This window comes from Somniosus microcephalus, chromosome 26, assembly GCF_052327205.1.
Source record: "Somniosus microcephalus isolate GS21.2 chromosome 26, FLI_Smic_1.0, whole genome shotgun sequence".
Taxonomy (NCBI): Eukaryota; Metazoa; Chordata; class Chondrichthyes; order Squaliformes; family Somniosidae; genus Somniosus; species Somniosus microcephalus.
In genome coordinates, this window is record NC_141012.1 from 32349271 (window position 1) to 32421359 (window position 72089).

The 72089-nt window shown below is 44.7% G+C and overlaps 1 protein-coding gene across 1 annotated transcript; it reads left to right on the plus strand.

The window, feature by feature from the left end:
- The first annotated feature begins 1222 nt into the window (after positions 1-1222).
- On the plus strand, positions 1223-54167 carry LOC147100384 (cystathionine beta-synthase-like protein). The gene is made up of 15 exons (XM_085968255.1): positions 1223-1364; positions 3236-3342; positions 12528-12662; positions 14263-14342; positions 18419-18553; positions 18839-18908; positions 20174-20265; positions 25750-25875; positions 30955-31039; positions 35826-35931; positions 41327-41395; positions 42998-43135; positions 46156-46264; positions 49405-49489; positions 53862-54167. Exons 1-15 carry the CDS (start codon positions 1240-1242, stop codon positions 53993-53995), a joined length of 1596 nt encoding a protein of 531 aa, XP_085824381.1. The 5' UTR covers positions 1223-1239; the 3' UTR covers positions 53996-54167.
- Positions 54168-72089: the final 17922 nt, after the last annotated feature.

A 72089-nucleotide genomic window follows, 5' to 3' on the forward strand; every position in this document is an offset into this window, starting at 1 on the left:
TCTTTGGCTGATGTTGCCGAGGGGCAGCATGTAGATGAGAAATAGATGGGGGGGTCATACAAAGACCCTTGAGGAACACCAGCGGTAATGGTGTGGGAAGCAAAGCCAGTGCTGGAGATTCTCTGGCAATGACTGGATAGGTAAGAGTGGAACCAGGTGAGGGCAGTCCCACTCTGCTGGCCAAAAGAGGAGCAGCATTGCAGAGGATGGTGTGGTCGACCGAGTCACAGGCTGAAGAGAGGTTGAGAAGGATGAGGAGGAATAGTGTACCATGGTCATTGTCACAGAGGATGTCATTGGTGACTTTAGTTGCGGCCATTTCAGTGCTGTGGCAGGAAATCAGCAACGAACCTGTGACTTCCAGTAAGCTATTTGCGCTGTGAGAGGTACACCAAACACATAGGACGGTGGAAAATTGCACCGTCCATGTCCAGGCTGACACATGAGGAATATCACTTGACTGGAGTGATGCTAGCACCCCCGGTAGACTACCTTAGCTTGAAAGAACACCTTCAAGAGAGAAGTAGAGATAATTCAGGAGACAAAAATCCATCTAAACCAAAAAAAAATGACTATGTAAGACCATAATAACAGCAAAACAGAAATAAGGGGTAGATGTTCAACGTGCCACCTGGGAGGAAAGCGAACGTTACAGATCAGCCGCACGGTATGTAAACCATTTTCATGTCCATGATGCATGGGGGCAAGTTGAATTTCTAACCCAAAGAATCATTTGTGATTGATGCAAAAAATTGCTGGGGGAGAAATTCCCTGAGAGAGCCATTTGGAGCGCTCAGTCAAAAATATTTGAACAGTTAGCAGCAGGCACTAACCTTTTCAACTAGGGCACCGAGGTCCATTGTGTTGTCAGGTGTTACTGGTTAACTCAGCATCAGTGTTCCCTTTAAGCTGCGGGGCTGCACGTCTGTGCAGCGCTCTGGAGGTCCCGTGCAGCTGGCTCACCGGCTTTCAAATGGGAAACTGCGCATGCGTGGAATTTTGAATGGGCTGTGCAGCCCGGTAAAGGGGTCGCCTGGTCCAAAAAAAATTTGAGGGAACATTGCTCAGCACCCGCTAGAAATTGAACTGGGGACTTTGCCGGTTTGTGTGACTCAGTCACACACTGGACAGAGCCACTACCGAATGAGTCAATAATCAAAATTGGAAGCATAAAAAACACCAATAAAAGCTTTCCGGTTTGCTCTTCAGACCAAAGTAGCTTTTCGCTCAACTGTTGACATGGCGACCTCCAAACAGACCACAGAGATGAAAGAGCCGCAGCTGAGGATGCCCGACCACCGATCGCGCTGCACCTGGAGTCTGGGAACGCCACCATCCAAATCTCCACACACCCAGGGCGAGCTGTGAGTATTATATAGGATATGGGGAGGTAGCATCAGAGCAACGCGGCATGTGTCGCTTAAAACTGTATAAAGAGCAGCAGTGCAGTCTCGTGTCTGACAAAGTCAAATACTCTATTTTATTATGGATTTATTACTGATGTTTTGGGGGATCAAATTCAGTTAGTCCACGTACTTTTATGTGAAAACTGAAAACCAGCAGTCTTATGTGTAAGCAATAGAGATTAACATGACAATTCTATTTGCACTATTAAAGTCCAACCGCACTCGTCGTAGAGCTGAGTAAATTATCTAGATGGTTTACACAAGTAAAGGACACTGGATTAACTGTTCTGGTGTATTACTCTGTTTAGTCGCCAACTCTTTCGTGTGAGAATGTAATCTATTACCTGCAACTGCTTCAACCAGTAGAATCCTCACCAACCCCCGTAGAGTAAACACAGAATGGATCACAAGACGGTAATCTAATTGAGGGGTCCGGCAGACATAAACCAGAAGAGTCTAGCCTGAGTGGCTTGAAGTCATCATCTGAAACCCGATGTTACAATATCACAGTCGTGAACTCATTGCCTGTTGCATTTCCTTTTTAAAAATAGAAGCAGCTGTTATTTGTAGAATTGCCCTAATGTTCATGGGAGGTATTTTCATTTGTTTTTTTATTTATTCATTCCTGGGATGTAGACGTTGCTGACAAAGCCAACATTTATTGCCCATCCCAGCTGTCCTTGAGAAGGTGGTGGTGAGCTGCCTTCTTGAACCACTGCAGTCCGTGTGGTGAAGGTGCTCCCACAGTGCTGCAGTTGGGAGTTGCAAGATTTTGACCCAGTGACAATGAAGGAACGGCGATATGTTTCCAAATCAGGATAGTGTGTGACTTGGAGGGGAACCTGCTGGTGGTGGTGTTCCCATACGCCTGCTGCCCTTGTCCTTCTAGGTGGTAGAGCTCATGGGTTTGGGAAGTGCTGTCGAAGAAGCCTTGGTGAATTGCTGCAGTGCATGTTGTAGATGGTACACATTGCAGCCACGGTGCACTGGTGGTGGAGGGAGTGAATGTTTAAGGTGGTGGATAGGGTGCCAATCAAGTGAGCTGCTTTGTCCTGGATGGTGTCGAGCTTCTTGAGTGTTGTTGGAGCTGCGCTCATCCAGGCAAGTGGAGAGTATTCCAACACACTCCTTACTTGTGACTTGTTCATGGAAGGTATTAACTTCCTATGGCATCACTGTAGTACTAATAATTAATAACGCAGTAAATTACAAAGACAAAAACATTAGTACAGTACAATTACTCAATACTTGAATGATACTTCCCAGCTCTTCTTTTGAGCAGGACTGTAAAGCCACTTTAAAGTTCCTATATAGGAAATTGCAAAATTAAAAAAAAAAAACTCACACATATTTAGCTTGCCCTTGTGGCCTGGTGGCTCACCACCGCCTTCTCAAGGGCAACTAGGGATGGGCAATAAATGTTGGCCTTGCCAGCGACGCCCACATCCCATAAACAAAAAAAACCAAGCAGCAGTGGTAACTCACCCACTGGCAATTCCGACTGTATGAACCTGGATAGTGAGCGTTGGCAAGAATTAGATGGCAGTTCACAGGGAATAGCAAGCCTGATCCTGATCCTGAACCTGATACCCATATGCATGCATTTTTCAAAACGATCATGGCTAATGAACAGGAACAGGAATCTTGGTTGCCGAGGTGTGATTAACTAATTCATCACAGACCAGAGATCAAACCTGGAATCTTCCTGTTGTATTTGACCCAGTACGATATTATGTGTTATATTTACCATTGGACAGGATCCTCATGTTAGTTTCGACTGTGTATCACAGCATTGTGTTAAATTGCATGCCTTTGATTTTTTTTTGCAGGAATAATTCGCCCAAGATTTTGCCCAGTGTCCTTTATAAAATTGGAAACACGCCCCTCATCCGAATCAATAATATTGCAAAGGAGTATGGACTCAAATGCGAGCTATGTAAGTAACGTTATGTTTCTGTTTCCCATGAATGAGCTCAAATTCTTCCGTATTATAGAACTGTAACTTTCAGAGATTTTTTTTGGGGTGTTGCAGTATATAAAAATGGCAGAGGCTGGAGACAAATGTGAGCCAGGGGCTGGAGTTTAGCTATTGTGGTTGTGCTGCTGTCAGTCTGTTCCAGCATTATGAGCCGCTGGTACGATCCAAGTCTTTGTATACTAAAGAGGCAAAAACTATTGAGGGTAAGTGTAAAGTCTGTGGGTTGTGCAGTTAATAAATACACAGACTTCAGAAGTAACAAACAAACAGGTCTTTACTATTCGAAGGTCAGGGCGAATCTGCCCCAGCAATCCTGCCACAACACTTATATACTGGTGTGGTCACTATTGGTATTACAGTATACAGAAGCCAAACAAATAGTGCCACACCTAAAGTAGTTCTCTTAAAGGTGAACGGTTACATTCAATAGTTCCCTTAAAGGTAGACGGGTACATACACTACAATCCTCCCTTTTTAGCTTATTACTTACAGAGTCCCCGTTAAACATACATATCTTCAACTTCCTATAAAACAAATTACAGATATAATCTCGGTGGAGTCAATGTCATATAAAACAATTTACAGATATAATCTTGGTGGGAACAGTTCACAGGTTCAGTCTCTGCGGAAACAGTTCATAGATTCAGTCTCTGATCTTGACTCGTTCCAAACAACATCTCTTTGGTGTAGCCAGTTCACATGGCTAGCGTGACTCCTCCATAGCCTTTTTCTTGACGTAACAGCTTGAACTTTCGTCCTGTTGAACCAGCAGTGCGGACTTTTACAACCAACTGGCTGTCTTGATATTTTCCAGTTTTTCAACTAATTTAGTTCCTTTCGTAGTGTCCCACCTGAGATGGTAGAAGTGCTAATATTTTAGACAGTTATTATCTTCTGCTTCTTCTTTTTCTTTTCTGCCTTTTTGACACTCTCGGAGCTCCTTTCTCGGCTGCCAGCTGTAGCGCCACCAACTCTCTATGTTCCTTAGACCTTAAGTGCTTCATCCGGATTTCAGCACTTTGGGAGTTTTCATCACAAACTGAGCAGACCAGATCCTCGTAATATTCAGTGTCACTCAACAGGTCATGGTAATATTCAGGGTCGTCCTGAGTTAGGCCAGTGAGAGGCCCTTCTACTTCCTTCTTATCCATCTGGACATTAGCCGACGGTGGTTCCTTCCCTAACCATCTTTCTTGAAAAGACTCCTTCAAACATTCATTTTCATTCCGCTCTTCCGGGGATGTCTGCCATTCCTTCACTACTGGCCTCATTTGGGAGTTCAATACCTTCCCTTCCATCGGGGATTTCGTTGTCAGGCTATTTAATCCTTCTACTGGAGTATCTGTTTCCACCCCCTTCTGTTCCCCTTGACGCAATTCAGCGTACTTTTGGCATCCTTGTAAAAGCTGTGTTGCCCCCTCAGCTATCTCCGTGACTTTTGGAAGCTCCGAATTCTTTCCCTTTGAACCCTGAAACTCGTGTTCCCATTTTGGAGTCTTGTCCCTCAGCGTGTGTAAAAGTTGGCTGGCCGTTAACTCTTCTACAGGGACACTGTGGATTAGAGTCTTCTCCATTTCATCCACTTTTCCCTCCAATGTTTTCACCTTCCTTTCCTCCGGTACTTTGGTTTTAAGCGCTCGAAGAAGTTGCGCCTTGATGTTCTCTAACTCCTGTTCAGGGGCCATTCCCACAGTCTCTGTGATCCTTCCAGTTGCCTTTCCTTCCACTGCCCGGATTCCTAGTTGAATATGTTCTTCAAGTTGTTGAACCTCGGCCATTGCCGCCTCATATTTGTCCTGGGTTGCCTTCAATAATTTAATGAGTTCTTGGACATCTTGAATTTCATGTTCTGCTATGTCTTCCACCTCTAATTTTTCATCGATGGATGGAATCTCTACCGATGAGTCTGTCTTGGCCTGGAGCTCATCAAACATTTCCTGCAGCCTTTGTAATTCTCGCTCATGTTCAACCTTTAGCTGTTCAGATGCTTTCACTAAAACTAGCTTTTCGGAGGTTGCCGAGTTAACCCCTTCCAGGATTGTAGTCTGGGCCTGTTTATACTGTTCTTTCAACTTGTTACACTCTGCTTGCAACGAGTCGTAGAGATGAACTGGGATAAAATCCTGGCTTCCTGAAGATTCCTCTTCCTTTGGTTCGTTCTGTAAATATTCTAGTTCCTGGACAGCATCAGGGGAATGTGATTGGTATTTGGCCACGATGGCTCTATGGTCGCTCTCTGCTTGAGCTAGCTGTCTCTGTCGTCTTTCCAGGTTCTCCCATTCGGTGTCCCAGAACTTTTCCATATTTTTCATCTCTTGTACGAGACGGTCACTCAACTGTTCTAATTGTTGTCGTACTTTGACATAAGTTTGAGTCCGAACTCGGTGTTCTTCCGTCGTGGATGAATCCTTTGCTTGAACAGGCTCAGAATTCTCTGTCAACCTGGAGTTCTGCTCTGCCGCTTTATTCTTCTTGGTAACATAAGTCCTTCTGCATGTCTTCATTTCCTTCCCCATCGTCGGCAAGTCCCTTTTAGCCTTGTCTTCCATATTTGAATTGGTCTTATCGTCATCCATTTCAGAATCTGAGCTGATAGCTTGCACCGAGTCCTCCCTCATTATGGCTTTTAGGTAGTGCCATTCCATATCTATTTTCTTAATCCACTCCCGTCCTAGAAGTGGTGGTCCTCCTTCAGGTAATACGTACAAGTTCATTCTTGGGTGTTCTTTACCCCTATCTCTCACCTTGACTCTTATTTTCCCCATGGGGTATACGTTATGCCCCGTGTATGTCTGTAATACGAACTTGGTATTTCTTAAAGGTATGTGAGAGAATAGCCGGTGGTAGTCCCTTCGGTTGATGACTGATAGAGCTGATCCAGTGTCCAGCTCCATCCTTACTTGGACTCCAGCTATTTTTAGTATGACCCAGATGGTTTGTAGATCCGTTTCTTTACCCACATTGTGGATTCTCAGACTACCCAGCTCCTGGTTGTTTGGGTCTGAGTCTGAATTCTGTTCGTCTGAACTCTTCTCAGCCACCTTGTGTACCTTGTTGTACTTTTCTTGTGGTGGCTTCCTTTGATTGTTGGTCTTCTTCCCTGACCGGCATACCTTCGCGATGTGACCCAGTTTGCCACATTTCCTACACTCTTGGTTCTTAAACCAGCATTGATTCTGGTCATGCATTGTCTTCCCACAACGGTAGCATTTTGTTGTGCTTGAAGTAATTTGGTCCACCCCGAGTGCCGCCGCCTTTAGTTGCATTTCCGCCGTTCCTTTCGCTGCGGCTTCGTGCGATGCAGCTATAAGGACAGCCCTGTCCAGTGTGAGGTCGTTCTCTTCCAGTAGTCGCTTCTGCGTCCCTTCTTTGGACAATCCACATACGAACTTGTCCCGCAGTGCTTCTGTCAGATTCCCTCCGAACTGGCAGTATTTCGCTAGCCTACGCAGTTCGACCAAGTACTCCGCATTGCTTTCGTCTTTCCTCTGCGTTCTTGCGTAGAATTTGAATCGTTCAGCCAGCATCAACGGTGTGGGGTTCAAGTGGTCCTTCAGCACAGCCACAATCTCTTCGAAGGTCTGATCCGCTGGTTTATCTGGTGCTATTAGATGCTTCAAGAGCCCGTATGTTTTTGCCCCCATCGAGTTTAGCAATGTTATCGCCTTGTCGTCTTCCTCTATTTTGTTGGCTTCGCAATAGATCTCTATGCGTTCCACGTACGTGGCCCAGTCTTCTATTTCAGAATTAAAGTCGTTAATATTCCCTCGCTTAGGCATCTTTCTTCCCTTGGGAGCAGCACCAGTATTTCTTTAAGTATTCTTCTTTATTTGTTTATTTCTAAGATGGCGGTTTTCCCGCGAAATCGGCGGTTTCCCGCTCTTTCCTTATCTCCCCGCCCACTTCAATGGCGGTATGTCCGTTAAGATGGCGGTTTTCCCGCGAAAATGGCGATTTCCCGCTCTTCCTTTCTCTCCCCGCCCACTTCAATGGCGGTTTCCCGCTTCTGTCGTCTCCTCCGCCTAATGGCGGCTTCCCGCGTTTCTTCCTGGTGGAAGGGGTACGCTTTCCCCACAGCGGACAGGTTCAGCCGCTGGGCTGGCTCTCGCACAGCTCCCCTTACTCGGCTCTGTCTTTTCCTCCCGCCTGCACGGCTCTACCGGCGCTGGGTACACCCCGTTAACGGAGGACAGTTCAGCCGCTGGACTGGCTCTCGCGCAGTCTCTCTCTCCGTACCCGGCTCTGTCGCTCTCTCTCCCGCACGTTCGGTTCTACCGGCCCTGGGTACCCCGTTGGTGGAGAACAGTTCAGCCGCTGGACTGGCTCTCGCACAGTCTCTCTCCCCTTGATCGGCTCTGTCTCTCCCTCTCCCGCACGTTCGGTTCTACCGGCTCTGGGTACCCCGTTGGTGGAGAACAGCTCAGCCGCTGGACTGGCTCTCGCGCAGTCTCTCTCCCCTTGCTCGGCTCTGTCTCTCTCTCCCACCCGCACGGTTCCTGTTCGCCTCCCAGCCCTCTCGCAGACCGGTGTTTCCCTCCCCGGCTGCAGTTGGGTTTCTCTTCCCGCGCCTACTCCCAGTCTCAGCGCTTCGTGGCTGCGGTCGCTGCCCGGCTTTTCCCGCCGATCGAGGTCCGACTGTCTCACGACGCCGTTGGACCCGACTTTCTGACCGGCTCCGTTCCCCCTCGACCGTGGTCGAGTGCACAGCCCTTATCCTCCGGATATTCTCTACACCTTCCCCTACTCACAGTCTCCGCGGCCGCCTTGTTTCCAGCTGATCGGCTCACTCCGCACCGTGGTAGAAGGGTAGTCAGTGCCTGTTGCTGATGGAAGCTTTTGTTGCTAAAGTCTTCCTCCTTCCTCCTGCTGCAGCCTCGTGTTTTCTTTCAGCAGCACGACGAGGGCGGTTGCCTCTCTTCGACGCTCTTCGTTGCTTTGGTAGTCTTGCCGCAGGGTATGATCGGACTCGTCGCCACTGTAAAGTCTGTGGGTTGTGCAGTTAATAAATACACAGGGCTAGATTTTCAGTTGCTTGCGCCAGCAGTTAGCGCCTTAAGAGAAGTGATTTTCGGGCGCTATTCGTGTAGCGCCCGGGCGCAGCGCAGTTTGCGCCCCGCCCCAAATTAAGTTGCCCATTAGCGCCGGCGCAAAGTTTAGCGGCCGCCCGGATGCGCGCGCAGAAAATGACGTCACATCCTCGTGCAACGCCCTTTGGCCGCCCCGAATCCAAACTTCAGTCGGACCGCCCCATTGTGCGGCTGGCGTCCAGAGCGTTTGTAAAATGGAACACAACACACCCTGGGGAGCGCAAATTAAAGGGCACTCCTCCTGCACTATAAACGGCAGTCTGCATGTGTTGTGTGGAAGGATCCAGTGTGCTGTTGTGAACAGTGTCTCCTCCTCCTCCTCCTCCTCCTCCTCCTCCTCCAAAAACACATGCACCCTTCCCCTTTAAGAGCTCACTGGCACCAGAGTGTCTGCCGTGCGCTGCGCCCGAGCTCGGGCGCTGCGCTCTGCACCGCCGGCTTAGCGCCTAAAGATAGTAGTGGAACGCCTCTTTTAGCGCTCCACCAACCTCTTAGGGCGAAGCCACTGAATTTCCAGCAACGGGGCGCTACTTTGGGGCGGGCGCTAACTTCGGGCGGGCGCTAAGGTTAGCGCCCCAAAACTGTCTATACTGAAAATCTAGCCCACAGACTTCAGAAGTAACAAACAAACAGGTCTTTACTATTCGAAGGTCAGGGCGAATCTGCCCCAGCAATCCTGCCACAACACTTATATACTGGTGTGGTCACTATCGGTATTACAGTATACAGAAGCCAAACAAATAGCGCCACACCTAAAGTAGTTCTCTTAAAGGTGAACGGTTACATTCAATAGTTCCCTTAAAGGTAGACGGGTACATACACTACAGTAAGGAAAGAGGCATATACTAAGTACATGGACAGCAGGGGTGAGCATAACAAGAGAGAATATGAAGAGATTCAGAGAGAAGTCAAAAAAACAATTAGGAAGGCAAAAAGAAACTATGAAATTATATTATCAAGGAACATAAAACAAAATAATAAAATATTTTACAGGCACATAAATAAAAAACAGAAAGTCAGGATGGGAATAGGGCCAGGATGGACAATATAATATCATAGGCAGCGATAGAGAAATGGCAGAAATATTACATAATTACTTTGCTTCAGTATTTACCAGGGAGACAGAACAGGTAGACATTGGATGATATGATTAGAAATGAGATAGCTGCATTTAAAATAAAAAGAGGAGAAATATTAAATAAACCAATCAAAGTCAAAGAGGATAAAACCCCTGGTCCGGACAGATTACATCCGTGCATTTTAAAAGACTCTAGGAAAGAGATAGCAGAGGCATTACCACACATATTTAGTAATTTGTTAGAAAAAAGTGTAGTGCCAGAGGGATGGCAGATAGCTAAAGTAATACCTATATTTAAGAAGGGAGATAGAACATGTCCAGGGAACTATAAGCCAGTCAGCTTGTCAAAAGGGAAAGTCTTGCTTGACCAACCTCATTGAATTTTTTGAAGAGGTAGCAGAGAACATAGACAAGGGTAATGTAGTAGATGTAATTTATCTAGATTTTCAAAAGGCCTTTGATAAGGTACCCCATAATAGACTAATGAATAAGGTCAGAGAATGCGGAGTCAGGGGACAAGTAATAGAATGGGTAACTGGCTGGCTTCAAGACTGAAAGCAGAGTGTAGGGGGTAAAGGGTAGCTATTCAAAGTGGTAGAAGGTGGGAAGTGGTGTTCCACAAGGATCAGTGCTGGGACCAATGTTGTTCACAATTTATATTAATGATTTAGACTTTGGAATCAAAAACACAATTTCTAAATTTGCGGAAGACACCAAATAAGGGGGGAATAGTCAATACTGAGGAAGACTGCAACAAATTACAAGAAGACATTAATAAACTTGCAGAATGGGCATATAATTGGCAAATGAAATTCAACACAGATAAGTGTGAAGTATTACATTTTGGTAAGAAAAATAGGGAGGTCACATATTACTTGGAAAATAAGAATCTAAATGGGGCAGAAGAGCAAAGGAATCTCAGAGTACAAATGCACAAATCACAAGGCTATAAAAAAGCAAACCAGACACTAGGGTTTATTTCTAGAGGGATTGAATTGTAAAGTAGAGAAGTTATGCTAAACTTGTATCGAACCTTGGTTAGACCACACTTGGATTACAGCGTACAATTCTGGTCGCCATATTATACATAAGATATAGAGGCACTGGAGAGGGTGCAGAGAAGATTTACAAGGATGATCCCAGAAATGCGAGGGTATACCTATCAGGAAAGGATGAACAGGCTGGGTCTCTTTTCTCTTGAAAAGAGAAGGCTGAGGGGAGACCTAATAGAGGTCTTTAAAATTATGAAAGATTTTGATAGAGTGGATACAGAGAGAATGTTTCCACTTGTGGGGAAGAGCATAACTAGAGGCCATCAATATAAGATAGTCACCAAGAAATCCAAGGGGAATTCAGAAGAAACTTCTTTACCCAGAGAGTGGTGAGAATGTGGAACTCGCTACCACAGGGAGTGGTTGAAGTGAATAGTATAGATGCATTTAAGGGGAGGCTAGATAAGCATATGAGGGAGAAGGGAATAGAGGGTTATGCTGATAGGGTTAGATGAGCAAAAACGGAGGAAGCTCGAGTGGAGCATAAACATGGACTGGTTGGGCGAAATAGCCTGTTTCTGTGCTGTATATCCTATGTAATCCTATGTAAGTTATATTGGTTACACTTTAATCAAAATTTGAGAGATTACTCTTCAATCAAACAATCTTTAATTTGTCAATAAATTTCACAGGAAAACATATTTTGTCATGTTTTTTAAATCGATATTCTGTAAAATGAAAGCTTATGTAAAAATATTTTATTCAAGCTTAGAATAATAATGAATATCTTAGAATATAATGAATACTTAAAGTGTTAGTAACATAGTAAACCCAGCAGGAAGATTTCCTCAGGTTGCTATTTTTAGCAACATCGTAAAAATGTTATAAAGAAAGTTTTTATAATTTGCTAGAAATAATGACCGGGGAATTTCCCCGCTATATTTACAATGTCGCTAATATATAGTGACCAAAGGAAATCTTCCCCTTATTAGTTGGCTGATGACAGTGGAGAGTATCCCATGAAAATGTGAGGGGTGATTTTAATCCTCTCTGCCTTGCGGAAACCGGGCTGTTGGGCAGTTAAAATTGGCCAGTGATGTACCCGCCAATGTCCTGCCTGGATTCTGCTGCCTTTCACTTATACTGCCCTTCAGAGAAGGTGGCAAGGCACCTGCCTGAAGCTGATGGGGTCGCCTTTAAATATGCAGGTTTTGGACTGATGACATCATCGGGCCACGACTGCAATTTTAACTCGGGCCAGAATGCGGCTTTCCCGCCAGGTGAAGACAGCGAGAAGAGGATTTGGGACCGGAAGAGGCCATTGAAGATAACTTTCCTTGTTGAGCCATAAGAAGCAAAGGTGCTCCTCCGAGCTCCACAAGTAAAGTCGTACTTTCCCCTGCCCTGGGCTCCCCTCCTTCCTTCCTGCGAGACCCAACCGAAATCCCTCCCTTGACTTACCTTCAGGCTGGCGAGCATAGAGGTGAGGCCCGAGAGTTAAAATCACCCAGGTCTCATGCTGCCGAAGTCGGGCACATTTGGCGGTCATCCTGCCCCCCTGCCCACCTGAATCCCGCTCCCAGTTAAAATTGCCCCTGTTGTGTCACAGTCTCAGAAGCAACTGCCGCACAGATTTGGTTTTTATTAATATTCTGCGCTTACTTAAACATTGTAATGCTCCTCATCCGATGTCCTATAGTTTTTATCCTACACAGACAAATTTTAATTCCCTATAATTTTATCTGCCTGAACCACTTGACTTGTATTAGAACATGTTTTACAACAAGGTTGTTCTTAAAAAAATAATATTACTACCTCCAACTTCCATTTATAATACAATACTACCTCAATATTTTTGTGCTACTTTTTATTTGCAATTATCGCCCATCATTTTGGTTCTTTATGCCAGATATTGATAAAATATCAGAACAGAAACTAACTAGACACTCAACCTCCCTAAGGCTACTTTACTAACATCTTTTCTAGTGGTAAAGTGTGAGTTCTTCAATGCTGGTGGGAGTATTAAGGACCGAATTGCCTTACGGATGATCGAAGATGCTGAGAAGCAGGGGATTCTGAAGCCAGGTAGCGTCATCATTGAACCAACCTCAGGTAACACAGGTAAGAATTATTATGACGTTGGCCTAAAGATTTCAGTCTAAGTGGGTCGTTGAACTACAACATTGAGTATTGTGTGCAGTTTTGGTCGCCTTATCTGAGGAAGGATGTTCTTGCCATGGAGAGAGTGCAGCGAAGATTCACCAGACTGATACCTGGGATGGCAGGAATGACGTATGAGGAGCGATTGGGTCGATTGGGCTTATACTCGCTGGAGTTTAGAAGAATGAGAGGGGATCTCATTGAAACTTATAAAATTCTAACAGGACTAGACAGACTAGATGCAGGAAGGATGCTCCCGATGGCGGGGGAGTCCAGAACCAGGGGTCACAGTCTAAGGATAAAGCCATTTAGGACAGAGATGAGGGGGAATTTCTTCACCCAGAGAGTGGTGAACCTATGGAATTCTCTGCCACAGAAGGCAGTTGAGGCCAATTCATTAAATATATTCAAGAAGGAGTTAGATATATTTCTTAAGGCTAAGGGGGATCAAGGGATATGGGGAGAAAGCAGGGACCGGGTACTGAATTTGGATGATCAATCATGATCTCATTAAATGGCAGAACAGGCTCGAGGGGCCGAATGGCCTACTCCTGCTCCTATCTTCTATGTAACACAATGGGAGACAGCTTAAGAGATTCCAGCATTAGCTTTCCTCAGCGATGTATCCAGGTTCTGTCCCATTTTCCGGGTCTTCCGCTGAACTCACAGGACTGTGCCTGAAGACCCGCAGATTTTTGGAGCCAGTGGGGTAGAAATTGCTTTGTGTTGTGTCCATTGCTCGGGAGTAAAACGGGCACTAAACATAACAATTTAACAATGGGACGGCCTGCGCCCAATCTGTGCAGGCATTGGACCCACTCCTAAATTCGTGGGGACCATTGCTCAGGCATCCTGAGCAGCAAACCGATGCCGTGTCCAGCGCATTTTGGGCGCATTTTGTCGATTATGCCCTTAGCAGAAACCCCATGCCACTGTGCTTTAAAACACAACAACAAAAGTAACCTGTTCCAAATCTTTTCTGTGGAAAATTGGTCAAAAGATCCCGAAACATGATGCCCACAAACTCATTGTACACCGATTTCTTTTGTTAGATATTTATCCGGCTCCTGGAAAGTATTCCAAGTGAGCCTGAATTGAGGATATAATGAAGGTGACACTGGAGCTGGAGTAGGACCACGTGGTCATGTTTCCAGATATGCAATGTTTCAGCTTTGCAATTAGACTCTGTCCATGGACACTCACTGCCTTAGCCAACATCATAATGGGATGTTGCTGACACAGAGTGGTTGCATTATTATTTTTATTAGCGATGTAAGGATTCTAATACATATCTGTGCACTAATTGTCACATAGTTGTAGGTTGTAAATTACACGCCTCCCACTTTAGTGAGTTGCGTACTTCTACTTCATGCTTTGATATAAGGAGCAGATTCCACTGTCGCGGTGAGAATTAGTGGTGGGAAATCAGGGGGCGGAATCAGCCCTAACATTCCAGAATGTAAGTGATTAGATTAGAAGGGTTAATCATTTTGGATGTTGAGTACTGGATTCTTTCTGTCCTAAGTTATTTATATATGCTCATCAACTCATGTTTTCACAGGGATTAGCCTGGGGTTAGTGGCTGCTGTGAAGGGATATCGCTGCATTATTGTCATGCCAGAGAGGATGAGCTTAGAAAAGGTAAAAGTAACACTAAGAAACCCTGAATCTGAATTAAAGAAAGGTCCCTGTTCAGAAATGCCCCACATTGAAGACTCAATTTATTTCAGAGGCAGCAACCTTTCTGTTTGTGAATTTTTTTTATATTCGTTCATGGGATGTGGGCGTCACTGGCAAGGCCAGCATTTATTGCCCATCCCTAATTGCCCTTGAGAAGGTGGTGGTGAGCCGCCTTCTTGAACCACTGCAGTCCGTGTGGTGAAGGTACTCCCACAGTCCTGTTAGGGAGGGAGTTCCAGGATTTTGACTCAGCGATGATGAAGGATCGGCCGATATATTTCCAAGTCAGGATGGTGTGTGATTTGGAGGGCAACTTGGAGGTGGTGGTGCTCCCATGCGCCTGCTGCCCTTGTCCTTCTAGGTGGTAGGGCTCTTGCAATTAGTCTTGCAATGTTGAATAAAGCAGCAAAACCTGCCTACATTACTACAACAACAATACAAAAGCAAAATACTGCGGATGCTGGAAATCTGAAATAAAAACAGGAAATGCTGGAAATACTCAGCAGGTCAGGCAACATCTGTGGAGAGAGAAACAGAGTTCACCGTCCAGGACCTTTTGACCAGCCTACATTACTATTGGAAGAATACAAAGTTCTAATCTTTATATATGTTTTTAAAAGCATTCTCTCACTGTCACTGCCAGTTCCAATACGATGGCCGAGAGTTTCCACACAGTGAGGTGCAACACTTTTGCGCCAATGGAAAATGAGCTGTGCCCGGCAATAGTCTGGAGACATATTTGCACCAGCATTTCATGGATTAGCATATTTGCATATCCATTGGTGATTGGTGACATGAATCAGTCATTCATGAAAGAAAGACTTATGAAATAATACTGAGCGGCCTGCGGGTGGCGCTGTCCAGGGAGAGTATAAATACTCGGGCATGGGCCCAGCTTGCGCAGGACATTCTTAACAGGAACTAGTGAAGGACATAACTAGACCTCCATGTTGTAAAACAGTTGATTAAAGCTTTGTTTAATGCTTAGACTAAGTGCCTAGTAGTTTTCTTACGTCAATTGGCATAAAACCTGTGTGACATGGGAGCAAAGTGCTGGAGAGCATGAAAATTAACATGAAGCCTTTAAAAAGCCAGTACCGGCTGAAAATTGCAGCAGCAATGGGTCAGTAAGGAACAGTGCTTGGTTCATTGAGTTGACTTGTCAGATAACTTGCCTGGATGTCTCATGTCTCTCACAGCCCATTTGCTCACATAATCTTCTTCTCTGAAAAGCTCAGGGAGGGGCAGGCTTCGAAGGATTAATGCATCATGAATGCAACTTCTAGTAAATAGCGCATTGTCGTGTAGGATCCTTCGCATGTTGTCACACACAACCTGTACGTTCAGGGTGTGCAAGGTCCTCCTGTTGAGGAATTTCAGGGGATTTTCTGTAGGAGCTCACAAAGTGACATGAGTGCCATCAATTGCAACCTGGGCCAGCAACCTTGTAAAACTGGTTGGCCCTATCTCGCTACTGGCTCGCTGTGATACCAGATTGAGCCCATACTCCCCTGGAGTTTAGAAAAATGACAGGTGATCTCATTGAAACATATAAGAAGATTCTGAGGGGGATTGACAGGGTAAATGCTGAAAGGTTGTTTCCCCTGGCTGGAGAGTCTAGAACTAGGGGGCATAGTCTCAGGATAAGGGGTGGGCCATTTAAGACTGAGATGAGGAGGAATTATTTCATTCAGAGGGTTGTGAGTCTTTGGAATTCTCTACCCCAAAGGGCTGTGGATGCTGAATTGTTGAGTATATTCAAGGCTGAGATAGATAGATTTTTGGACTCTAGAGGAATCAAGGGATATGAAGATCTTATGTTCAAAGGTGATGAATTCCCCAGCTCTCCTGTAAAATATGTCAGTCACCTGATGAATGACTACCTTGGCTCATATTATAGAGATCTCTCATGGCAACCTGAAATGATCCTCTGCCATAAAAGTTGAGTGAGGTCATCATCTTCATAGCCACAGAGAGAGAGTGGGCAGAGAACCATGGCTGCTGGTTGTCACGTAGTAGATGAAAGAACTCATCTATTGCCTCTGTGATGAAGAACACTCTTTTTATGCACATCCCCTCACTAAGGTTCTAATATGACCTGTGTTGTCTGTATATTCTATTGGGGGGGGATTATCTGCTGCAGTCCTTCCTTCTTAAATGCTGTCTGATTCACCTTTGCTCTATCCTGTTCTCCTCCTCCGTGATAATGGTATACAAGGAAACATCATACCTGCTCCTGAGAAGCCCTCACACTGAAAGACAGACTTGCATTTATATAGCCCATGACGACCGGATGTCCCAAAGCACTTGCACTTTACAGCCAATGAAGTACTTTTGGAGTGTAGTCATTGTTGGTGGCAGCCAATTTGTGCAAAGCAAGCTCCCACAAACAGCAATGTGATAATGACCAGATAATCTGTTTTGTGTTATGTTGATTGAGGGATAATTGGCCAGGACACCGAGGATAACTCCCCTGCTCTTCTTCGAAATAGTGCCACGGGATCTTTACGTCCACCTGAAAGAGCAGGTGGGGCCTCAGTTTAACATCTCATCGGAAATACGGCACCTCCGACAGCGCAGCACTCCCTCAGCACTGCACTGGAGTGTCAGCCTAGATTTTTGTGCTCAAGTCTCTGGAGTGGGATTTGAACCCACAACCTTCTGACTCCAAGGTGAGAGTGCTACCCACTGAACCACAGCTGACATAGCTGTAGGAGTGGAAAGAAGAGGTGAAAATATTCCAGTGGTCTCACTCTGTCAGAAGCAGTGAGGAGCAAGCCCAGATCTGTGTAGCTAACATGCCAAAACAAAAATGATTTTAAAAAACTCGTTGCCAGCTACAGAAACTGCGACTGAAACTCCTCACCCGCCGGTGTCAGCTGATTGATCCTGGCATGGTGGCATAGTGGTTAGCACTGTTGCCTCACAGCACCAGGGACCCGGGTTCAAATCTGGTCTCGGGCGACTGTCTGTGTGGAGTTTGCACATTCTCCCTGTGTCTGCGTGGGTTTCCTCCGGGTGTTCCGGTTTCCTCCCACAGTCCAAAGATGTGCGGGTTAGGTTGATTTGGCTATGATAAATTGACCCTTAGTGTGTTAGGGGATTAAATACGTGGGGTTACGGGGTTAGGGTAGGATGTGTGTCGGTGCAGGCTCGATGGGCTGAAATGGCCTCTATCTGCATTGTGGGGATTCTGTGATTCTGTGATTCTGTGAACAGTTGCACCTTATAGTTCTTAAGCACAAAAATCTAGGCTGACAGTACTGAAGGAGTGCTGCACTGTTGGAGATGTCGCCTTTTGGATGAGACTTTAAACCGAGGCCCTATCTGCTCTCTCTTTGAACGTAAAAGACCCCTGGTACTATTTTGAAGAAGAGCAGGGAGTTATCCTCGGAGTCCTGGCCAATATTTATCCTTCAGTCAACATCACGAAGAACAGATTATCTGGTCATTATCGCATTGGTGTTTGTGGGAGCTTGCTGTGCAAAAATTGGCTGCTGCATTTCCATTATATGGATAAGGGGATCGGGTGGGAAAATGGCGTTGAGGTCGAAGATCAGCCATGATCTTATTGAATGGCGGAGCAGGCTCAAGGGGCCGTATGGCCTACTCCTGCTCCGATTTCTTACGTTTTTATGTTCTTATTACAACAGTGACTGCACTGCAAAAGTACTTCATTGGCTCAAAGCGCTTTGGGAGGTCCTGAGGTCGTGAAAGGTGCTATATAAATGCAAGTCTTTCTTTTTTTTTGTCACTGGCTGTCAATATAATACATTTAAATGACCTCACTTGGTCGGCCGAAAAGAGCTAGGGAATTTGGGGGGAATTGACCTTGGGTCTGAAAACCAGCATAAGCACTGTCAAAAAAGACACTTGCCCCGATTAGATACTGACATTACACCAAAGATGGCATGGAATTTCTAGTCCATTCGTGTGTTTTGTGGTGTCAGTATCTTGTTGTTGTAGAAGCAGCGTTCCTTCCAACTTTCAACAGTTATTTTTAGCAACAATTTGCCAAATATTTTCATTTTATGTAGGTCGATCTGTTAAAAGCCCTCGGGACTTCAGTGGTGAGGACACCAAATGCTGCAAGCCTCAATAGCCCTGACTCATACATTGGAATGGCTTGGAAGCTGAAGAACGTGATTCCAAACTCACACGTGTTTGATCAGGTGGAAACTCATCTTTCAGTACAGCTACTGTAATTCTGCTGCGCTCTACACATTACAACAGCATATTGTGCAATATATATATATTTAAAAGTACATCCAACTTTGATTTTCTCATGGCGGGGGGCCATTTTATTTCAAATAAATTACAATGAGACTTGCAGAGAGATTCAACTTGATCTTTGAAAGTTGGTCCTATATTACCCCAGGAAATTGTAAGGTTTGGCTATAAATCTATTGCTTTGATTTAAATAGAAAAGATAATGTCAATATTTATTTTATCCTCAGTATCAAAATGCTGGCAATCCATTAACACATTACGACATTACAGCAGAGGAAATTCTGGATCAGTGTGATGGTAAGTACAATGGATAGTGATTCTTTGCAGGAGCTATTCTTAACTTATCTAAGAACACATAAAGCATAGGGTGTTCCAGTGGTATTGTAGATCATTTGTAGAAGTGCAGATAGATTTTGCACACTAAATTTTTTTTTATTCGTTCATGGGATGTGTGTGTCGCTGGCAGGGCCAGCATTTATTGCCCACCTCTAGTTGCCCATGAGAAGGTGGTGGTGAGCCGCCTTCGTGAACCGCTGCAGTCCGTGTGGTGAAGGTACTCCCACAGTGCTGTTAGGGAGGGAGTTCCAGGATTTTGACCCAGCGTATGACTTGGAGGAACTTGGAGGTGGTGATGTTCCCATGCGCCTGCTGCCCTTGTCCTTCAAGGTGGAAGAGGTCGCGGGTATGGGAGGTGCTGCTGAAGAAGCCTTGGCGAGTTGCTGCAGTGCATCTTGTAGATGGTACACACTGCAGCCACGGTACGCCGGTGGTGGAGGGAGTGAATGTTGAAGGTTGTGGATGGGGTGCCAATCAAGCGGGCTGCTTTGTCCAGGATGGTGTCGAGCTTCTTGAGTGTTGTTGAAGCTGCACTCATCCAGGCAAGTGGAGAGTATTCCATCAAACTCCTTACTTGTGCCTTGTAGATGGTGTAAAGGCTTTGGGGAGTCATGAGGTGAGACACTCGCCGCATAATACCTAGCCTCTGACCTGCTCTTGTTGCCACAGTATTTATGTGGCTGGTCCAGTTAAGTTTCTGGTCAATGGTGACCCCCAGGATGTTGATGGTGGGGGATTCGGGGATGGTAATGCCGTTGAATGTCAAGGGGCCATGGTTAGACTCTCGCTTGTTGGAGAGAGTCATTGCCTGGCACTTGTGTGGCACGAATGTGTGGTGAAGGTACTCCCACGGTGCTGTTAGGGAGGGTGTTCCAGGATTTTGACCCAGTGACGATGAAGGAATGGCGATATACTCCCAAGTCAGGATGGCGTGTGACTTGGAGGGGAACTCAAATTAATCAAAATATTATCAGTGCTTACCCATGGTTCTTAGCATAGAGCAAACAGCTCTGTAACCTTATTGAAATTTAACTTTGCTGAAGTGACTGTTGATGGTTTGAGCAGACCTAGTGCTGCAAGCTCACCCTATATTCAGACTGCAATACAATACTAAAAAACCATTGAAGGAGGAGTATTTCCAATTCAACCATTGGCTCAATTCTAATTCTGTCATTTGAGAGATTGGAACCCCGAGATTGAGATTCTATTTTGTTATATCTCCTTAGGACAAGTCGATGTTTTGGTAGCAGGTGCTGGAACTGGTGCTACCCTCACTGGCATCGCAAGGAAATTCAAGGAAAAATGTCCCAACTGCCAGGTATTTCATATTATAGAGAACAAATGAATACTGATATAAAACCTTCTAGCTATATTGAACTGCCCATTGATCTTCAAGATGAAAGAGATACTTGAAAAAGGGTGACTTCCTATTGACTTCTTTACTGCTAATGTAATAAAAGGTTTGCTCTGCCTGCCAAGTAGCTGTAATGTTGGAGTGATTGGGCTGAATTTTCTGGGGTGGTAGCAGGCGAGATTGGTGATGGGTCGGGTGGGAAAGTTGTTATTTTTGACAGTGGGTTGGCAACCCGCTGCCATCTCGCTCCCACGCACCTTTCCCCCAGGCGCATCTGACATTGCGGAGCCGACCTGACCGGCAGCGGCGGGGGACCCAATTGAGATGATTATCAGGTAGTTTACAGGCACTTAAGAGCCTTTTTTCACTTACTTTTTAAATTTCCCTGGGTGGCCATGGGAGTCATGCAGCTCGGGAACCACATCTGTTAACCTGAGGCGGGAGTTCAGTGGCCATTACTCCAGCTGATTACTTGACAGCATGAAAAACAAACCAAAATAAAAACATGTTGATTACATCAGCTACAGATTGATGGAGATTCTCTTCTACTTGAAAAGCTACTGGTAAATGTTAATTCAGAAATTCCTGAAGGGAGGTGAGTACTGAAGGCTCCCCTCCTACACTGGATGGTGAGTGAAATACATTTTTCACTGGCCTTTCTCGGCTGTTGCCTTCCAACTCAACAGTAATTGCAGTGAATTGATCTGCACTAAAAAAATGACATATACCATTTAAATAAATGTTTGTGTTGTTTCTGGTCAGGTTTTTCTCACAGTATGCTATGATTGTCCAGTTACAGATTAAGTCAAGTCATCAATCGTAACAATTTCATTCTCATCACTCATTCCACTGGTTCAATTTGCTTTCAGTCCCTGAGGAAAAAAGGGTGTAAAAGAAAAGATAGCCATCCGTGGCTAAGTAAAGTAATTAAGGATAGTATCCGACTAAAAACAAGGGCATATAAGGTAGCCAAATCTAGTGGGAGGATGGAAGATTGGGAAGTCTTTAAAAGACAGCAAAAAATAACAAAAAGATTGATTAAGAAAGGGAAGATAGATTATGAAAGTAAATTAGCAAAAAATATAAAAACAGATAGTAAAAGTTTCTATAGTTATATAAAAAGAAAAAGGGTGGCTAAAGTAAATGTTGGTCCCTTAGAGGATGAGACCGGGAAATTAATGGTGGGAAACATGGAGATGGCAAAAACACTGAACAATTATTTTGTATCAGTCTTTACAGTAGAGGACACTAAGAATATCCCAACACTGGACAAACAGGGGGCTCTAGGGGGGGAGGAACTAAATACGATTAAAATCACTAAGGAAGTGGTACTTGGTAAAATAATGGGACTCAAGGCGGATAAATCCCCTGGACCTGATGGCTTGCATCCCAGGGTCTTGAGGGAAGTAGCGGTAGGGATTGTGGATGCATTGGTAATAATTTTCCAAAACTCACTGGACTCAGCAAAGGTCCCAGCAGATTGGAAAACTGCTAATGTAACACCCTTATTTAAAAAGGGTAGTAGGCAGAAGGCTGGAAACTATAGACCTGTTAGCCTAACATCTGTGGTTGGTAAAATGTTAGAGTCCATTATTAAGGAGACAGTAACGGGACATTTGGATAAACATAATTTAATAGGGCAAACTCAGCATGGTTTCATGAAGGGGAAGTCATGTTTAACAAATTTGCTTGAGTTTTTTGAGGAAGTAACATACAGGGTGGATAAAGGGGAACCAGTGGACGTAGTGTATTTAGACTTCCAAAAGGCATTTGACAAGGTGCCACACAAAAGATTATTGCTCAAGATAAAAAATCACGGGATTGGGGGTAATATTCTGGCGTGGGTGGAGGATTGGCTCTCTAACAGAAAGCAGAGAGTTGGGATAAATGGTTCGTTCTCAGATTGGCAACCAGTAACTAGTGGTGTTCCGCAGGGGTCAGTGCTGGGTCCCCAACTCTTTACAATCTATATTAACGATTTGGAGGAGGGGACCGAGTGTAACATATCAAAGTTTGCAGATGATACAAAGATGGGAGGGAAAGTAGTGAGTGAGGAGGACATAAAAAACCTGCAAAGGGACATAGACAGGCTAAGTAAGTGGGCAGAGATTTGGCAGATGGAATACAATACTGGAAAGTGTGAGGTTATGCACTTTGGCAGGAAAAATCATAGAGCAAGTTATTATCTTAATGGCAAGAAACTGGAAAGTACTGTAGTACAAAGGGATCTGGGGGTCCTGGTGCACGAAACTCAAAAAGTTAGTATGCAGGTGCAGCAAGTGATTAAGAAGGCCAATGGAATGTTGGCTTTTATTGCTAGGGGGTTGGAATATAAAAACAGGGAGGTATTGCTGCAGTTGTACAAGGTATTGGTGAGGCCGCACCTGGAATACTGCATACAGTTTTGGTGTCCATACTTAAGAAAAGACATACTTGCTCTCGAGTCAGTACAAAGAAGGTTCACTCGGTTAATCCCGGGGATGAGGGGGTGGTCATATGAGGAGAGGTTGAGTAGATTGGGACTCTACTCATTGGAGTTCAGAAGAATGAGAGGCGATCTTATTGAAACATATAAGATTGTGAAGGGGCTTGATCGGGTGGATGCGGTGAGGATGTTCCCAATGATGGGTGAAACTAGAACTAGGGGGCATAATCTTAAAATAAGGGGCTGCTCATTCAAAACTGAGATGAGGAGAAACTTCTTCACTCAGAGGGTGGTAGGTTTGTGGAATTTGCTGCCCCAGAAAGCTGTGGAAGCTACATCATTAAATAAATTTAAAACAGAAATAGATAGTTTCCTAGAAGTAAAGGGAATAAAGGGTTACGGGGAGCGGGCAGGAAATTGGACATGAGTCTGGGTTCGGAATGGTCATGGCCCTGTGGGTAGTGGAGCGGGCCCAGGGGCCGTGTAGCCTTGTTCTGCTCCTACTGTGTTCTAATTCTGTTAGATTTCAGGAGATGGTTTTATTCCTGTTCCTGGCTGGGGTGGAGATCGCCTTTACAGAAGGTAAGTACTGTAGAAAATATAGGGACAGAGTGATCTCCTGGAAGAATTTCGATCGCCTAGATGGGTCGGAGAGGAATTTCCCAGATTTTTTTCTCCCAAATTGGCCATTGGGTCTTTATCTGGTTTTTCGCCTCTCCCGGGAGATCACATGGGTTCGGGTGGATGCAGAGTGATAGAAGATTTGAGGTTAGGATCAGATCAGCCATGATCTTATTGAATGGTGGAGCAGGCTCGAGGGGCCGATTGGCCTACTCCTGCTCCTATTTCTTATGTTCTTATGTTCTTATATGACTAATTTAATTTTTCAGTCTGAGACTTTGGGGGTGAATTTCTGCAGAGGTTCTCTTATTTGTCCATTGTTAACTTCAACTGAAGAGCTGCAGAAATCCCAGAAACACATCGTAAGCACCACTTACACTGTTTTTCAGAGATTCCACAGCTCTTCCGCTGAACTTGCATAAGATTGTAAATCCACCCTTTACAATTACATTTAAAATCTGCTTAATTTTATGTATTACCTATACACACACATCTTTTATTTGTACCAGTTACTGATACAAAGGTCTATAGATTTGTGACTAAAGCACCAATAACTTCCCAATTAATGTACATTTTTTAATTAGGTTCTTGATCGTATTTGTAGATTACATAATGATAATATTATTTAAATATTTCTTTGTCACTCATATATAACTTTATTATATTAGTGTAGAGTAAAGATTCAATACCCGCTTTGTTAGATTAAACTTCAAATGTCATGTGGCCAGGGTCCCTTTAAGGATCCCAGCTTAAAACGCGTCATGAATGATGTCACCAGACCTGCTCCATCTCATTGAGCCGGGTAACACGCTGGGCGGGCTTAATAGGTCCCATTAAGGTAAGTTCACTTTCAACAGCGGGATGGAGCCAGCAGCGGGGTTGGGACTTGACTTAGCCACCGGCCGCACTGGACCCACCCAGGTAAAGAGAATTCCGGCCATTAATTCAGATTTATAGAGGAACTGAAGCTATCTATCTGGTATATATGCCTGAATCCCAAATAGCTCATTCTCAATTTTAGGGGTGTGGGGAGCGGGTGGCGGGGAGGGTATTTGAATTTTATGCTCATCAAAAGGAGGAATATTAGGCCAGGAAATTGAAACACTCGAATTTCAAGCGCTCCATGTCACCATAAAACAGTCCCAGGTCTGTACAGCAGAGGTAGATGCTAGTCAGTCATAAATGTCTCAACCCAACGATCTACTACACCAGTGTAACATTTTCCATTTCTCACATCAGCCATTTTATGGCCCCTCTGTGAGACTGTCAATTTTGCATCGGTTTTATATCAGTTCCATGCCATCTGAATATACAGAAGTGTGTAGTCTGCTACCAAACTCTTGCCAATAAAATGATTCTAATGCTGTCTCATATTCCCATGGGCAGTGTCGTACCACAAGTATTTGTGAAGCACAGGGGAGAGCTGCAGTTATACTGCTCCTCTGATATTGAGGTGAAGTGAGAAGGGAGTGACAGGGCTGGCTGTGTATATACTCAAAAACATGCACAGAGCACTGCTAACATACTGTGGACTGTGAGGAGTATTCTACTGATTGAAAAGAGTCCATATTATAAAAACGATATAGAGGCACTGGAGAAGGTGCAAAAAAGATTTACAAGGATGATACCAGAACTGAGAGGTTCTCAGGAAAGGCTGAGCAGGCTGGGGCTCTTTTCTCTTGAAAAGAGAAGGCTGAGGGGTGATCTAATAGAGGTCTTCAAAATTATGGAGGGATTTGATAGGGTAGACGTAGAGAAGATGTTTCCACTTTTGGGGAGCCCAAAACAAGGGGCCATAAAACTAAGATAGTCACCAATAAATCCAATAGGGAATTCAGGAGAAACTTCTTTACCCAGAGAGTGGTGAGAATGTGGAACACGCTGCTACAGGGAGTAGTTGAAGCGAATAGTATAGATGCATTTAAGGGGAAGCTAGATAAACACACGAGGGAGAAAGGATATGCTGATAGGGTTAGATGAAGAGGTGTGGGAGGAGGCTCATGTGGAGCATAAACGCCGGCACAGACCGAATGGCCTGTTTCTGTGCTATAAATTCTATGTAATGGGACAATGATGCACCTCTTTGAAGTCTTACTTGTCTCACTTGCAACGACAGAGATCTGCCCTGCCAGCATTATACTGCACTTAAGGCACATGCATCGCAAAATTCACAGCAGTGCTTTGGTGTAAAATATGCAGTATAATGGCAGTGTACGGGTACTATAAAACGCCATTAAATCTGATTGAGAGCTCACTGACCTCATTTCAAGGTCAGAAAGGAAGAAACTGGCCCTTTTACCTAACCAGAACTCTGCTATAATTTCATTTATATTTTATTCACAAATAAAAAACTTACGCGAGTATGTCTGAAAAAGATAATTGTTTTTCTTTATTATTGTTAGATTGTTGCTGTTGATCCTGAAGGTTCAAACATGGCTGAACCAGAAGAACTGAACCTATCAGGCGAGGCTTCATATGAAGTGGAAGGAATTGGCCATAAATTTATACCCACAGTACTGGACAGAAAAGTAGGTCCTTGCATCCAAGAACTGTGATAATGGTTATCATTTTTTTAATGATTTCACTGCTCACAGTTTCTTATAAAATGAGGACAATGTGACACTGGAAGTTGGCTCAGCTTAAGCCTTGGTTTAACATATACAGCACTTAAGGCTAATATCATTATAAATGTTTTCCATTTGAAAGTAAATCCAAAATTGGTTTCAGTAAGGAGGGGAAGGACCATGCTTGTTTCAACTTTGTATTTTATTTTAGAAATTATATACGGCATAGAGTCTTTCATCAGGCATCACACACTGCTCATTCGAGCTCAAACTGTTAAAAACTTACAAGAGTGCAATGTAAATAAATAAGAAGCAGCTATTCAGCTATGTGAGCCTGCTCCTTCTAACAGACCAAGCATAATTTTCCATCACAGACTCTTGAAAGATGAGCTATGGCCTATATGGCTGGTTGGCAACTTGTTCCAAAGCCTTTGCTTCTGCTTTGTAGGAGATGCATGAGGATAGCATGGTGATTGCTCTCCCTCTGATTTTCTTCCTTTCTGTAGGAAATTAGCTGGCTCTTATCACAACTCAGTGGCATGGGAAAGGCAGGCATGAACCTTGTAGAGGTTCCCTGCCCAATCATCATAGCATATACATTAAAGATACAATAAGAACATAAGAAATAGGAGCAGGAGTAGGCCAATCGGCCCCTCGAGCCTGCTCCGCCATTCAATAAGATCATGGCTGATCTGATCCTAACCGCCAATCCACTATCACAGGACAATCTCCTGAATCTAACAGAATTAGACACACGAAACAGGAGCAGGATCAGGCTACACGGCCCCTGGGCCCGCTCCGCTACCCACAGGGCCATGACCGATCCGAACCTAGACTCATGTCCAAATTCCTGCCCGCTCCCCGTAACCCTTAATTCCCTTTTCTTCTAGGAAACTGTCTATTTCTGTTTTAAATTTATGTAATGATGTAGCTTCGACAGCTTTTTGGGGCAGCATATTCCATGGACCTACCACCCTCTGAGTGAAGTAGTTCCTCCTCATCTCAGTTTTGAAAGAGCAGCCCCTTATTCTAAGACTATGCCCCCTAGTTCTAGTTTCACCCATCATCGGGAACATCCTCCCCGCATCCACCCGATCCAACCCCTTCACAATCTTACATGTTTCAATAAGATCGCCTCTTATTCTTCTGAACTCCAATGAGTAGAGTCCCAATCTACTCAACCTCTCCTCATATGTCCATCCCCTCATCCCCGGGATTAACCGAGTGAACCTTCTTTGTACTGACTCGAGAGCAAGTATGTCTTTTCTTAAGTATTGACACCAAAACTGTATGCAGTATTCCAGGTGCGGTCTCACCAATACCTTGTACAACTGAAGCAATACCTCCCTATTTTTATATTCTATCCCCCTAGCAATGAAAGCCAACATTCCATTGGCCTTCTTAATCACTTGCTGCACCTGCATACTAACCTTTTGAGTTTCGTGCACCAGGACCCCCAGATCCCTTTGTACTTCAGTACTTTCCAGTTTCTTGCCATTAAGATAATAACTTGCTCTACGATTTTTCCTGCCAAAGTGCATAACCTCACACTTTCGAGTATTGTATTCCATCTGCCAAATCTCTGCCCACTTACTTAGCCTGTCTATGTCCCTTTGCAGGTTTTTTATGTCCTCCTCACTCACTACTTTCCCTCCCATCTTAGTATCATCTGCAAACTTTGATATGTTACACTCGGTCCCCTCCTCCAAATCGTTAATATAGATTGTAAAGAGTTGGGGACCCAGCACTGACCCCTGCGGAACACCACTGGTTACTGATTGCCAGTCTGAGAATGAACCATTTATCCCAACTCTCTGCCTTCTGTTAGATAGCCAATCCTCTATCCATGCCAGAATATTACCCCCAATCCCGTGATTTTTTATCTTAAGCAATAATCTTTTGTGTGGCACCTTGTCCAATGCCTTTTGGAAGTCTAAATACACTTCGTCCACTGGTTCACCTTTATCCACCCTATATGTTGCTTCCTCAAAGAACTCCAGCAAATTTGTCAAACATGACTTCCCCTTCATAAAACCATGCTGACTTTGTCTTATTAAATTATGATTATCCAAATGTCCTGTTACTGTCTCCTTAATAATGGACTCCAAAATTTTACCTACCACAGATGTTAGGCTAACCGGTCTATAGTTTCCAGCCTTCTGTCTACTGCCCTTTTTAAATAAGGGTGTTACATTAGCAGTTTTCCAGTCTGCCGGGACCTTTGCTGAGTCCAGGGAGTTTTGGAAGATTATTACCAATGCATCCACAATCCCTACCGCCACTTCCCTCAAGACCCTAGGATGTAAGCCATCAGGTCCAGGTGATTTATCCACCTTGAGTCCCATTATTTTACCGAGTACCACTTCCTTAGTGATTTTGATCGTGTTTATCTCCTCCCCCCTATAGCCCCCTGCTTGTCCAGTGTTGGGATATTCTTAGTGTCCTCTACTGTAAAGACTGATACAAAATATTCATTCAGTGTTTTTGCCATCTCCATATTTCCCACCATTAATTTCCCGGTCTCATCCTCTAAGGGACCAACATTTACTTTAGCCACCCTTTTTCTTTTTATATAACTATAAAAACTCTTACTATCTGTTTTTATATTTTTTGCTAATTTACTTTCATAATCTATCTTCCCTTTCTTAATCAATCTTTTTGTTATTTTTTGCTGTCTTTTAAAGTTTTCCAAATCCTCTATCCTCCCACTAGATTTGGCTACCTTTTATGCCCTTGTTTTTAGTCGAATACTATCCTTAATTTCTTTACTTAACCATGGATGGCTGTCTTTTCTTTTACACCCTTTTCTTCTCAGTGGAATATATTTTTTTTGGAAGTTGTAAAATAACTCCTTAAATGTACACCACTGATCATGTATCGTCTTACCCTTTAATCTATTTTCCCGATCCACTTTACTCAATTCCACTCTCATACCTTCATAGTCTCCTTTATTCAAGCTTAGCACGCTTGTTTGAGATCCAACCTCCTCACCCTCTAATTGAATATGGAATTCAACCATGTTATGGTCACTCATTCCAAGGGGATCCTTTACTAGGACATTTTTAATTAATCCTGTCTCATTACACAGGACCAGATCTAAGGTTGCTTGCCCCCTGGTCGGTTCAGTTACATACTGCTCAAGAAACCCATCCCTAATACACTCAATGAACTCATCCTCAAGGCAGCCCTGCCCAATTTGATTTGTCCAATTAATATGATAGTTAAAATCCCCCATAATTATAGATGTTCCCTTATTACAAGCCTCAACTATTTCCTGATTGATACTCCGTCCAACCGAGTTGCAACTGTTCGGAGGCCTATAGACTACGCCCACTAGTGTTTTTTTCCCCTTATTATTCCTTATCTCCACCCAAACTGTTTCATTATCCTGATCTTTTGACCCAATATCATTTCTCTATATTACAGTGATTCCTTCCTTTATTAACATAGCCACCCCACCTCCCCTTTCTTCCTGCCTCTCCTTCCTGATCGTTAAATAACCTGGTATGTTTAATTCCCAGGCATTGTCACCCTGCAGCCATGTTTCTGTAATGGCCACAAGATCATACCCATATGTAGCTATTTGTGCCATTAACTCGTCTATTTTGTTACGAATGCTACGTGCATTCAGATAGAGAACTTTCAAATGTGTTTTGTGACACTTAGTTCCTGCTTTTGCCCTTTTTATTACTTTACCTTTTACTCCATACCTTCTGCCCCTTCCTGACACGCTCTGGTTTTTAATTTCCCACTGCTACCTAAGTCTATGACCTTCTCTGTTGTCATTTTTATTATTTGCTCTCTAGGAACCTCCCCCCCACTAGTTAGTTTAAAGCCCTCTCTACAGCCCTAGTTATATGATCCGCCAGGACTCTAGTCCCAGCACTGGCCAAGTGAAGCCCGTCCCAACGGAACAGCTCCCTCCTGCCCCAGTACTGGTGCCAGTGTCCCAGGAAGCAAAACCCATTTCTCCCACACCAGTCTTTGAGCCAATTACTCAGAGAACTAATTAGACTGAAGGGCTAAGATCATTTTTATTTGGTCTTTACAATAACAACAACAACTTGTATTTATATCGTGCCTTTAACATAATAAAGCGTCCCAAGATACTGCACAGGAGTGATTTAAGACAAAAAATTTGACACCGATCCACATAAGGATAAATTAGGGCAGGTGACCAAAAGCTTGGTCAAAGAGGTAGGTTTTAAGGAGCGTCTTAAAGGAGGAAAGAGAGGTAGCGAGGCAGAAAGGTTTAGGCAGGGAATTCCAGAGCTTAGGGCCTAGGCAACAGAAGGCATGGCTACCAAAGGTTGGGCGATTATAATCAAGGATGCTCAAGAGGGCAGAGTTAGAGGAGTGCAGATATCTCGGGGGGGTTGTGGGGCTGAAGGAGATTACAGAGATAGGAAGGGGCGAGGCCATGGAGGGATTTGAAAACAAGGATGAGAATTTTGAAATCGAGGCGCTGCTTAACCGGGAGCCAATGTAGGTCAGCAAGCACAGGGGAGATGGACGAACTGGACTTGGTGCGAGTTAGAACATGGGCAGCCGAGTTTTGGGTGACCTCAAGTTTACGTAGGGTGGAATGTGGGAGGAAAGCCAGGAGTGCATTGGAAGAGTCAAGTCTAGAGGTAACAAAGGCATGGATGAGGGTTTCAGCAGCGGGCGGAGACGGGTGATGTTACGGAGGTGGAAGTAGGCGGTCTTTGTTAAGCTGCAGATATGTGGTTGGAAGCTCATTTCAGGGTCAAATATGACACCAAGGTTGTGAACAGTGTGGTTCAGATCAGACAGATGTTAGGGAGAGGGATGGAGTCAGTGGCTAGGGAACGGAGTTTGTGGTGGGAACTGAAAACAATGGTTTCGGTTTTTCCAATATTTATTGTCAGCGTACATGTGGAAACTGACGCTGTGTTTTTGGATGATGTCGCCAAGGGGCAACATGTAGATGAGAAATAGGAGGTTAATTGTTAAGAGATAGCTTAATTGTTCAAAGCAAGACTGCCCCACGTAATAGTAACAAGAATGTCCTTTCTCAATCAGGTGATTGACAAATGGGTGAAGACTAACGACGTGGAAGCTTTTGCAATGGCTCGAAAGTTGATCAGAAAAGAAGGATTGCTGTGTGGTAAACCATGCTTCGGATTCTATTTACATGACTTTCTTCTGTGTTTATCACAAGCGAGATTCACAACATGCATCTTTCCAACAGTACCATTTCCAGAACAATGCTGGGGACTGTATTGAACTGTGGGGCACATTGCTGCTTGATCATAAGAGGCTGGGTGTATTGTGCCTAATAAGGATGTTCTGAAATCAGTCTTAAGCACAACTGGGTGGGTGAGCAATCTCTCACATTATGCTATTTTTGACCAGTGTAGCTGGTGTTACTCATATTGTATACAATCATTACAAGCAGATCTTGTAAGAGAAAAGTTACCTGGCATGTGTCATGAGATATAATTGAGCTTTAATGGCAGTCATTATTTTAAAGTATGTTCCAGTACTTGTGTTGTGTTGCATCACATGATAGAGCACTCATATCCCAATCTATGTGAGGCTGAGTAGAAAGCCACCTGTTTGGCTGTCACAGTTACCTTTGAGGGGGAAAATTGGATGGGCATTCCTGTCATGGGTTCATTATCATTAATTAAATGGCCCACCAAAGACAATTGTACATTGACAGAAATATCTTCTCCAAAGTTTTGAATATATGTCAGTCCTTCATGTAGTTCTGGGAACAAACCACAAAATGGGCTTAGTGAGGAAGCTGAAGATTTACTCGTCTCCTGTCAGTTACCTCAACATCTGAGTCAAATAACTATTGCTGACAAGATTACTGTCTGACAGAAAACTAGAGTTTTCAGAGTCATTATCAGTATTAAGATGTGCAATATTTTGCAAAAATGACAAATTGATACCATCATTATGCAAGACCTTTTGTAAAACTTGGCACCTCTTGTTGAGTTTGCAGGGTAGCGTTGGGAAGATCAGGAAACCACAATCTAGAAGCCACTTAAAAGCGCGTCATATGGAACTGATGGTGTGACTTCTGATGAGATCAGTGTTGCATAATACCAGTTAACTGGCATTCATTTTGAAAACATTAACCCTTCCAAGCCCAAATTCAAACAAAGTATATATTATATATACATGCAAGCATATGAGAGGAAAGGTGAGAAAAGACTGCCAAGCCCATCAATGATCATCCCCATCCACTAGTAATGTTGGGGGTAAAATTCAACTTCGGCATGGGTGCAAAACAAGTGGTAGCGAATTGGCCACCCGTTATACACCCTGCCTGATTGTCCTTTCCATTGACTTCACTGCGTTCCCGTCGAAGCTGAATTTTACCCCCATTAACTCCTGGGAGAGGCAAAAAACAATGTCATCTTCAATCATATGTATCATCCATAAATTGAATTAATTTAGACTTGAGATGACTCCGTCGGCTCTTTTGGAATGTTTTTCACGATAGCGATATTACATTTCGTACATATACTGCGTCAGACATTGGAGGTACATAAAAAACTTTGAAGAGCTTCCATTTTTGCCAGCACCCCCAGCACTAAATCTGCTATGACACACACTGCAGAAAAGACCCTTGCTACTTACATAGAAACACAGAAACACAGAAGATAGGAGCAGGAGTAGGCCATTCGGCCCTTCGAGCCTGCTCCGCCATTCAATGAGATCATGGCTGATCATCCAAATTCAGTACCCTGTCCCTGCCTTCTCCCCATATCACTTGATCCCTTTAGCCTCAAGAAATATATCCAACTCTTTCTTGAATATATTTAATGAACTGGCCTCCACCGCCCTCTGTGGCAGAGAATTCCACAGGTTCACCACTCTCTGGGTGAAGAAGTTCCTCTCCTTAGACTATGACCCCTGGTTCTGGACTCCCCGGTCATCTGAAACATCCTTCCTGCATCTAGTCTGTCCAGACCTGACAGAATTTTATAGGTTTCAATGAGATCCCCTCTCAATCTTCTAAACTCCAGTGAGTATAAGCCCAATCGACACAATCTCTCCTCATACGTCATTCCTGCCATCCCAGGTATCAGCCTGGTGAATCTTCGCTGCACTCCCTCCATGGCAAGAACGTCCTTCCTCAGGTAAGGTGACCAAAACTGCACACAATACTCAAGGTGCGGTCTCACCAAGGCCCTGTACAACTGTAGCAAGACATCCTTGTTCCTGTACTTGAACCCTCTTGCTACGAAGGCCAGCATACCATTTGCCTTCTGAACCGCCTGCTGCACCTGCATGCTTACCTTCAGCGACTGGTGCACAAGAACACCCAGGTCTCTTTGCACTTCCCCTTCTCCCAATCTATTGCCATTCAAATAATAATCTGCCTTCCTGTTTTTGCCACCAAAGTGGATAACCTCACATTTATCCACATTATAGTGCATTTGCCATGTTTCTGCCCAATCACCCAACCTGTCCAAATCGTGCTGGAGTTTCACGACATCCTCCTCACAGCATACCCTCCCACCCAGCTTTGTGTCGTCTGCAAATTTGGAGATATTACATCCAATTCCCTCGTCCAGATCATTAATATATATTGTGAACAGCTGGGGTCCTAGGACCGATCCTTGCGGTACCCCACTAGTCACTGCCTGCCACTCAGAAAACGACCTGTTTATTCCAACTCTTTGCTTTCTGTCCGCCAACCAGTTCTCTATCCAAGTCAATACCTTGCCCCCAATCCCATGTGCCTTAATTTTGCACGCTAATCTCTTATGTGGGACCTTATCGAAAGCCTTCTGAAAGTCCAAATACACCATATCCACTGGTTCTCCCTTATCTATTTTACCAGTTACATCCTCAAAAAATTCCAGTAGATTAGTCAAGCATGATTTACCTTTTGTAAATCCATGTTGACTTTGTCCGATCCTGTCACTGCTTTCCAAGTGCTCTGCTATTACATCTTTTATAATAGACTCCAGCATTTTCCCCACTACCGATGTCAGGCTTACCGGTCTATAATTCCCTGCTTTTTCTCTACCACCTTTTTTGAATAGTGGGGTAACATTAGCTACCCTCCAATCCATGGGTACCATTCCAGAGTCTATCGAGTTCTGGAAGATGACCAGCAATGCATCTACTATCTCTAGGACCACTTCCTTAAGTACCCTGGGATGTAGACCATCAGGCCCTGGGGATTTATCAGCCTTCAGTCCCATCAATTTTCCTAGCACCATTTCCCTACAAATACTGATTTCTTTCAGTTCCTCCCTTTCATCAGACCCTATGTTCCCCGACATCTCTGGGAGGTTATTTGTGTCCTCCTTTGTGAAGACAGAACCAAAGTATGTATTTAGTTGGTCTGCCATTTCCTTGTTTCCCATTATAAATTCCCCTGATTCTGACTGTAAGGGACCTACGCTTGACTTCACCAATCTTTTTCTCTTCACATATCTATAAAAGCTTTTACAGTCAGTTTTTATGTTCCCTGATAGCTTACTCTCATATTCTATTTTCCCTTTCTTAATTAATCCCTTTGTCCTCCTTTGTTGACTCCTAAACTGCTCCCAAGCCTCAGGATTATTGCTTTTTCTAGCCAATTTATATGTCCTCTCCTTGGATCTTATGCTATCTCTAATTTCCCTCGTTAGCCACGGTTGAGTCACCTTTTTTGTTTTATTTTTATGCCAAACTGGGATGAACAAATTCTGTAGCTCGTCCATTCGGTCTTTGAATGTTTGCCATTGCCTATCCACTGTCAACCCTTTGAGTGCCATTCCCCAATCAATCCTACCCAACTCGCTCCTCAGACCATCGTAGTTTCCTTTATTTAAATTGAGGACCCTTGTCTCTGAGTCAACTACTTCATTCTCCATTTTAATGAAGAATTCGATCATATTATGATCGTTCCGACCCAAGGGGACTCGTACAAGAAGATTGCTAATTAATCCTTTCTCGTTACATAATACCCAGTCTAAGATGGCCTGGTCTCTGGTTGGTTCCTCGACATATTGGTCCAGGAAACCATCCCGTAAACACTCCAGGAATTCCTCCTCCACAGTATTGTTACTAATTTGGTTGGCCCAATCTATATGTAGATTAAAGTCACCCATGATGACTGCTGTGCCCTTATTGCACGCTTCTTTAATTTCCCTTTTAATGCCATCCCCAACCTCTGCCTTACTGTTTGGAGGTCTATATACCACTCCAACTAATGTTTTTTTCCCCTTAGTATTTCTCAATTCTACCCATACAGATTCCACGTCATCAGAGCTAATATCCTTCATTACAATTGTATTAATCCCTTCTTTAACCAGTAATGCTACCCCACCCCCCTTTCCTTTTTGCCTATCTTTCCTGAATATTGAATACCCCTGGATGTTGAGTTCCCAGTCTTGGCCATCCTTGAGCCACGTTTCCGTAATCCCAACCAAATCATATCAGTTTACCTCTATTTGCGCAGCCAATTCATCCACCTTATTACAAATGCTCCTCGCATTAGGACACAAAGCCTTCAGGCTTGTTTTTTTAACGCTCTTAGACCTATTAGAATTATTATTCACTGTGGCCATGTTTGATTTAAACCGTTGATTTCTCTGACTGCCACTTTTGTTTTTCTCCTTCCTATCTTTTGCTTTTATCCCCTTTTAAGCAAACAGTTTTGCTTACAGTCAACATTTTGCGCGAAAGCATGGCACGGCTGCTCTCAGATCAGTTACATTTCTTACCACAGTATCATTGAGCTAAGTAGCATTCAGCCTCATTTTACAGACAACTTGAAACAGGAGATTAATTTGAATGATGATGGCACTATTTGTAGTAAAAGGTTCGGTACAGTGCAGCCCAGTGTTGGATTGAATTCAACAACAAATACCAATGTTATTAGTGTTAATTGGAGTCGATGACTAACTTGAGTAAACCTTTTGTTTCCTGTTGTGTAGGTGGCAGCTCTGGAAGTGCCATGTGTGCAGCTGTGATGGTGGCAAAAGATCTGAAAGAAGGGCAGCGCTGTGTCGTGATCCTCCCAGACTCCGTCCGAAATTACATGCAAGTCAGCAAACAGCACGGAAGCAATTAACCCTTCACACTGATCTACCTAACACAGGAACACTCATAATGCACCTGCCCCTTACCAAAAGGCCCCAGTTGCTGCTCCATACACCTCTGAGCCTCCATTGATGCCAGCCTTGCTCTGGGATTTTAGCGGAATTTAATGTTGTTCCCTCCCCTATTCTAACTGGCGAGCAAGAGAAGCTAAAAAAAAATACTTATGTGGAAAAAGCTACACCAACAACCCAGAACAAGTGAATGGTTCTATTAAAATATTGGTCCCATGAGAATAAATGTCGGCCTAGAAATTGGGTTTTGGCTTAGCCAGGGCTTTAGCGCCGGAAGTTAGTGCCGGCGCTAAGTCCCCCTGCGCGCGGCAAAAATTCAGTAGCGCCGCGCCCAAACGGCTGCCGGCGCTACTGAAGGGTCTTAGCGCCTGGAAAAGGGCGCTAACTGCCGTTTAGCGCCGCAATTCCGGCGCTGCGGCACCCGATGCGGTGCGGCAGGCTGGGGAAGTGCAGGCCTCCTCCTTCCGTTAAGGAGGAGCTGCCTGCACCCGGCCGCGGCCCGCGCAAATCTGTTTAAAAATGAGCCCGACACCTCGGACAAGTGCCGGGCTTGCATCTGTTCCGGGGGGGGGGGGGGGGGGAGAAGTCCGGGGAGGGAGCTGCGGGCAGGCGGCCGGCGGGAAAGCGGCCGGCCGCCGCGGGGCCTTTAATGCACCGGCGCAAACACATGTTGGACTCTGTTGCCAGAGTCTTAGTTGCGGCTGCCACGGGCGAGGCGGCCGCAACTGAATTTCGGCGCTGGGGCCCGTCGGCATGGCAACCGGGATGCTGCGCACACCGATGACGTCATCGGTGCCGGCGCAGCGCTACCGGTGCAACGCCGCTTTAGGGCCCCAGGGAATTTTTCAACTGGCCATAACTCTGGCGCTAGTCCTTCTAGCGCCTCAAAAGCGGCGCTAAGGCTAGTGAATTTCTAGGCCGTCATGTTTTGGGGCTCCCAGCCTTGAGTAGCACATACTGGGAGCACATGTTATAATATTGGAGTGCAGAGGATAGTGCACCTGTACACATCCTGGTTGATTTTCCGTCCATTTAAATTAATCCTCTGTGACCAATTTTTGTATTTTGTTCCCAGCAGGTGCTACTCTGCCCCAACCCAGGAGTGAAATAGCAGAGAATTATCCCCACAGTTTTTCACTACCTTGTGTTGGGAGATGCCTGGCCAACAGTTGTCCAAGTGACCTGATTTTATTTATACATCCAAAGTGCAGGGAGTCACAAGTGCCGACTCGACAGTGAAGCCTGTTAGACTATTACCATTACTGAGAGTAGCCCATGAGCAAGCCAGCAACAGAGAAGTGGAGCTTTAAGCTCAGTTGATACCAAACTTTGATCATAATGGGCCAGAAATTCCAGGCCAGAAGCGTGAGTACGGTCGGGTTACTCACGCATCTGGCCGTTGGAAATGCCGGCGTTCAGCAGGAACAGCGCATGCGGGGAACGCCGGCATTTCCAGACCCGAGGTCTATTCACAGCGCGTGCGACTGCACAGGCAGCGCTTGCGCAGTGAACTTTGTAGATTTCACTGATGGATTGAGTGAGGGTAAGTCCCTAGAACTTGCACTTGAAAAAAGCAAGTGTAAAGTTGTTCATTGGCTGGGGAAGGAGATATATTTTATGGAGGAGCTTATGAAATGCAATATTTAGGTTTGGGAAAGGGAGGGAAGTTATTTTAAGAAATTTTAACTAAGTTTTAAACTTTAATTTTTTTTTTTTAAACGGGTTTTCAGAACGGTAGGTAGAAGGAGCAATTGTGGCTGTGTGAATGGAATGTGAGAATGAGTTATGTATGTATGTCCACATATATTCCTCTACGTATATGTATGTATGTTTTATATTCCTTTACTAATGTGTATGAATGTATATTTTTAATTATGATTTTCCAATAAGTTACTTTCTCTGAAAGTCATAATTAAATAATACATTCATACACATAAGTAAAGGAATATATACATAACACGCAAAGGAATATATACAGACATATACATACTTTCAGAAGCTCCACGATAAGAAATATCTTCCTCCGCAGCCTCTGGAGCAACTGTACCCATGCTTTTTTCATGTGTAAGTTGTAATGACTGGACCTCACTGAAAGCATTAATGAAAGCGGCAAATTATACTGCGCACGCGCTGCCTGTGCAGTCGCACGCGTTCTGCCTCTGAACCCTTTCGTTCAGAGGACAGGAAATGCCGGTTTTCCCCACATGCACTGTGCATGCTGAAAACCGGCATTTCATCCGGCCAGATGCGTAAGTACCCCGACCGTACTAGCGCATTTGGAAGGGAATTACTGGGCCAACATTTTACATGTCAATAAAATAAAAAATTTAACAATTGCACAACTTGCCCCCTCGCATCTGCGACTGAGGGTCCAAGGAGGTGCATTGCGCAAGAGGTCATCATCGTACGTATCCTCACACTGTTCCCTTTGGGGAACTGTATGAAGTGGTGGAAGGATTTATGGCCGTGATTAACGCTCATTCCGTGACCGTAACCATCTTTGAACCAGCCATTAGGGTGGTTAGTCCTATGGCGGGCGGGTTTTACGGGCTCCCACAACCCATCTGGGGGGGGGGGGCACCCACACCCACGGACGCAAGTATCCCGCTGGATGTCCACCCAGAATTTATAGTTGGAGCTCCGACTCCACTTGCCGGGACTGTCTGGAGTGGGGTTCAAAACCCTACTCCTTCTGGCCCAGCGGCGGGGATGCTTACTGCTACGCAAAAGGCCCACTCCGCACAAAAGGTGACACCCATACGTTTCCTGCGCCTTTTCCCTCCCCGTGACTGGAGCCCTATGCTGCCATTTCACGTTGCTAATTGGATTGGGCCTTTGTCATAGCGGTAGGATCCCCGCCGCTGGGCCAGATCAGGGTAGGGTTTCGAACCCCGCTCCAGACAGTCCCGGCAAGTGGAGTCGGAGCTCCGGCTCTAAATTCTGGGTTGACATCCAGTGGGATATTTGCGTCCGTGGGTGTGGGTGGCCCCCCCTCCTTGTATAGCTTGTGGGAGCCCGTAAAACCCTCCCGCCATAGGACTAACCGCCCTAATGGCTGGTTCAAAGATGGTTACAGTCACGGAATGAGCGTTAATCATGGCCATAAATCCTTCCACCACTTCATACAGTTCCCCAACAGTGTGAAGACACGTATGACGACGACATTGCTAAATAAATAAATGGAATTTAAAAAATTCTTTTAGGGCTTTTAAAAGTCTTTAAATTGCTTTAATTCTCTTTAAAACTACTTCAGATTACTCAAAATAATGTAAACATTTTAAAAAGTTTATAAAAGTTACCAAAATCTTCAAAAAACTTCCAAAAACCTATTTAAACTGCTGCTTTGCATGTAAAAATCCTTAGCAGCTTGACAGAAACATTGGGGGCGTGTCCAGTGAAACTGAGACCTCAAGGGGCGTGTCTCACTTACACTGCACGCTCCTGGCTTCGCGCTGGCTGCACTCCTGGGCGGCGTGACGTCATACGCTGCCCGGGAATGTGCTTTCTATTTCTGCAAGTTCAGGCGTCCCAGAAGCTGATCGGCACGAGCGCGGGGTAAGTGTAAATACGGGGCTTGCACGCGCTGCAAGCCCCGTTCTGGAATTTCTGGCCCAAAATCTTGAAAATTATAGGAGGAAGGGAAGCCTAATGGAGATCATTCTGAGGTCCTGGGGAAAGGGAGTTGGAGGAGATTGTGTATTGCGACTTTGGGCTGGATTTTGCCAGCCCTGGGGAGGCGGATTTGGAGGTGGGACTGCTGGGAAAATGGCAGGATTTGGGGGCAGGTGCTCAACCCGCCTCCGTGCCATCTTGCCAGGAGGAGGATAGCCATCCCATGCTGGGTCCCATCTCCTTGGAGGCAGGAGGGGGTTACAGCCACATAACTGCCTGTTAACAGGTAGTTAACGGGCAGAAAATAGGATTATCCTCATTTTGCCCTCACAAGTGCGGGCTTCCCGAAGGCTCCGAAACCCGCCAGGGTCACCGAGGCGAGCAGTGGGTCTGCGGGGGTCGGAGTGGTCCAAAAGTGCGCTGTGGAGGTAAGTGATGGGTGCAAGTGTGGAGAAGTGAGTATCTGAGGTAAGTGGAAAGTCTTAGAAAAAGTTTACTTACCTTTGTTTCTTCCTGCAGGCTTCAATCTGTGGGTATGCGGAGAGTCTCGCACCTCCGCGGCAGGGATGACAGATGGCCGTTGCTTTCTCAAATGCAACACCCATCTAATTTCTGAAAAAGAAAGAGGTTTGATGAGTTCTTGTATTCAAGAACTCATCAAAATACATAGAATGTCAGTGTTTGACAGCTTCACAGAGCAGTCAAACGATGACAATTCATCTGTCAAAAATTTTTGACAGATGTAACATCATATGTTGATGTTCTCTGTAACTGGCTTTCCCTTAATTGGACGGCTAAGCCCGCTGGGTGGGATTAACAAGGTCAATCAAGGGAAAATAGCGTGGGTTGGCCAGAAGTTGACGGAGGCGGGACTGAAACCCGACAAGTGGGAGTCCCGCCTCCAAAAGCTCCCCATTGGCAAAATCCAGCCCTTCATTTCAACTAGCCAACTGTCCTGGATTGTCCTGGAATCACCAGGAATTAAAGATTAATCTCCTAGATACTACTACAAGGGCACCGGGAGATTTTTCCGATAATCCACCCGTTGCACTCTAGGCACCGGCTGGTCCAATTGCATCCCCGAAAGTGTGCAAGACTTCCCTTTACCGTACAAGATTTTGCATCGGTAAGCTGCAGACCGAGCTGGTGCCCGGTGACAATCCCTGACCCACGAGGAAGGAAATCCTTGCCATGGAATTTCTCCAGCACCAAATTCTTGCCGGCGCTCTGTCTGCCCACCACTGTGTTTTGTGGCAGGTCAAGGCTACAGGTTTGCCCAATGGAGGCAAGCTCATCCTGTGGTTTGTTAACCAGCAGGTTCAGGTCCTTCGTGACCCAGTTCCACATGCCGTGACTTTTCCCAGTGACTTTCTCCCGAACTCTCCCACTCCCAGTGGCTGTGGGAAGTCACAGGATGTCACTTGATACATCCAACCAGAGTTGACAACCCTAATTTCAACACAGTGAGGAACAACATGCATGAAACCATAAGTGTATAATGGGAAGGTTATAAGGGTTGATAAAAATATTTGAATAAAAAGTTAGACAAAGTTATTGAAATTAGGAAGATTTTTGATACCAGTTTATCGTGTGCACCAATAACAATCTGTGGACTAATCATCCAGGATTGAACTTTCTTTATGTAGTGTTTGGATTTCTGTAAATTAACTGAGTATTTCTATTTATTTGTTCTTTAACCTGCGCTGATATAGGTCAAAATTTCTCAGTGACAATTGGATGGAACAGAAGGGGTTTCTGCGTGCAAACAGTGACCAAGAAAGGTACATAATTAAAGTTAACTGACTGCTTCTCCGATGTGCTGAGGTATTAGTAATCAAAAGAGTCTCTGTCTCACTTATCAGGTAATGATTGTAAACAAAGAGATTTTCATACACAGGAATAAGTCAACTTCTCAGAAAGCAACACCTCCACCTTAAAAGTATAGATATATTTTTTTAATGGTGAATCTAAATAAAATATTGGTGGTGTTACTAGATACAGGAAACTTTCTGGTATCCGGCATGGACGGGACCGACCTGGTGCCGGTCCATCAACAATGCCGGATAACCGAACGCTATAGTTAACAGATACGGAGCTCAGAGCTCCGTCTAAAGCAACAAACCCTGTTGCTTAGCTTCAAAACAATTGGCACAACTTGCAAGCGTCTCTGTAGCTTAGCAACAGCTTCAGCTACACCCTTGCACAGCCACAAATGAGTAAAAAAAGTTATCTGAACCGACTCCTGAATTTTGCTGGTGGATAGAGCGTTCTGGTTATTTAGTGGCCGGTTAATCAAAAGTTTCCTGTATACCTCACCTCAGGTTTCCAGATGTATATGTTCCACTGATGTGGCAATCAGAATATCAGGAATAGCAATGACTGCTAAATGTTCGATATGTGGGCATTTTGGTCAGTTTTATAAACTTAGAAATAGTCATCTACAAGCTTCATATTTATGGCTATCTTCTTCTTCTTCTTAGGCAGTCCCTCAGAACCGAGGATGACTTGCTTCCACACTAAAAATAAGTTCTCAGATGACTGATGAGTCCAATGCGGGACCTACAGTCTCTGTCACAGGTGGGGCAAACGGTGGTTGAAGGGACGGGCGGGAGGGGTGCTTGGTTTGACGCGCGCTCCTTCCACTGTTTGCGCTTGGTCTCCGCTTGCTCCCGGCGAAGAGACTCGAGGTGTTCGGCACCTTCCTGGATGCTTCTCCTCCACTTTGTGCGGTCTTGGGCCAGGGATTCCCAGGTGTCGGTGGGGATGTTGCATTTTTTTAAGGAGGCGTTGAGGCTGTCCTTGAAGCGTTTCCTCTGCCCACCTGGGGCTCTCTTGCCGTGTCGGAGCTCCAAGTAGAGCACTTGTTTTGGGAGTCTTGTATCGGGCATGTGGACGATGTGACCCGTCCATTGGAGATGATCGAGCGTGGTCAAAGCTTCGATGCTGTGGATGTTGGCCTGAGCGAGAATACTGACGTTTGTGTGCCTATCCTGCCAATGGATTTGCAGGATCTTGCGGAGGCAGCATTGGTGGTACCTCTCCAGTGCTTTGAGGTGCCTGCTGTACATGGTCCATGTCTCTGAAGCATACAGGAGGGCGGGTATCACTACTGCTCTGTAGACCATGAGCTTCGTGCTGGGTTTGAGGTCCTGGTCTTCAAACACTCTCTTCCTCAGGCGACCGAAGGCTGCACTGGCCACACTGAAGGTGGTGTTGGACTTCATCATCAACGCCTACCCTTGTTGACAGTAGGCAATGAAGAATTCGACCACAAACAAGAGACTACCAGATTAAAGAGATTGAGGTGGCAGGAAGAGTTGTGGTACTTCATCTCAAGTCTTTTAATAATTGAATTAATTTGTGGTCTCTTTTGGTTTTTGTAGTTGGTGGAATAATATACCGATCAATCAGATGAAGCTTCCCACAGCTCTGACTGTCCTTCCCACAAGCACCTGCCAGGACATCATCCAGATTCTCAAAGCGGAGAGCTTGGACAATGCAGTGGTCATTGACTCCAGTGGGTAGGTACTGCCCCTAATATTAATTTATGGTGAAAGTGGCAATTTTCTAGTAAGAAATAATTAATTGCACCACATACGTAGCTAACAGATATTCAATGTGGATATAGAATTCACATGCAAATGGAATAAAATCTATACAAAAGCCAAATACTGCAGATGCTGGAAATCTGAAATGAAATCGGAAAGACTCAGCATCTGTGGAGAGAGAAACAGAGTTAACGTTTCAGGTCGATGACCTTTCATCAGAATAAAATCTATAGTTCAGTTCCCTATTACTGTGTGTAACTATTTTCACCATTTGTCTATAACAAGAATTTTTAAATGCTTTTTCAAATGGAATCTATCAATAACTGGCAGCATTCATCGTCATTTTACCTTTGAAACTGACTGCAACTTCAGGATTTAGCACATACGCAGCCTAACACGGAAATCCTGAATTTGCGGTCTGCCATTCACTGCACCTACACTAACTGCGCTGTACACTCCCCCGCCCGAACATGTGGCCCCCACCCCACCGACCCCACCCCGCCATGATTTGAGAGATTTCACTGTTTGCCAGCAATCAGTAAAATCTCTCAAATCATGGAAACTGACAAAAACTTTGGCTCTTCCGCAGTAATTACGCTGTTAAATACCCAATTAAAAGGAATTAGGTGTAACTGGGGTTTTAACAGTGTATTAACTGCTAAACAAAGGTTATGGCCCTGAAAAACTATTTTAATTTTGTGCAATGTCAAATTTATCCATTAACATTTTTGAGAAACTTTTAAAAAAATTAATTTTTTTTTTAGAAGTTTGTTAATCTTTATTTCAGGTTTGCCTTTTCCCCATGTGAGAGCCTCACTATATGTTTTGCTCCCTCTAACATTTTTGAAAAGTTAGAATTTTAAGAGCTTACCCATTTCCTGGTTCGCTGTCTGTGAGAATTCTGCATTTTGATTGGCTGCTTAGACAGCCTGTTGACGTCACAGCAGCTCGCACTAGGGGATCCCCACTGTACTACGCTGATTTGAATTACGTGTTGGAAAACCGAACTTCTCGACACAGAGATCGCGAGATCCTTGTGCGAAGCTTACTTCGGGGCCAGCGACGAACGCTGACCGCGAATTCCAGGCCACTAATATTTTATTAATATTTTATAGACAGTTGGATTTATAATATGTAGATGATTAGATAGATAGATAGATAGATCGATAGATAGATAGATAGATAGATAGATATATTGCACTGCAAAAAAAAGTGTTGGAAAAATTCTACATTCCTGAATAATTGCCAAAATGAGTTCACGTGATCTTTCCCATTACCTTCAATCACTCCGAGCTACACTCCATGTCCCGCTCCAGGGACTTGAGCACATAAAAAAGCTAGGCTGACACTCCAGAGCAGTGCTGAGGGAGCGCTGCACTGTCGGAGGTGCTGTCTTTCAGATGAGACGTTAAACTGAGTCCCCGTCTGCTCTCTCAGGTGGACATAAAAGATCCCATGGTACTATTTCGAAGAAGGGTAGGGGAGTTGTCCCTGGTGTCCTGGCCAATATTTATCCCTCAACCAACATAACAAAAACAGATTATCTGGTCATTATCACATTGCTGTTTGTGGGACCTTGCTGTGTGCAAATTGGCTGCCGCATTTCTCACATTACAACAGTGACTTCGTGCCAGGTTTGAGGTCCTGGTCTTCAAACACTCTCTTCCTCAGGCGACCAAAGACAGCACTGGCACACTGAAGGCGGTGTTGGACTTCATCGTCGATGTCTGCCCTTGTTGACAGTAGGCTCCCGAGGTAGCAATGATACCTGCCCTGCTGTATGTCTCAGAGACATGGACCATGTACAGCAGGCACCTCAAAGCACTGGAGAGGTACCGCCAACGCTGCCTCCGCAAGATCCTGCAAATCCATTGGCAGGATAGGCGCACCAATGTCAGTGTTCTTGCTCAGGCCAACATCCCCAGCATCGAAGCTCTGACCACGCTCAATCAGCTCCGATGGACGGGTCACATTGTCCGCATGCCCGATACCAGACTCCCAAAACAAGCGCTCTACTCGGAGCTCCGGCATGGCAAGAGAGCCCCAGGTGGGCAGAGGAAACGCTGCAAGGACACCCTCAAAGCCTCCTTGAAAAAGTGTAACATCCCCACCGACACCTGGGAATCCCTGGCCCAAGACCGCACAAAGTGGAGAAGCATCCGGGAAGGCGCCGAACACCTCGAGTCTCTTCGCCGGGAGCAAGCAGAAGCCAAGCGCAGGCAGCGCAAGGAGCGCACGTCAACCCAAGCACCCCACCCACCTGCCCCTTCAACCACCGTCTGCCCCACCTGTGACAGAGACTGTAGGTCCCGCATTGGACTCATCAGTCACCTGCAAACTCATTTTTAATGTGGAAGCAAGTCATCCTCGGTTCTGAGGGACTGCCTAAGAAGAAGAAGAAGACAACAGTGACTTCACTTGAAAAGTATTTCATTGACTGTAAAGCGCTTTGAGACGTCGGGTGGTCATGAAAGGCGCTATAAAAATGCAAGTCTTTCTTTCTTTCTATTTACAGCTGCAGACTTTGTGAAATTAACTGTCATTTCTGCAGCTTGTGCACAACTTTTTTGTCCCATAGTTTGCAGGACAGCAGCCAGAATAAAACTCTTCAGCACATATTCTAATTAGAAGCAATTGAGCTTTGAGGCTGGTTTCCAGCTTTGATCAAAAACAGAGCGAGGCTCATATGATTTATCCTGGGCATCCATTATACGACTGACATGAAATATTACACTGCTTGATTGTGAAAATACCAGGGACACGAAATGGAATGCATTTTATTGCCTGATGTTTGCCAATTCCAGTTTTCCAATTCTAATCACAAAGCACAGTGAGAACCAGTTGGAAATCACTTTTAACAGTTAAATAGTTCCACAATGTGACGCCTCACAGCTGGATTATTTTTGAAATATAAACCTGTTGCAGACAAACAGTCACTGTGATTGGTATTTTGACATGTAACTGGGTAATCATTGTTTTTAATTTGTCTGCAGCATTGTGCTGGGTATAGTCACTCTGGGAAGTATTACATCATCAGTTCATGATGGAAAACTGCAGCTCACCGATCCAGTGTCTAAAATCATTTACAAGCAGTTCGAAAAGGTAGGGGATTCTCCTTATGACCCGTGTGCAATCTGTGAGGTTGGAATTTCTTTGGTTTAACCTAGCAGTATATTTATGAAATCAGTACACCTTCTGAAATAATTATTAACTACTGTTTCAATGCTGATTTATCTACCACTGGATATGATAAGAAAATAAAAATAGGAGTTAAAGCTTGACACATTTGTGACATCCGTTCCTTAAAACATTATGGTAACATCAATTTAAAACTCTTCAATGAAAAGATATCCCTTGAATGACAAATTAAATGAGCCTGACCTTTGTTCTAAGGTATTCTGGTTTCTTTTTGTACATTAAGGTACTTTAAACAGTTAATGAGATTGTGCCAATATCTGGGTAGTCATATGCCATGTTACAGTCAGTTTACACAAAAATCACTGACAGTCTAAAAGTAACCCCGATTTTTTTCTCTAACGTGAAATGGCTACACTGGATGGGTCATCGAGGAATAGATCCAGCAGTGCTATAGGTGCAGCCCTGTAGACATTTGAGACCCGTAGATACAGCACTGTGTGCACCATTATTATTTTAGTGTTTTAAAATAATTTCTACCATTTTACCACCAGGTGGCGCATATAAACAGTATTTTGGGAAGGATCTGGGTATTTGAAGATTCTGCCGCTGCTTTCTTCATATTAGTTTGAACATTTGACATTTTTTATTGCATTTCTTTCCTTGCCTTGAGATGTACTGTTGTAATTGTGACACTATAACACATAACCCTGAGCCAAGTCTGGCACCCTAAGGCTCACATTGCAGTAATAAAATCTCTCCTGTTTGAGTGTCTTTATTGCTGTAATAATATTTGAGTGTGGTACAGCAACACAATTAGTTAAGTTGAAAACATTAAAAATCAATTGGCTGTCATACTGACAGCAAATTCATGTTGAGGAAATGCTTTGGTCACTTTTATTTTGTGTTTTACTTCTCTGGCTACTTAACTCAACAAGCAAAGGCTAATTTTTATGTGTTCAGTTAAGTACATCTTCATTGTGTTGAGGTGTGGCCTACTCTAATTCATTCTATCCCAGAGAAGCCAAGGAGGACCTTCTTGCCTCTCACTTTTCCCTTCTTCTTACAATCTATACAACCCAAGCTTGGTGTTAACTAATCAATACACATTGATTCGATAGCAAAATACTGCAGATGCTGGAAATCCGAAATAACAACAGAAAATGCTGGCAAAACCCAGCAGGCCAGGCAACATCCATGGAGAGAGAAATAAATCACCCCCAGCACCCCTTCCCCTTCGCCCGGCACCTTCCTGTGCAAGCGCAGGAGATGCAACACCTGCCCTTATACCTCCTCCCTTCCCACTGTCCAGGGCCCCAAACACCCCTTCCAGGTGAAACAGCGATTTACTTGTACTTCTCACAATCTAGTATACTGTATTCGCTGCTCACGATGCGGTCTCCTCTACATTGGGGTGACCAAATGCAGATTGGGTGACCGCTTTGCGGAACACCTCCGTTCAGTCTGTAAGGGTAACCCCGAGCTTCCGGTCACCTGTCATTTTAATTCACCGCCCTATTCCTACTCAGACCTCACCGTACTCGGGGTCTTGCATTGTTCCACGGAAACCCAGCGTAAGCTCGAGGAACAGCACCTCATCTTCCGATTAAGCACTTTACAGCCTTCCGGACTCAATATCGAGTTCAACAATTTCAGATCATGACCTTGGCCCCTATTACATTTTTACATATATTTTTTATCCACACCTTTGTTTTGGCCCTTTTCCCCCCCCCCTTTTTTCTCTCCCACATGGCAGCTGTCTCTCATTCTGGCAGCGCATTTCACACTTATTCTAGAGCCATCTTTTGTCTCTCCACTAATCCTATCACCATCTCGTCTCATTTTGAATACCTCTTAAAGTCTCTTCACTTCTCTTTAGTTCTCTCCCAGCCCCCAAACTGGCCTTTTAATCTGTTTCATTTCCTGTGTTTTTTCAGTCTTGACAAAGTGTTTCGCCCTGAAACGTTGACTCTATTTCTCTCTCCACGGATGTTGCCTGGCCTGCTGAGTTTTTCCAGCATTTTCTGTTGTTAATACACATTGGCCTAGGAATTCGGTGGCGCCTGAGGCGCCAAGCTCGCCTGGGCGCCAGAATTACCGCTCCGGATGGAGCCGCTTGCGCCAGCCCGATATTCAGTTTCAGCGCCCCAAATGGAAGCGGGGCGCTGCTCGAGGCGCCCCGCATCCCTCTTGGGGTGCTGCAACTGAATATCGCAGCGCAACGTGCCGCAGCGCCACACGCTGCGGCACGGCACGCTGCGGTACTGCAGGCCTTCCTCCCCTTCTTAAAGGGGAGGGGCATGCACCAGCGCGATCGGAGATCGCGAGTGCTGGCAAAAGAGCCCGGCACCGAGGAGAAGTGCCGGGCTCTTGGGACACAGCCGACACTGCCCGGGGGGGGGGGGGGTGCTCAGGAGGCCGGGGACGGCGGCGCGAGGAGGTGCTGGCAGACGGCCAGCAAAAAAAATGGCCGCCCCGCACCTCCCCTTTAATTAGCGCCACTACCGCCGCAGGTAGGCCCCCCTGAACCGGTCGCACGTTACAGCTGGGGGCGCGACCAAATATCGCAATCGGGGCGGTAGTGGGGCGCTGCGCACACCGATGACGTCATTGGTGGCGGCGCAGCGCTACAGGCTAACGCCGCCATTAGCGCCCCGCTAAATTTCGCGGGAGGCGTGGCCAGTGGCGCTAAACCCAATAAGTGCCCTCTTTAGGCGCTAACTGGTGGCGCAGCCCGCCGAATTTCTAGGCCGTTGATTTATACTTTTATTTTCAGACAGGAACACATCTGGTTGGTGTAGGGGTTACGGGGTTGTGCAGGCTCGATGGGCTGAAATGGCCTCTATCTGCACTGTGGGGTTTCTGTGTGATTCTGTGTGATATGTATTCACCATCAGTATCATTGTTGCTCAGTGGGTTAATGTGACAGTTCAATCAGGTAAGTCTATCATCTGCAGAAGATTAGTACTTACAAGATACAAGAAAAGGTTTTCCTCATTTTAATTTTGTAATAAAGGTAGCTGACAATATTATGACTTGTCACAACTCCAAATATAATGATAATGATATGCCTCCGTCTCTGTTTAACTATTTGTTTTTTTCAATAGGTGAGTTTAAGTGACACTCTTGGAAAAATCTCACAGACTTTGACGCTGAATCATTTTGTCTTAATCGTTCATGAACAAATTCACTGTAAGTCGTGATTGGTTTCACTGAGTTGGTTATAAATACAGCCATAGGAACAATTGCGTAACAAATGTGTCTGAATGGCACAAGGTCTATGAAAGTGACATGCCATTATTCCATTGCCTCTGGAAATCGTGCAGCAAACTTACTTCAGCAGGAAACCCATGTCTTTGCTGAAATATTAGACAAATTAATAGCTCATTTACTTTTGCTGTCCTACAGACCAGGGACCTTTAAAATGAACTCATGCGAATAGAATACAGAGTGCAGTAATCTCATGCCACCACACTGGTGCTCAATGTTACCTGTGGATGTTAAAAGGTAGATAAATTCTACCGCATTATATCCACTTTGGTCTGAAAATTGTTCGTATATTCATACAAGTGTGATTCATTATGTATCAAAATATGTTGTATAAATTTAGAAAGAAAGCATTTAAATTCAGTGAACTAACAGTTACAACATGAATATTAGTCTCTCAGCTTGGTGAGCAGAGTTTGAATTACATCTTCAAGTGATAACAGCACTCAAAGCTTCCTTTAAAGGACTAGAGTGTTTCATTTGTTAGATCTGTCAGTGGAGTAAGAGGAAAGCTGTTCCTACTATACCCAAGATCATCTGCAGGCATGACTGTATGCAGATATCTGCAGGTTGAACCATTCTACCCTCCTGACCAAAAAGAATATCTTGTGGGAGTTGCTGAAAGGGGAACAAAAGCATTTTTATATCCAGTAAATAAACTTCATTTCATAACTTCAATCTTTTTTACATATAATCTAAAGAGATTTTTTTCCCTCCTAAATTTTCTCCATTTACCACTGGTCTTCTGAAGACCATGGGTTGGATTTTACCAAAATCGGCTGGTCCGTAGTGGGCGATGTCGGTGGCGGGTCCCGGCCTCGTTGCCGGCTCCAGCCCGCTGTCCAAAATGATTTTCCCCTGATTGCCCAGCGCGTTTCCCAGTCCAATTGAAGGAAGCGGGCCTGATGGCATAATTCGATGATGCAGCATCAGCCAGCTTCCTTAAAGGGACCATGCCCAAATTAATTTTGACACATGTGCTGTCAGTGTTCTGCAGCATTGAGGTGCTGCAAACACTGACAAGCACTGCACAGAGGTGCACGGCTGCACCCAGGCTCCCCCATGACTCACTCCATATGCTTATGGAGGGAGTCACAGCATGCAGGGAGGTTCTCTCCCCATCCAATGGGCGGAAGAGACCTCCCCAGGAGCTCAATGCAGCCTGGTTGCACATTGCACAGGAGGACACAAGCAGGGATGTCGTAAGGAGGACCAGGCTGCAGTGGCACAAACCTTTCAATGATCTCAGTAGATCACGAAATGTTACTGCAAAGCCACACTCAACCTCATCCTGCTGTGCCACTCATCACATCCCCACCACTCTGCCTTCCCTACCCTACTCCTGCACATCCTTACTCACACCAACTTACCTTGCACCTCCACCCATCCCTCTCTATCTACATTATCTCACTAGCCACCCCTCACACTCACCCTCATCCTCGTCCAATCATACTAACTAACAACACACCAGGGTAGGCACTTGGGTGTTTTAGCCAATGGTTATGTGAAGTTTCTGTTAATGTGCTGTCAAATATTGAAATCTTTATTTTCAACATTACATTCTTGGACAGATTTGTGTGCACCTTTGGAAGTGGCTTAGTGAGTTGCAGTGAATGGTGAGACATAATGGTGCCCCCCGCAATGGTGATGAGTGTGAAAGGAATGGCTTGGGCATTGTAGGGATGCTTGCATTATGGTATTGGTGTGGTGTGGTGCCAACCTGGCGCATCATGTGGCAGCCAGGATGTACAGCGTCAAGTGAAGTAAATCTGGCCATGGCGAGGCCACCCCTGGCGTCCCGGGCAACTATGTGCTCGGGTGCTGATGCCCTGTGTCCTGTGCAGCATCAGTTCATTGCAGAGAAGGTTGTTGGTGTTGCTATTGGTGTTGCTGGTGTGCCTGGTGCTGCTGGTGTTGGGGCTGATTGTGGTAGGATTCTGAGGACCAAGGTGAGATAATTTCAAGGGCACCGATGCTGATGTAATAGATGACAGGTGAACTTGAGATGACAGAGGCAATCTGTCAGTGGTGAGAGAGGTTGTTCCAATGAGGTGACAATAGATAGAGAATTTACTCCAAATACTTGCAACCTGCATAAAGCTCAATCTGTCTTCCAAATGCAGCAAGCAATAGCTTCTGAGCTTGGAAAGTGAACAGCTGTGAGATGGGAGCTTTAATAGCACATTTGCAGCTTTCAAGTAAAGAGATGATTCCATGGTCATACAACTCCTGACCGGACCTGACGTGATCCCCGAGCAGCGTGGACCTCGTGGGCGACCTCATAAAATCTAAAAGTGAGCTCAAAATACTTCTTAATGGGCTGTTAACAAAGTCATAATGACCTGAATTGCCTCCCCCACCACTGCGTGTCGGGTCTGTTCAGCGCTGACAGACCCGACATCTGAGAAAGGCATGTGGTGGCGGGTGGACAGCGGGGTCCCGACTCGCTGTCAAAAATAATTTCCCACCTGACCCGCCACCGAATGCGCCCGCTAATCCCCTGAAAAATTCCCCCCCAATGACTCGAGATTTGGATGTTAGTCCTTCTGGACTTCACCCAAATTGTCATTCCTCATATTGGTCCTCATCCAATGTCTAGAAGTTACAGCATTGTAATTAGTAGCAGGTACTCTTCAGTCTTCTGAGACACACTAAGGTAGGTTTCAATAGAATGAAAATCAGACAGGTTCTATAAAGGACAGGTGATCTGTTCCACCAGGTTACTGCCCAGGCAGTGAAGAGGACAATTCCAACTGAGCCACCTCTACCACAGCACAGGCTATAGATTGACCCTAAGACCTTTCTGATCAATATGGCTCACATCCACACTCAGCATATTTACACACATACGCTTTGCATGGCTTGCTAAAGTATTAAAACATTTCTTATATGAAATTGACAAATTGGAAATAATTTTTCACATTTTTAATTCCTAAACCTTGTACAGAACTAATTAGATGCATAATGCCAATTTCAGAAGAGTGATGCCTGCTGCCCAGATTATGCCATTTCTGCTTCTCATAACCACAAGTTTATGATTGAGTGAGACTGTCAATTTAATACCTATTAACGATCATTTATGGGCATTTCTGTGCTGTAGACTCATGCCAATTGGTAACTTGGTTAAGTCCAGCCCAAACTAATTTTACTTAAGAACCTCATAGCTAGGAGAGAGAGATTGCTTCAATCCCATAGTCTAGAACGGATTTAAATCCAAGCCCCAAAGATGACAGACATCCTAACCCACAGTGTGACCCAGTTCCCTTAGTGGCTTCTTTATGAATCGAATGGAAACTCTTAATGGATGAACTTTAGTCAAATATTCAGCAAACATTGGCGTATCAGTATCTGGGAGGAATTAATGCCTGAATAAGGCTTTTTTTAAACTGTTTCATTTATCTTCATAAGCTGTATTTTACTGAAGCAAAATTGCCTTTTACATATGCTACTGTACCATTTTGTATTCTGTTCTATAAATATTCTTTGGATATTTTGGTATCACTGACAGTTTCTCCACAGTTTCCCCTATGGTAGAAGTTAAATTAATTTCCTCTTGAAATCATCACACATCCACACTAGTTTTTTTTCTTAACTGTCTTTTGTAGTATCCTTTTTTCTTATTGTTCTTCCGACAAGAGCCCAAAATAAAAATAAAATGGCTTTGACAATAGTAACATAGTAAAAATAGCGTTAAGTTCAGAATATGTTGGAATCTGTCAATTCTGGATCAGAGGTGAAGACCACTGAAGTAAGAAAAAGGATCTCATCAACCAATTAGAATATGATACAGTTCCCAATGGTTTAATGGGAAAATGCACCACATGGTGTTGTACAAGGCCATACACATCAAAATATCCCAGGTTCAATTCCTGATCTATGCTATGTTAGCTGGCCTCAGCGAAGACAGGGTATTGACCTCAGTACCCCTGGACTAGGGAAGCTAAACAAATCAATGAGAGTTCCCACTCCTGATTGCTGTTCAGTGACCCCTACTAGAAAGGGCGCATGTTGAGTGAGAACATGATAAGGCTTAGCTGTGATACCCTATATTGCCAAATAATCTTCTGGCGCTCACTGTCTCTGCTCATACATGAAGAATGGGCACTTGACCAAAGGCCTGCCAGTTGACGTGGAAGTAAGGGAGAAAATTGGAGGGAAGAATAGTGACACTGGCAGTAGTCACCCACCCATCGTCTTGGCTGAGAATGGTCTAAGGTGTAGAATTGCAGCATGATATCATCAATGCTTTCACAATTGAAGACCTAAACAATGTTTATTTTTTCTGTTTATGTTTTAGATAACAGCAGTGGTGAATGTAAGAATAGGGAGATGGTGCATGGTGTGGTAACATTTACAGATCTGATAACCTTTGTCACAGCCAAGAAGGAAACAATGGCAACAGCAGAAGAAAATCAAGCCACAGATTTTTAAAACTGATGGCATCAGCAGTGTGCTGGATGTTGTGCTTAATTCAGGTTATTCATACTTGCACAAATCTTGCACCAATTTTGTTTCTTTATGAAATAGGTGTAACATGTGGATCCATGTTATCAGCACATCCAGCAAGTCACAACTTGAAACCATCGTAACTAATAAAAGTGATTCTGATCGTTAAGAGTCTCAGTATTTCAATACTTTCTGCAACATGAGCCAAACATAATAAACCATTTTAAAACATCTGCAAACAGTACAAGAATGTATAAGAACATCTCTCCAGCTATCACCAATACCACCAAACTTCCTTTATTTTATTTCCAGCCATGATGTTTATCACTTGTATTCCCTGACCTATTCATTATCATTGGCTAACAATCTCTGTTCTGCTATGTCAATGAATGGCTTTATGAATGGTCATTTAAATGCAACAAGATTCGCTCTTCTGCCTCTAACCCTTCCTCCCTCACCCCACCCACCCCTTCAATCCCTACACACACATACATTAAAAAAAAGACAAGATATGCCATTGGTAGACAGGTTAGAACTGGAGATTAGAGTGTGAAATTAAGTCAGTTGAGACGTGGTCAGCTACCAGAGGGTGCCAGGGACTACCTTAGTATGACCCTTGCTACGAACCTCCATTCATGATGCTCAGCCTCACTGCATTAATCACGTTTAGCATGCATGGTAAAACTTTTCCTTGCATATATAACAACTGCTACAGAGTGAATTTATCCTCAGCAGCCAACATGGTGGACTTTGAGCGAAGATTTTGGAGGAGACTAGGAACTGATTGAAAGTTCCATAATAAAACTGTCTTTCACATTTGCAATGCACTCTGGGTGGGGGACATCAATGTCCATCACCAAGAGTGGTCGATAGCACCATTACTGACTGAGTCCTGAAGGACATAACTGCCAGTCTGGGCCTGCAGCACGTGGTGAGAGAATCAACACAAGGGAAAAATCTATTTGACCTCACCCTCACCAATCTACCTGTCACAGATGCATCTGTCCATGACAGCATTGGTAACAGTGACCACCGCACAGTCCTTGTGGAAATGAAGTCCTGTCTTCACACTGAGGACACCCTCCATTGTGTTGTGTGGCACTGCCATTGTGTTAGATGGGGTAGATTCAGAACAGGTCCAGCAGCTCAAAACTGGGCATCCATGAGGCGCTGGATTCCTGGAACTCTCTCCCTAACAGCGCTGTGGGAGCACCTTCACCGCAAAGACTGCAGCGGTTCAAGACAACGGCTCACCAGCACCTTCTCAAGGACAATTAGGGATGGGCAATAAATGCTGGCCTTGCCAACAACGCCCACATCCCAGAACAAATTTAAAAAAACATTTATCTTCTACTTTATTTTTATTATTCTATGAGATAGTGAGAAGGGTATGGGGGTGTAGGTGTTAACTTAAGGTGAATTTAAATTGCTACTTTAGGGTCAGTGTGAAGCGATCACATTGCACCAAAGCTAAATTTGCAATGTAAATCCCAAATCATGGTTCATAAGAACATAAGAAATAAGAGCAGGAGTATGCCCTATGGCCCCTCAAGCCTGCTCCGCCATTCATTAAGATCATGGCTGATCATCGACCTCAAATCCGCTTTCCCGCCCCATCTCCATGTTCCTTGATTCCCCTAGAGTCCAAAAATCTATCTATCTTAGCCTTGAATATACTCAACGACTGAGCATCCACAGTCCTCTGAGGTAGAGAATTCCAAAGATTCACAACCCTCTGAGTGAAGAAATTCCTTCTCATCTTGGTCTTAAATGGCCTATCACTTATCCTAAGACCATGCCCCCTAGTTCTAGACACTCCAGCCAGTGGAAACAACCTCTCAGCATCTACCCTGTCAATCCCCTTCAGAATTTTGTATGTTTCAATGAGATCATCTCTCATTCTTCTAAACTCCAGAGAGTATAGGCCCATTCTACACAATCTCTCACCATAGGACAGCCCTCTCATCCCAGGAATCAATCTAGTGAGCCTTCGAGGAGACCAAAACTGTGCACAGTACTCCAGGTGTGGTCTCACCAAGGCCCTGTACAATTGTAGCAAGACTTCCTTACTCTTATACTCCAACCCCCTTGCAATAAAGGCCAACATGCCATTTGCCTTCCTTATTGCTTGCTGTACCTGCATGCTAGCTTTCTGTGTTTCTTGCACGAGGACACCCAAATCTCTCTGAACACCAACATTTGAAAGTTTCTCACCATTTAAAAAATATTCTGTTTTTCTATTCTTCTACCAAAGTGAATAACCTCACATTTCCCGACATTATACTCCATCTGCCACCTTCCTGCCCACTCACTTAGTCTATCTATATCCCTTTGCAGACTCTATGGGCTGGATTTTACTCACCGAGATGCGTTGGGGGCGGGACTGCTGCTTTCCGGGTTCTAGTCCCGCCCCTGGTGACATCTGATGCACAGATGCTATTTTCCCCTGATTGGTCTTGTTAAACCCACCCTGCGGGCTTGCCAGCCAATTAAGGGAAAGTCGGTGTCAGATGATGTCAGTTGATGACGCTTCATCTGCCGGTTTTCTTAAAGGCACATGAACCATACATTTTTGACAGATGAGGTGCTGTCAAACACTGACCATCACTGTACACAGGTGAGCCCTTACACCCAGGCTCTCCAGTGACTCTCTCTTAGGATCAAACAGATGGCAGTTGCAGGTAAGGCTACAGAAGTAATCTGTCACTTCTCCCATTCAGGTGAGGCCACACAAACACTTCAAAGCTTGTCACCTACAGAAAAATCTAAACACATTAAAAATGACTTTCCAAACATTTCCTTACCTCTGATACTCACCAGTGTCCCATTGCATCCTTCACACCACTCCTGCAGCTATCATCTATACACCAACACAACAACAGACCCACAGCATGCCTGACTTACCCTGGCAGGGTTCCCCGACATCGGGAAGCCCGCACCGGAATTCTAAAAATTGGAAAAAGCCTCTTAACTGCCTGTTAACTACCTGTTAACAGGCAGTTAAGTGGTTATAATCCACTTCCTGCTGCTAGGAGTCGGGTCCCTGCACAAATCGGGGACCCGACTCCCGGGAAGATTGGTTGGAGGCGGGTTGGGAGCGGTTTCGGGTCCTGCTCCCATTCTTTTTGACTTTCCCAGCAGTCCTGCCTCCAAACCCACCTCCTCAGGGCTGGTAAAATTCAGCCCTTTGTGTTCTCCTCACGGTTTGCTGTCCCACCTAGCTTTGTATTATCAGCAAACTTGGATACATTACACTCAGTCCCTTCATCTAGGTCATTAACATAGACTGTAAATAGCTGAGGCCCCAACACTGATCCTTGCGGCATCCCACTAGTTACAGCCTGCCAACCTAAAAAAGATCAGTATATCCCTACTCTCTGTTTTCTGTCCATTAACCAATCCTCTATCCATGCTATTATATTACCCCCAACCCCATGAGCCCTAATCTTGTGTAATAACCTTTTATGTGGCACCTTATCAAATGCCTTTTGGAAATCCAAATATACTATATCCACTGGTTCCCCTTTATCAACCCACAGCAAAGTGGAATGATACTCCCTGGAGGCGCCATTAAATTTCCCAGACCTTAATTGACTCCCTGTTCTCTAAATATTAAACAAAATTAACTGTTGGGATAAAGCTCTGCACCTGCTTTTATCCAGGCACAGAGCTCTCTCCTGGGCGGGACAATTAGGGTTCCAGCCAAGTAGGAGCCGAGTGGTGTACACACAGTTCTGCCCGCTTAGAACCTGAACTGCAGCTACCAGTCTCAGATCATTAGCTGCAGTGTAAATATGACCTTTGTGAATTTAATTTCCACATCGGAGCAAATACTATTTGCATTTTGGGAACTAGAAGGGGAGTGCGTTTGATGGGGTGGCCTGGACTGAGGATGTAGAAAAGACTTCTTTCTCCATGACTGATCTAGGTTTTCGTTAGTAAGTCGTTAATATTCAAAACTCCTGGTTACCACTATCGTGGCCCAGATCTCAGCCAATAATAAAGATAACATCATATCCTTAAAACAGTGAACTGAAAGCAATATGAAAAGGCACAGGGTAGCATTTCTTTTAGATATTGATATTTTCCATCTGCGGAAAATGAAATTAAACTAGATGCAAAATCTCACTTAGGATGTGCTGAGGGAAATTTTCATTTTACGACATGCACTTAAAGCAGCAGTAACACTGCATACAAACTAGCAATCAGGTAAATTATTGCTTTGACAGGTTTCATTTTTTTTAGATATCTCAACGGGGGATTTCCTTCCCACTCTGCTGCCGTAACTTCACCTGACGTATGGCGGAAAACCCATTTACGTGTGGAAACAGGGCTTGTGCTGCATTTCCATGGAAGTTACGTCAACGGAGCAATTCCGTGGAAATTTCCATCCGTTGTATTTTCACCAGCCAACAGAGCTAATGGCTCACTTTGCTCCCTTTCCCTTTCAAAACTGGCATCAGCAGCTGCTCATCAAAAAAGCCCACCTCCATCTATCCTCTCCAATTACCACTCTTTCTCTAACCTCCCTTAGCTCTCTAAAGTCTTTGTCGTCAACCAGATGTGTGCCCATTTCTCCAAAAATTTCCTGTTTGACTCCGTTCAGTCCAATTTCCACCCTGCTCAAAGCACAAAGGTGGCCCTGGCCAAAGTCACAAGAGACATCCTCTATGGCTATGGCTGTAATGCATTATCACTCCTTGTCTCACTTGAAAACTCTGCCACGTTTGTTAGTCGCCCTCCTCCACTGCCCAACTCTGTGGGACTACCCTCACATAGTCTACTTAGAATCATAGAATGATACAGCACAAAAGGAGGCCATTCAGCCCATCATGCCTGTGCTGGCTCCTTGGTCGAGCTATCCAATTAATCCCACTCTCCTGCTCTTTTCCCATAGCCCTGTAAATGTTTTCCCTTCAAATATTTATCCAATTCTCTTTTGAAAGTTATTATTGAATCTGCTTCCACCAATTTTTCAGGCAGTGCATTCCAGATCACAACAACTCGCTGTGTAAAATTAATTTCCTCAAATCGCCTTTGGTTCTTTTGCCAAACACCTTGAGCTGGATTTTACCAGCCCTGAGGAGGCAGGTCTGGAGGCAGGACTGTTGGGAAAATCCCCCAAAATGGGAGCGGGTGCCAAACCCGCTCCCAACCCACCTGCAACCAATCTTCCCGGGAGCTGGGTCCCCAATTTGCGCAGGGTCCCGACTCCTAGCAGCGGGAAGTGGATTACAGCCACTTAACTGCCTGTTAACAGGTAGTTAACAGGCAGTTAAGAGGCTTTTTCCCATTTTTCGACTACTGCTGCGGGCTTCCCGACGCCGGGGAACTCTGCCAGGGTAAGTGAGGCGTGATTTGGGTCTACTGTAATTTTTGTGTATATATGACAGCTGCAGAAGTGGTTCAATGGGACAATGATGAGTATCAGAGGTAAGGAAAAGTTATGAAAGTAATTTTTAATGTGTTTAGATGTTTCTGCAGGTGACAAGCTGTGAAGTGTTTGTGTAGCCTCATCTCATCGGGAGGAGTAACAGATGGCTTCTGCAATCTCAGCCGCAGCTGCCATCTGTTTTGTCCAAAGGAGAGAGTAATTGGAGAGCCTGGGTACAAGGGCTCACCTTTGGACAGTGCTTGTCAGTGTTTGACAGCACCTCAATGCTGTCAAACATTGTCAAATCATCTGTCAAACAAGTGTGGTGCATGTGCCTTTAAGAAAACCGGCAGATGAAGCGTCATCAACTGATGTCATCTGACACCTGCTTTCCCTTAATTGGCCGGCAAGCCCGCACGGCGGGCTTAACAAGGCCAATCAGGGCAAAATAGCATCTGTTCATCAGACGTCGCTGGGGGCAGGACTGGAACCCGAAAGCCAGCAGTCCCACCTCGAACCCGGCCTTCCAGTTAAGATTCTGCCCCTTAACTCTCTGTCCTCTGGTTACCGACCCTTCTGCCACTGGAAACAGTGGGCTGGATTTTCCTAAGCCCCCGGAGTCGGGTTGGAGGCGTGCGGGCGATAAAAATCGGAGATCCGGGGGTCCCGACCCCATCCCGCCTCCAACCCGCCTCCATGTCAATTTCATAGGAGTCGGGTTCCCGACAAGTGCTGGAACCCGACTCCCAGAGGCGGGAAGGGATTAAAGGCAATTAAACTGCCTGCTAACAGGTAGTTAACAGGTAGTTTTTTGCCTATTCGCGATTTTTATTGCAGGTTTGTGGGCTTCCCGACAGCTCCAAACCATGAAAAGTTTTCGAGGCGGGACGTGGGTCTGAGATCTTGGAGGGGTCGAGATGTCCAGTGTTCAGGTGAGTGAGAGGTGCAGGAGTGCAAAGGTAAGTGTTTTGCAAGTGTTTAAATAAGTTTAACTTACTTTTACTTACCTTTACAGGAGTCCTGCATTCCGGTGTTGGGAGTCGGCTGCAAGAACCACAGAAGCTCCGATTTAAAAAAAAAAATCAGCTTCTTTGTTTCTACAGCAAAATGATTTTAAAGTTATCCTGAGAAAGGACTGAGGCTGAATTAGCCGTTTTTCAGTGCTTGACAGCTTCAAACAGCTGTTAAACACTGATATTTCATGTGCCAAAAGCTTTTGACAGATGAAATGTCAATCTCTGACGTCACCTGTTGCCGGGTGGCCCTTAATTGGCCTGCTGAGCCCACAGGGCGGGCTCAACAAGGTCAATCAGAGGAAAATCCAGTGGGTTGGCCACATCTCCATGGAGGCGGGACAACAAGCCCGAATGTGGGTTTCCCACCTCCAACCCGCCCCCGTAGCAAAATCCAGCCCAGTGTCTCCTTATTTACTCTATCAAAACCATTCATGATTTTGATCACCTCTATCAAATCTCCTCTAAACCTCTAACAACACCAGCTTCTCCAGTCTCTCCACATTACTGAAGTCCCTCATTCCTAGTCCCATTCTGGTAAATCTCTTCTGCACCCTCGCCAAATCCTTGACACCCTTCCTAAAGTGGTTGCCAGAATTGAACACAATACTGCAGTTGAGGCCTAACCAGTGTTTTATAAAGGTTTAGCATAACCTCCTAGCTTTTGTACTCTATTCCACTATTAATAAAGAAAAGGATCCCATGTGCTTTTTTAACAGCCTTCTCAACTTGTCCTGCCACCTTCACAGATTTGTGTACACACATCCCAGGTCTCTCTGTTCCTGCACCCTCTTTAAAATTGTATAATTTAGTTCATATTGCCTCACCTCATTCTTTCTACCAAAATGTATCACTTTACACTTCTCTGCATTAAATTGCATCTGCCGTGTATCCGCCCATTTCACCAATCTGTCTGTGTCCTCCTGAAGTCTCTTACTATCCTCCTCATTGTTTACTACATTTCCGAGTTTCGTATCATTTGTACACTTTAGGCTGGATTTTACCTGCCGAGATGAGTTGGGGGCGGGACCCCAGTGTCCCATTGCATCCTTTACACCACTTCTGCAGCTGTCATCTATACACAAACATTACAACAGATCCACAGCACGCCTCACTTACCCTGGCGGGGTTCCCCTGACATCGGGAAGCCTGCAGCAGAAGTCTCAAAATGGGAAAAAGCCTCTTAACTGCCTGTTGACTACCTGTTAACAGGCAGTTAAGTGGCTATAATCCTCTTCCCATTGCTCGGAGTCGGGTCCCTGCACAAATCGGGGACCCGACTCCTGGGAAGATTGGTCGGAGGCGGGTTAGGAGTGGGATCGGGACCCGCTCCCATTCTTTTTGATTTTCCCAGCAGTCCCGCCTCCAGACCTGCCTCCTCAGGGCTGGTAAAATCCAGCCCCTTGAAATTATGCCCTTTATACCCAAGTCCAGGTCATTAATATATATCAAAAAAAGCAGTGGTCCTAATACCGACCCCTGGGGAAATCCACTTTATACCTCCCTCCAGTCTGAATAACAACTGTCCACCTACTCTCTGCTTTCTGTCCCTTAGCCAATTTTGTACCCCTGCTGTCACTGTTTCTTTAATCCTATGGGCTTTAATTTTTCTAACAAGTCTATTACGTGGTACTTGTCAAATTTCTCATATACACAACATCAACTGCACTATCCTCATCAATCTTCTCTGTTACTTCATCAAAGAACTCGATCAAGTTAGTCAAACATGACTTGCCTTTAACAATCATTTATTAGCCCATACTTTTCCAAATGCCAAATAATTTTTTCCCGGATTATTGTTTCTAAAGTTTCCCCCACCACCGACGTTGGGCTGACTGGCCTGTAGATGTCAGGTTTATCCCCCTCCCCCTCCCCTATTTTAAACAGGAGCGTAACATTTGCAATCCTCCAGTCCTCTGGCATCACTCCCATATCCAAGGAGGATTGGAAAGTTGTGGCCAGAGCCTCGGCAATTTCTACCCTTACTTCCCTCTGTAACCTAGGATGCATTCCATCTGGACTGGGAGACTTTGCTACTTTGAGAACTGCCAACCTTTTAAGTACCTCTTTCTATTTTTATCCTATCCAATATTGCTACTGCCTCCTACTTTTCTGCTACATTGGCAGCATCCGCTTCTCAAGTGAAGACAGATGCAAAATACTCATTTAGTACCTCAGCCATGCCCTCTGCCTTCACTTTGACTACCTTTTTACTATTTATTTGTTTATAAAAGACTTTTGGGTTCCCTTTTATGTTAGCCATTCTCTCTTAGCCCCTTTTATTCCTTTTTTTAGATTTGCGCTGTACTTTTTATATACAGCTTGGTTCTCTACGGTATTATGAACTTTGTTTGAATACAACCAGAAATTGTCCAGCAATTACTTCTCTTCCTGCTCCCCAGTTAGTTCAAGGAGTCCCCAAACGATCTAGCTTTCAGCCTCTCTTCCACACCGCCATGCTGCCCTCAATGACATCGGCCCAGAAATTCAGGTTGGAGGCTTCCTGCGGGTGCAAGCCTCCGTCCTGCACTTACCTAGCGCACCGGCCATTGTGCTGTGGGCCCACGTGGGATTCCGATCCTGGGCCTGCTCCAACTGCCGGCGCGCAGTGCTTGTGTATCCCAGGGGTGCAGTTAGTTTGAAGCGTCCCCTGGGATCACGTGGGCCATGGAGAGCCAATGGTAGCAGGGAATCGCCATTCATAAATTTGACAGGAAGACCTGTCAAATCTATGAATACAATTCAGCCCCAAAACATCACTAAAACTTCAAATAAATTTTAAAAAAAACATCACATTTTTAAAATAAACTATAAATTACATGAAATAACTATTTTAAACAATAATTTAAATTTTTGAAAAAATTAATTACATTTTCTAATGGGGCTAAAAATAAACTTACCTTTCTTTAAAGTATTTAAAAATAATAAACCTGTGGAAAAAATGTTTTAATTTTAATTAATCCACTACTTACCTTGTAAAAAGCAGGCCTTGCAACTGCTTTTTACATGTCTAACTTTTGGAGACCTACCCTCCCGGGAAAACCTGCAAAAAAAACGTAAGTTCGATGCGCATGCGCTGCCTCTCCCGCGCACGCGTTCAACTTCTGAACCCCTTCTTTCAGGGGAACGGAAGTGCCGGTTTCCCGCGCATGCACAGTGCATGCGGAAACCGGCACTTCCATTGGGCTTACGGGTGAGTACCCCGTGTGTACTCACCCGCGGAGACCCGAATTTCTGGGCCAACGTTTCAGTTCTGATGAAGGGCCACAGATGCTGAGTATTTCCAGCATTTTCTGTTGTTATTAAGGCTTGCCATCTATTCATTTATCTGTTCATTTATATTTCTCTTCCACTCTCCTGTGAAGCACCTTGGGACTTTTTCTAAATGAAAGGCACTAGATAAATGCAAATTATTGTGGTTATGGGTAGTTACAGCATATGGAGATGTGAAAGTATAAATCACACTTACAATAGGAGTAAAGAAGATGCATAAAGTGGTAAACCTAGCTGCAGCAGATCATTTGCTCCTATTGTAGCACCTATGTGTCAGCTGTGGCTCAGTTGCTAGCACAGTTGCCTCTGAGTTAAACGATTGTGGGTTCAAGTCCCACTCCAGAGACTTGAGCACAAAAATCTAGGCTGACACTGCAGTGCTGAGGGAGTCAGAGGTGCTGTCTTTTGGATGAGATGTTAAACTGAGGCCCTGTCTGCCCTCTCAGGTGGACATAAAAGATCCCATGGCCACTATTTCAAAGAAGAGCAGGGGAGTTGTCCTGGCCAATATTTATCCCTCAATCAACATCACTAAAACAGATTATCTGGTCATTATCACATTGCTGATTGTGGGAGCTTGCTGTGTGCATTGGAAATATGCAGGGGCTTACTGCACATTTCTTACATTGCAACAGTGACTCCACTTCAAAAGTACTTCACTGGCTGTAAAGCGATTTGGGACGTCCGGTGGTCGTGAAAGGTGCTATATAAATGCAAGTCTTTCTTTATTGTCCTCCCAGAGGAGAAACGGAATTTTAGCAACCATAGCTTATCACATAGTTTAGTTGAAGGAATCAGCCCATGCTGAGAGACTTCACTGACCATTCTGATACCAAGTCATATGTATGACCCATTGTACTAACTGCACATAAAATATTACATCTATAATGACTGCCGATTAAATTAATCATTGTTGTCACACCTGCATCCACTCCCATTATTTGAATTTATTGTTGTCTCTATGTCTCATCAAAAATCTTTCAAACAGAGGATATGGGCAAAGATAGTGATTTCATTCAATTTATTGTGCTCCAAAAATGAGTACTAAATGTGCTTTCTATGTATACTTCAATGGGGTGCAGCTCTTTTCAATTTATGGCTATGTACAACAGAAGCGTTCTCTATACTCCCCTGTTGATACCATTAGCATTGGTGGAATGTGATTCATCCAATAGAAGACTACAATTTGGCAAAAATTATTAATTTTGGGTAGGAGTATTAAAGTAAGGGGTACCTCAGATAGTTATGATCTAACTGCCTTTTTGTAGGTACCCAACTATATGGGCTAGGGCCTATGACATGAGGTTCCAACATCCCTGTAATTTTTCAGGTTTCGAAGCCATCTGCAATGTATTGAGTTAGGTTTGCACAGCATAAACATCTTTTGTGGACACTAGCTTAGCCCTCAACTAGCTGCCCTTTAACCATTGCCACAATTCTACTCATGATCATCCACCCATATAGGACTTGTAGGTTGAGCTGAGTAAAGAGATGCGGTAACTCTCTGCAGGGTTAGGTTCTTTATGTGGTTTGAGTACTGGAACCACCATGGCCTGTCCCAACATCCTCAGTTGTCAGTGTTGTCTCCATGCAAGAGCTGAAAGGGTCAAGTAGCCACCTCTGTGCTCATCTCAAAGAGTAGTAAGAGTTCATTAGCTATACTATCAGGTCAAGCTGCCTTTCCACATTTCAGGTTTTCCGTGGCTTGTTTTGGCTCCTTACTGTTGAGCTTCTCATTGTGGACTTTGCTGTACGCCTGGTTCAGCTCAGCACGCTGCTAGGCACAACTAATGAAAACCATTCTAATTAATGGGAAAAATACCAAGGCGCAGACCTGAATGAACTTCATTGTGTCGTAACTAAAGTCACATACACAAATAAATGGTCTATGATGGCTGGCTCGTTTGACATCCCTACCCAAGAATCATGCAAATCAATATTCTAAATGGCTTGTGCTTCGCTGATAGTTAACCCTGTGTAAACTGAATCTAACTTTAAGTCAATATATTAAGATGAATTAAAACAAAATGCCTTAAAGGTAATATAGATAAAAATCTCCAAATGTTACAGCCACTTACTCCCTGGATTACAAAAGATCATATTACATTAGCGATGTTGGTTGCCATTCTCTCCATGATGATTTGCAGTTTTTGGTTCAGTACATTATTCATTCCTGAGGTGGATTTAAGGGAATGGTAAAATAGCGGTTATTTTACTGGTCTAGTAATTCAGAGGCCTGGACTAATGATCCGTGCAGATATGAGTTCAAATCCCACCACGGCAGTTAATTAAATAAATCAGGAATAAAAGGCTAGTATCAATAATGGTGACCATGAAACTACCGGATTGTCGTAAAAACCCAACTGCTTCACTGCAGTCCTTACCTGGTCTGGCCTACATGTGACTCCAGACCCACAGCAATGTGGTTAACTCTCAACTGCCCTCTGAAATGGCCTAGCAAGCCACTCAGTTGTATCAAACCGCTACAAAGAAGTATACTAAGAATAAAACTGGACAGACCACCCAGCACCGGACACGACAAAGGGACACCCAGCCCAGTCGACCCTGCAAAGTCCTGCTCAGTAATATCTGGGGACTTGTGCTAAAATTTGGAGAGCCGTCCCACAGTCTAGTCAAGCAACAACCTGACATAGTTATACTCACAGAATCATACCTTTCAGCCAATATCCCAGACTCCTCCATCACCATCCCACGGCAGGACAGACCCACCAGAGCTGGAGACACATTGGTAGACAGTCAGGAGGGTGTAGCCCTGGGAGTCCTCAATATTGACTCCAGACCCCATGAAGTCTTTCGCCCTCCCTCAGCTGATGAATCAGTACTCCACCATGTTGAACACCACTTGAAAGAAGCACTGAGGGTAGCAAGGGCACAGAATGTACTCTGGGTGGGGGACTTCAGTGTCCATCACCAAGAGTGACTCGGTAGCACCACTACTGACTAAGTTGGCCGAGTCTTGAAGGACATAACTGCCAGACTGGGCCTGCGACAGGTGGTGAGGGAACCAACACAAGGGAAAAACCTACTTGACCTCGTCCTCACCAATCTACCTGTTCCAGGTGCATCTGTCCATGACAGTATTGGTAGTAGTGACCACCGCACAGTCATTGTGGAGACCCTCCATTGTGTTGTGTGGCAATACCACCATGCTAAATGGGATAAATTCAGAACAGATCTAATAGTTCAATTCTGGGCATCCATGAGGCACTGTGGGCCATCAGCAGCAGTAGAATTGTATTCCATCACAATCTGTAACCTCATGGCCTGGCATATCCCTCGCTGTACCATTACCATCAAGCCAGGGGACCAGCCCTGTTTCAATGAGGAGTGTAGAAGAGCATGGCAGGAGAAGCACCAGGCATAACTAAAAATGAAGTGCCAACCTGGTGAAACTACAACTCAGGACTACATATATGCTAAACAGAGGAAACAGCATGCTATAGACAGAGCTAAGTGATCCCACAACCAATGGATCAGAATAGCGTTCTGCAGTCCTGCCATATCCAGTCATTAATGGTGGTGGACCATTAAACAACTAATGGGAGGAGGAGGTTCCATGTACATCCCCATCCTCAATGATGGCAGAGCCCAGCACGTGAGTGCAAAAGACAAGGCTGAAGCGTTTGCAACCATCTTCAGCCAGAAGTGCCGAGTGGCTGATCCATCTTGGCCTCCTCCCGAGGTCCCCACCATCACAGAAGCCAGACTTCAGCCAATTCAATTCACTCCACATGATATCAAGATATGGCTGAGCCCACTGAATACAGCAAAGACTATGGGCCCCGACAACATCTTAACTGTCATGCTGAACACTTGTGCCCCAGAACTAGCAGTGCCTCTAGCCAAACTGTTCCAGTACAACTACTGGCATTTACCTGAAAATGTGGAAAATTGCGCAGGTATGTCCTGTCCACAAAAAGTAGGACAAATCCAACCCGGCAAATTACTGCCCCATCAGTCTACTCTTAATCATCAGCAAAGTGATGGAAGGTGCCGTCGACAGTGCTATCACGCAGCACTTCACTCACCAATAACATGCTTACCAATGCTCAGTTTGGGTTCCGCCTGGACCACTCAGCTCCAGACCTCATTACAGTCTCAGTTCAAACATGGACAAAGCAGCTGAGTTCCAGAGGTGAGGTGAGAGTGACTGCCCTTGACATCAAGGCAGCATTTGACCAAGTGTGGAATCAAGGAGCCCTAGTAAAACTGAAGTCAATGGGAATCAGGGGGAAAACTCTCCACTGGCTGGAGTCATACCTAGCACAAAGGAAGATGATTGTGGTTGTTTGAGACCAATCAACTCAGTCCCAGAACATCGCTGCAGGAGTTCCGCAGGGCAGTGTCCTAGGCCCAACCATCTTCAGTTGCTTCATCAATGACCTTGCCTCCATCATAGGGTCAGAAGTGGGGATGTTCGCTGATGATTGCATCGTATTCAATTCCATTCGCAATTCCTCGGATAATGAAGCAGTCCGTGCCCGCATGTAGCAAGACCTGGATGACAAAGGGCTTGGGTTGATAAGTGGCAAGTAACACTTGTGCCACATAAGTGCCAGGGAATGACTATCTCCAACAAGTGAGAGTCTAACTGCCATCCCTTGGCATTCAACGGGATTATCATCACTGAATCTCCCAGCATCAACATCCTGGGGGGTCACCATTGGCCAGAAACTTAACTGGATCAACCACATAAATACTGTGGCTACAAGAGCAGGTCAGAGGCTGGGTATTCTGTGGCAAGTGTCTCACCTCCTGACTCCCCAAAGCCTTTCCACCATCTACAAGGCACAAGTCAGGAGTGTGATGGAATACTTTCCACTTGCCTGGATGAGTGCAGCTCCAACAACACTCAAGAAGCTCGACACCATCCAGGGCAAAGCAGCGAACCTGATTGGCACCCCATCCACCAATTTAAACATTCACTCCCTCCACCACCGGCGCACCGTGGCTGCAGTGTGTACCATCTACAAGATGCACTGCAGCAACTCACCAAGGCTTCTCCGACAGCACCTCCCAAACCCGCGACCTCTACCACCTAGAAGGACAAGGGCAGCAGACGCATGGTAACCCCATCAACTCCAAGTTCTCCTCCAAGTCACACACCATCCTGACTTGGAAATATATTCATCGTCGCTGAATCAAAATCCTGGAACTCCCTCCCTAACAGCACTGTGGGAGTACCTTCACCTCACGGACTTCAGTGGTTCAAGAAGTCACCTCACCACCACCTTCTCAAGGGCAATTAGGGATGGGCAATAAATGCTGGCTTTGCCAGCGATGCCCATATCCCATGAACGAATGAAAAATAATCTTTGTTTTTTTCAAACCTCTGATCAATCATAGTGGGAAGCATGCCGATGATATGATAATTTTTTTTCAGTGTTACAGCATCTAATTTTGAAGACAGGTCAAATGATTTCTGTGTCAAACTGACTTCCTCTTTAGCTCAGGTTTAAGCATTTGTGACCATTCACTGACCTAGCTAATAAAGCTACACCCTTCATGTTCAGGGAGTGCTCACGTAGCTGCTAATTCACGAATCTCTAGAAGTGTCATTAGCTCTGTATCTTTGCGATTACCTAGATTAGTTGTGATGAATGTGTGCATGCATTCTGGTGCAGGGCGTGATGCAATGGTACAAGGAAAATGTCAGTAGGAGATCGCAGATGTCTTATTTCACAGTAATGCTGATATGTACTAATGATAATATTGTGTACAAAGCAAGCAATCTTAGGTAATAACTTGTTTCTGAACTACAGGAAACTTTCTGTTATCCGGCACGGACGGGACCGACGTGGTGCCGGTTCATCAACAATTCCGGATAACCGAACGCTATAGTAAAAGATACGGAGCTCAGAGCTCCTTATAAAGCAACAAACCCTGTTGCTTAGCAACAGCTTCAGAACAATCGGCACAAGTTGCAAGCGTCTCTGTAGCTTAGCAACAGCTGCAGCCACACCCTTGCACAGCAACAAATGGAGTAAAAAAAGTAATAAAAGTTACCTGAACCTACTCCTGAATTTTGCCGGTTAACCAACATTTCCGGTTATTTAGGGGTCGGTTAATCGAAAGTTTCCTGTATTACTATTGGCTAAACTAAATATTAGTCATGGTGTTACAGATAACATTGTACACAATGGGAGAAACTCATTGGACTCATCAGTGGAAAAGCTCGTATTGGCCTATGTCACCTTCTCCAGATCAAACTCGTAGATCACATCTTTTCCTCAGTCTATAAAAAGCATTCATAGTCGCCCTTGACTAGCCTTTTTTAACATCACATTTTCTAGCTTCTTGCAAAGTCCTTCATTAGATTGAGACAGCAATAATTCCATGTCTGCTTCATGGAGTATGGATTAGAGAACTAGATCCCCAAACCTCAACCATGATGGCCACCTCCTCCTCGGTAAATCTTGCCTTTTTGATTTGAATCTTTTCTATCAACATATCAGGATTACAGCCTCCCCAATGTCAGTAGGAGTCAGTAGACTCATTCACTGCTCATTAAGGTGATTGGATGTCCTAATTTGCTATTGGCCATAATTTCAATTACTGTTTATCAGAGCATGCCCCAGAGCGGCTTTAATTCAGCACATGAAAAAAATCTAAAGGACCTTATTGACCACAAGTTGGAAAATAGGCCCTTTAAGACCTTAAAAAAAAAAAAATTTTGTTTGTTTTTATGGGATGTGGGTGTCGTTGGCAAAGCCAGCATTTATTGCCCATCCCTAATTGCCTTTGAGAAGGTGGTGGTGAGCCGCCTTCTTGAACCGCTGCAGTCCGTGTGGTGAAGGTACTTCCACAGTGCCGTTAGGTAGGGAGTTCCGGGTATGTGACCCAGCGACGATGAAGGATCGGTGATATACTTCTAAGTCAGGATGATGTGTGACTTGGAGGGAAACTTGGAGGTGGTGGTGTTCCCATGAGTCTGCTGCCCTTGTCCTTCTAGGTGGAAGAGGTCACGGGTTTGGGAGGTGCTGCTGAAGAAGCCTTGGCAAGTTGCTGCAGTGCATCTTGTAGATGGTACACACTGCAGCCATGGTACGCCAGTGGTGGAGGGAGTGGATGTTTAAGGTGGTAGAATGGGTGCCAATCAAACGGGCTGCTTTGTCTTGGATGGTGTTGAGCTTCTTGAGTGTTGTTGGAGCTGCACTCATCTAGGCAAGTGGAGAGTATTCCATCACACTCCTTACTTGTGCCTTGTAGATGGTCAAGAGGTGAGACACTCGCTGCAGAATACCCAGCCTCTGACCTGCTCTTATTGCCACAGTATTTATCTTAAAATAATAAAATGTCATTTTTATTTTTGGGTCAAATATATTGTGGCCAAAGGCAAGATTCATGGGTAAGAGTGCTGAATGAAGCAGAAATGATCCTTTAACACAAAGCAAAACATTGTGCTGTCAAACAGCATGCTATTTATTTAGGAGGGCTTAAGCTAAGCTTTCTTTTAGTTGATCAAGAAAAGTCTGGCCATTAATTGTAATTACGGTTTTGAAACTAAGCTGATTTTACTTTTCCTGGAGCTCATTATTTGAAGAAGTATCCAAAAAGATAATGATAAATGTAGAGTTTCAAGCAGCTTTAAATTAATTTGCATTGGCCACTGAGCCTGAAGGTCAAACGTCCAACCACTGGTAATATATCGATTCTGAGTATAGATCTGCTAGGGTGACCTGGGGGTTAGCTTTAAAATCATAGCTTCCAGGTGACCTTCACAGCGCTGTTACTATGATGTTTCAAAATAGTGTGCCCTCTGTAATTTGGGGGGTGATGAGGTGGAACAGGTGTAATTTCCTGAAAACATTTCAATATTTTTATTGATGTATTATTTTAAATGTTTTGTCATGTTAAAAAATAGTTTCCAAAAGGTAACCATGGTATTGCAGTAACCGACAATCCCTCACCCACACAATTGCTTTGATTGAGACACCCATACACCAGCTCACATGATCCACACAGTTGACCTAAAAGTCTTGGTGAGTTAGTTAAGGGGTACCTGAAGGTAGATGTGTGAGTTTGAGACTGCTAAGTTGCACCCATTTCTGCACCAATCCTTATCTCACCTACATCCCCACTGTGCTGACTCTATATTTACTGTAAAACTGAATTCAATATATCTTTAGGACAGACAATAGTACCTCATCTGATTATGTCTTTATTGAGTTACAGCAAGCACTTGATCCAATGAATCATAGAATAGTACAGCACAGTAGGAGGACATTCAGCCCACTGAGTCTGCGCCAGCTCTTTCATAAAGCAATCCAGTTAGTCCCACTCTCCCGCACTTCCCCCATATCCCTGCAAATTTTTCTCTTCAAGTATTTATCAAATTCCCTTTAAAAGGCTACTATTGAATCTGTATTCACCACCCTATCAGGTAATGCATTCCAAA

Bases quoted from the DNA above. Each gene is read 5' to 3' on its own strand.
- LOC147100384 (XM_085968255.1), top strand. From the start codon at position 1,240: ATGGCGACCTCCAAACAGACCACAGAGATGAAAGAGCCGCAGCTGAGG. The intron at 25,876-30,954 runs GTAGGTCCTTGC...TTTCTCAATCAG, and splicing joins CCACAGTACTGGACAGAAAA to GTGATTGACAAATGGGTGAA. The intron at 41,396-42,997 runs GTACATAATTAA...TGGTTTTTGTAG, and splicing joins GCAAACAGTGACCAAGAAAG to TTGGTGGAATAATATACCGA.